This window comes from Condylostylus longicornis, unplaced genomic scaffold, assembly GCF_029603195.1.
Source record: "Condylostylus longicornis isolate FDR11 unplaced genomic scaffold, ASM2960319v2 ptg000121l, whole genome shotgun sequence".
NCBI lineage: Eukaryota > Metazoa > Arthropoda > Insecta > Diptera > Dolichopodidae > Condylostylus > Condylostylus longicornis.
The window spans coordinates 338,065-397,433 of NW_026578089.1; the positions used below are offsets into that span (position 1 = coordinate 338,065).

Sequence of the window (59,369 nt, forward strand, 5' to 3'; positions counted from 1 at the left end):
AATCCTTTTGTTTTGTTCATTGCATTGTTTTTGTTTTATTTTGGAGTTTACTTCTGCTAGCTTTTGGCAATAAATACCTCGTGCAAGGCCAATTTCTGCCGTCTCAACAAATTTACTTGAAATCTCATATGTAAGTTTCATTCAACCGTACGCGAAACTTCCTAACTTTTTAAAGAAAGCAGGTGTCAGCAACTTGACGTTTACTACAGCCCAAATATACATTTTTGAGCATATAACGAAAAACAATCGACCGATTTAATTGAAACTTAATATGTGAATTCGAGGTATTAGAACAAGGAATCTATAAATTTATTGGAAAAATCAGGCATCGGCAACTAGACGTCTACTACGGGCCAAATATACATTTTTGTGTATATAAAGAGAAATAATCAACCGATTTCACTGAAATTTAATATTTAAATTCAGATAATAATATTAAAAGATTTTACATCTCTTATATCTACCGAATGAATTGATAGAATTTCTTGAAATTTAACAATTGAGCTCTGGTTATTACCAGAAGTAATTTTCGTATAATTCGACACATAATGAAACTCTACCAAGAACCAAACTCACATTTTTCAGGGTATGTTAAATAAAAACTTATTAGTGTAATTAAAATTGCAAAGAAGTGTGGTTAAAACGCATTTTCATAACTTTCTGGAATATTTTTGCTAATCTAGAAAATACACATTGCGGTTGGTTATGTGTTGACCTCATCAGATTCTTTTTTTCTATATGATTATTTTATTATATTTTCTCTGCTTTGTTTTTCTATATAACTTTTTTTTTTTATATTTCTCTACAAATAATAAAACTAATATACCGAATAACAAATAAGAAATTTTTCTTGGGAACACACTTTTATGTAAATATTAAATTTTTAATGCATATTAAAATTATATAATATGTTACATATTAAATTGTTTTAGATATGTAAATGTGTAATAATCTTTCAATTCACTTTGTAAAATTCTTTAAAAACAATAAAGTGCAAAGTGTGTAGAATAAAGCTACATTTGTGCGTACACTAAAATTATGTTTTCTATAATGTATGCATAATCATGTGAATATGTATGTAACCATCTTAATAACAATATAAACGCATAGCATTTATATTGTTATGAACTTGATGTAAGGATTGTTATCACTATATCCTTTTTCGTTTACTTTTACCGAAACGTAAAATTTAAAAAAAAAATTTGAAACCAGAATATTGAGCAAGCGAATGAAAATTCTTGTTTTGAATGTGCACTGGTCACATACTATTCTATATACCCACAAAGTCAAATAACAGACTCTTTACTCTCAAGACTCCGTAATACACAATTTATTAATAAATACATGCGGTGTATTCAAAATTAATCATCATAATTTTTGTTAAGAAATATATTCTTATGTTAAGTATTTTCGAATAAATTAGAAATGCTCATGGTGATTTGGGATGTTTGAAAAATAAAACAAGTAAAAACGTTTCAGTCGGTATAAACCGATTGAATTATACCCTGCACCTTTCGTTATATTATGACAATTGCTCGAATCTGTGAAATCAATCTATAGAAACTTCACAAATATATCTGATCTATAATTGGACACACAGTTCATGAATATAATTGGACACCAAGTTTCATGAATCTGACTTTACTATTTTTCCAAATATTAAGAATAAGCTTTTAGACTTGTATGGGAGCTACTCGAACCTGTCAAGCAATTCCACAAAAACTTCAGAAATATATAACTCGACACACAACTGCCAAGTTTCATGAATCCGACTTTATTATTTTTCCAAATATTTAAAACAAGCTTTTGGAGTTGTATGACAAGTACCAGAACCTATCAAGCAATTCCATTAAAACTTCAGAAAAATATCTGATCTTGATCTATAATCGGACAAACAAATGCCAAGTTTCATGAATCTGACTTTATTATTTTTCCAAATATTTAAAACAAGCTTTTGGAGTTGTATGGCAAGTACCAGAACCTGTCAAGCAATTCCATCAAAGCTTCACAAATATATCTGATCTATAATTGGACACACAGTTCATGAATATAATTGGACACCAAGTTTCATGAATCTGACTTTATTATTTTTCCAAATATTAAGAATAAGCTTTTTGACTTGTATAGGAGCTACTCGAACCTGTCAAGCAATTCCACAAAAACTTCAGAAATATATAACTCGACACACAACTGCTAAATTTCATGAATCCGACTTTATTGTTTTTCCAAATATTTAAAACAAGCTTTTGGAGTTGTATGGCAAGTACCAGAACCTGTCAAGCAATTCCATCAAAGCTTCACAAATATATCTGATCAATAATTAGACACACAGTTCATGAATATAATTGGACACCAAGTTTCATGAATCTGACTTTATTATTTTTCCAAATATTAAGAATAAGCTTTTAGACTTGAATGGGAGCTACTCGAACCTGTCAACCAATCCCACCAAAACTTCAGATATATGTCTGACCAATAATTGGACACACGACTGTCACGTCTCATGAATCTGACTTTATTATTTTTCCAAATACTTAAAATAAGCTTTAAGACTTGTGTGGGAGCTACTCGAACCTGTCAAGCAATTCTACCAAAACTTTAGAAATATATCTGACCTATAACTCGACACACAACTGCCAAGTTTCATGAATCTGACTTTATTTTTTTTTTTCAAATATTTAAAATTACCATCTGGAGTTGTATGGGAGGTACCCGAACCAGTCAGGCAATTCCACTAAAACTTCAAAAATATATTTGACCTATAATTGGACACATGACTGCCAAGTTTCATGAATCTGACTTTATTATTTTGCCGAATATAAAAAATTTGCTGTTGAAGTTGTATGGCAGCCACCCGAACCGGTGCAGCTATCCCATTATAATTAGAGCATATGTAGAATATAATTGTACACATGTGTAGAAAATTTTATATTTATAGCTTTATTAGTTTTTGAAATATTTAAAATAAACTTTTTGAGTTGCATGGCAGCTACCCGAACCCGTTGTCCGAATAAATAGGGTTCGTCCTTGGCACAAAAGAAAAAACTTGTGAAAATTTGGTGTCGATTGCATTATTCGTTTTTGAGTTATCGTGCGATCGGACGGACGGACATGTCTAAATCGGCGCAGAATTTTACGCTGAGCAAGAATATATATATATGTCCATATCGCAGATGACTCCGTCAAGTAGTTACAAACTCCATACCAAAGTTAATATACCCTTCACGAAGTGCAGGGTATAAAAACGATTAAATACAAAATATATACAGAAATTATTTTGTCTCCTTTTTAGCACTTTTCCAAAAAATTTTTGAAAAAAAGTGCTTATTAGATTCACTCTGTCCGTCCGTCCGTCCGTGGACACTTTCTTTGTTTACAAAACTTCTACCCCCTTGAAGATAGAAAGCTGAAATTTCATATATACATAGATCTTCACTAGAAACTTATTTCCGTAGAACAAAATTTTTACCTATCTCCCTCCCTTTAGAAGTTATACACCCCCAAAACCCTAAATATTGCCTTTCTTAACTATTTGTTGATAGTTAAAAAGGTAAAATTTTAACTATAAAAATTTTACAAACGCATAAAGGCAGCGGCTTGCTTCCCCTAGCGCGGTATACTATAGTTAAACTTTAGAAAAACAAAATGGCCATACAAATTTACCGTTATCTAAGGTCTTTTTTTTCCAAATTTTTGATTTCGTTTTTCTTCTAGACCCCAGCCTGTATTGAAATTTTAGAGGATTTTAGACATTAACAAATAGTTCATTTTGTTGAAAGAAAATTTTTTTCCATCTCCACTTCCTCTGAAGATATCGCCTCTTGAAATTTGTAAAATTTGAATTTTTGACACCTTATATTTCCGAAACCGCAAGCTTTTTCAAATTTCTATAAACACAAAAAGCTAACGGTAAAATTCATGACATTGAAAAATATAATTATTTTTCTTAACTCACACAATTAACCCTTTAAATCAAGCATTAAGTTAAACCCTCTTTATATTAATTTTTGTTTTATTTCAAAGACTGCATGTATGCAATCAATCATCCAAAATATATGCAATCCTAGAAATAGCTTTGTATAAGAGTGAAAATAATTTTAATAGTGTGATAGGTATACATAGACTGTATTTAAAACCAGAATTTTCACTTGTTGAAGGGAAAAGTGCTACAATACAAACTATTGGTTTGACCCAACTTTATAATAATAACAAAATGAAATTTGATGTTCTTACAAACAAGAATAAATTAAAACAAATAAATTTTCAAATCATTTTGTTTTCAATGCAGGAAAAATATGGCATCCTTTTCTCAACAGGGTGTAGCTCGAAAACGAATATATCGTACAAGTTTTTGCTGGAAATTGATCAAAGAGTCGTCCCTGAAATAATTTTTTATGCGAAACACCCTGTATTTTTGTTTTTAATGGTGAACATAAATTTCAAAATTATGAAACGTAAACAAACATTTGACTTCAATTGAAAACTTCACCTGTGAATAGACTAAGCACCGTTCTGGTAAGTTTAAGATCACCGCGTAGAAAAAGAGCAACTTTCATTTTCCTTTTATGGATTTAAAAAAATATATAAAATTTATATGAAGAAAATAATTATCACCGTCCTTTGTTTTAAGTCATTTACATTTAAAAATACCTAAAAATATTTTTATATAAATAGATTTGCGAGTTTTATTTTGATGTTACTAAAAAAAATTTGCCAAAAGAGGGAAGGTTGTATTCAAAATAAATTTTATTAAAAAAATATTTCTTAAAATTTTTAAAAAACTACGAATACAGACTTTCTTCATTGCCATTTCACAAAATACTGAGTTAAATTACGAAAAAAAATTAAAATAAATTTTAAATTGAAAAATTTTTATAAGGAAGATACTATAAAATCTAACAATATTTTCCTTTTATTACAGATCTTCACTGAAAACATGTTTATATCTAAATTTTAAATAATCAGTGGTAACTTAGAATTAATTCAAAATGCCTTCGAAAAGTTAAAACATTGAAATCTGTCAGAATAGGATATTTAGATAAAAAAAAGCTTATTCGAAATTCGATGTCTAAATTTCTAGACTATTGTTAAAATTTTGATCATATGCTGCAAAATTATTCCGATTTTGAAAAAATCATAGTATAGAAATAATAATTTGTTCCTATTGGTTACACTTTGTATATTTGGTTACATTTTTGTAATATCATTTATTAAAGATTAACTATAATTATGCAAAAAAATTGTTTTTAAGATAATTAGAAGAGCCTAAAAAGGAGCTATTAAATGCCTTTAATTTTTCATTTCTCTTAAAATATATAAAAAATAAAACATTAAAAATATTAAGCAATCAAGAAGGACCTACTTCTTCAATAGTTTTTTTTAAACTAAAAAATAATTTCAATAGAAAATAATTCACGAAAAATGTACGAATACTATTGAAGTTGACCCGATTGAAGCAGTTTGATAAAATTTTTTAATGTGGTGGCCTAAGTGCTAAGTACACAAATATTTTAAAAATATTTAGCAACAACGATAAATGAAGACAAAGCAAAAAATTGAATTCTGTTTGAATTCTATACGTTTTATAAAAATGGAAAGCTTACAAGAAGCTATTATACTTATTATACTTTGTGCAGATAACTCATTGTACAGTAGACGCAAAAATAGTATTGATGTTTGTTCTGTTTGTTAAATGGGAAATAATCGCAACAACAATTCGTTTAAAGCAGATAAGATCCCTGAAATAAAAAAAAATCCAAAGGTTTTGATCTTATTACGGCGAAAGTACTGAGAGAGCTACTAGACGAGGTATTGGAACATTTGACCAAAATCATGAATATGGATCAGCTATGGATTTTGGGTATGTTCCTTTTGCTTGGAAAGTCGCGAAGGTAATTATGGTGGCCAAACCCGGGAAATTTTTGAGGGAAACAAAGTCTTACAGGTCCATTTCACTGTTTCCAATAATGTCTAAGCTTTTTGAAAAGTTGCTATTAAGGAGATTGAAGCCTACAATAGAAAATAGGGACCTCATACCAAACCATCATTTTGGTTTTAGAAGAAACCATTCTACAATAGGCCAGGTCCATAGAATAACGAATGTAATAGAAAAAAGCTCGGAAAATAAAGAAATCTGCTCTTCTATTTTTCGAGTCGAAAAAAAATTACAGGAGGCAAGTAACAAAATAAGCCAGTGGACTAGGGATTGGAAAATGAAGTTGAATGAAGCTAAATTGGTTCACATGAACTAAGCCAATCGGAAAATAGTGAATCCACAATAAATTAACTTAAATGGAACGAACGTAGCAATCCATAACTCAGTGCCGTGGTATATGCGTAACGGGGACACCCACAGGGACCTAGGGGTTTCTTTGGTTGTAGATGAAATTAGGAGTTGTGCTTTGTAGCATAGGGCTGGTCCAAAACAGCATGTAAATGTGGAAGCCGGTGGTCTGCTAGACAATGGCATTATGACGGTAAGACTTAAACGAACGAGACCTTTCGATTTAACACAAAATAACGGATTCCTTATTGAAGGTACTTAAGTCCTGTACGGAAAAACCAAGTTAACACTGGAGTAATAGTTGGTCTGTAAGACCAGTTTTATCCGTTCAGAGTTTAGTTTATTATTTAGGGTAGGAGTCATGCGCCTCCACTCCATCGTCTTTCTTCTTCATCTTTCGAGATTTTTTCACCTAGTAGAAAACAAAAATTAAAGAAGAAGCAGATATGTTTTAAGGTATTTTGTGATGTATGGTATTTCCGAGACGACAGTACCCTGATGTAAGTGTAATCAATGAAATTTAAAAATTCAATTAGATTTTAGATTTTATTCAATTATAAAATTTTAATTAGAAAAAATTTTTATACACCAGCTGGTGCTTTATTATGTATGCTGGTCTTTAAAAATGATATTGCTTTTGAGGCGACTTATATTATATCATACACAGTGACTTAGTTTCGTTATTCCTTTTATTTAATTTTACAGTTTTCCTATAGATATGTTCATGACTTGAATAGAAATTTTAGATAATCATATATAAAGTTTAATGAGAATAATAGGATCTGGAATAAGTAAAAATTAGACTTTGTCGTAGAGAAAACGCTTAACATTACATTTAACAAAAACTATTTTGTTTTCCGGTTAGTAATTTAATGTAATATACAAAAACAATAATATACAGAAATATTAAGCAAACATAAATTGTCTTAATTTTGAAGAAATAATTATGTATGTTTAAATTAAAGTTTGTATGTGTGTCTACATATATATTATTAAAAAGTTATAAATTTTTAATTGCAAAATAACTCATATAAATTTCTAACTGTATTCATATTTCCTAACCGCTTTTTCAAACCGCATAACAAAACATCTGATGTGATCAGCATATAACCGACCGCAATGAGTATTGTGTAGTTAAGTGAAAGTGTTACAGAATAATATGAAAATGCTTGTTAAATACTCCTTTCTAATTTTTAGGACAATAGTAAACTTATAGTTAATATACCTACTTGACTCTTAGTAGAGCTTCGCTTTGTGCTACTCCAATTCCATGAAATGCTCGGCCCTCAGATCAGTTTCCGAGTCCTGATCTTTCTAAAAAGTTTATACGTTCATTGCTTTAAAACGAAGAATTTTTTTTTTTTTTTTTACTGGGAGGAAGGGTGAAAAATCTCGAAAGACACTGCCAGACGAAAAGCAGTAGTGTGGAACTTTAATCCACTAAAAAACACCCTCCTCAAACCCTCCTTGGTTCCCTTAGAATCTACAATCTACAATCTACCCTCCTCAAAATAAACTATAAAACTAGTCGAAAACGACTAACCATTAATTTTGCTCTAACCTTTTTGATTATTTACAAGCTTTTGATCTGGCACAATAGCGTACTAAGTACTCATTGTTCCAGATAAAAAACTCTAAACTAACTCGAGAGGTCTCGTACGTTTAAGTCTCCTAACAAAGTTTTGATTGTCAACCAATCGAGCCGCCTCGATATTGACATGATTGGATAAACGCATTTTATGATTGGCTGCTTGCTTTTTAATTTCGTCTGTGACACTTAGGATCGTGAGATCCCTCTGTATATCGGCATTACGGACATACCAAGGGGCGTTTACAATGTCCCGTAATACTCTATTTTGAAATCTTTGTATAGATTGGATATGAGCCTGCGCAGTGCAGCCCCATAACTGAATACCGTAAGCCCAGACAGGCTTAAATATTTGATTATACATCAAAACTTTGTTGTATATTGTCAATTTGGAACGCCTCTCCAAGAGCCATTCGAACTTTCTGTATTCCTCCTCTAGTTGAGATCTCTTCTTCTTTATGTGCTCCTTCCATCTGAGCCTCGCGTCCAACGTCATTCCCAAATACTTCGCTGTGTTTGCGGACGGAATCAAGACGCCATTTATTCGAACCGAAAATTAATTGTCAATTTTCCTATTAGTGAAATTTACATGTACTGATTTCACCTCGTTAAGTTTTATATTCCACTTTCTAGTCCATTTTGAGATCTCATCACTTTGCAATTTTTGCGTAGATTCATTTTCATTTCGTCCTATTGCGATAACTGCTGTATCGTCAGAAAATGTAGCTGTTGTCACTCCTTCCGATTCAGGAATATCACACGTGTATAGGAAGTATAGTATCGGGCCCAATATACTCCCCTGTGGTACCCCCGACTTGATATCCCCAAGCGAAGAGTACTCCTCTTCCTGTTTAACTCGAAATACCATATTAGTCAGGTAAGATTCGAGCAGGTCAACATACTGCCTTGGTAGCAATCGCCTAAGTTTTTTTATTAATCCACAATGCCAAACCTTATCGAAGGCCTGGGCTACGTCCAAAAATATAATAGAACATATTGTTTTTTCTTCCAGTGAATTTTCTATTAGGTCAGTTATTCTATGAATTTGATCTATGGTTGAATGGTTGCGGCGAAAACCAAATTGATGATTCGGGATTAACCTTTTACTTTCAATTATAGGCAGGAGTCTTCTCAATAAAAGTTTCTCTAGCAGTTTTGAAATCATAGGCAACAATGAGATTGGTCAATAAGAAGTCGCCTTGTCTATAGGTTTGCCAGGTTTGTGCAGCATGATTATCTCTGCAACTTTCCAAATTTCAGGCACGTAATTGAACCCTATACACGCATTTATTAGGCGCGTAAGCATCGTTATACCCCTTTTGGGTAATTCTTTCAAAACATCGGCCGTTATTAGGTCAAATCCTGGGGCCTTTTTAGGTTTAAGAGTCCTGATTTCCTCTATTACCTCTCTTTCCTTGACAATTGGAATAGTCACGCTATCCCTAACAAAAGCAGATTCCTCATTTTCATACACGCTCCGGCTCTCATGCGGGCAGAATATATCGGCCAAATGATCCGCAAACGCATTTGCCTTGCCCTTGTCAGGGTTGCCTCATTTTCTTTGTTGGCCTCCACAGTGAGTAATTGGTTTTCTCACACGCCGTCAAATTTTGAACATAATCAGCAACCGAATCCTCTTTGTATTTTCTAATATAGCGTTTTAGTTACTGCGATTCATGATTACATCTGGTTTTATCAGCAGGATCACGCGTTTGCTGCCACCTTTTTCTCGCCCGCCTGCTTCGTTTTACTTTTGCTAGTATATGTTGGGGAAAGTTAATGCCCCCCCTCCTAATAACGTTAATTTTGGAACTACTCCAAGCCGCATTTTGAATAATTTTAGTAAAGTTTTCGGGCTCCTCATCTATGTGCTGGGTCGTTCTTATTCTTTTCCTTAGATCTATTTGACGTTCAATCTCTAAGCGTAATCTTGACCAATCTGTAGTTCTATTTGTCAGTGCAGGTTTCGCCCTTTTCATAACTATATTTTCCTTAAGTACAAGAATAACCACCAAATGATCGGAGTCAAGATCGTAGTTATCATGAACCTCGATGAAATTTTTCGCAATCCGTTTCGTTATGAAGAAATCTATTAAATCTGGACACTTATTAACATCCGTTTAGCAAATACGTTGGCTTCGAAGTAGAATGAAAAAGGCACCCCGTGCCGCCAATTGCTTTCCTAAGTTCTCTTCCTCTAGTTGAGGTATGCCTTGAACCCCAATCAGTGTGCTTGGCGTTAAAGTCACCCCCCAATATAAACTTATCGCCTAGGTCTGTTAGAACGCCTTGAAATATTTCTGTCGTAATTTTAAATCTGGGGTGACAATAAAATGCAACCACTCCAAATTTTTGTTTAGTCGAAGTGATCTGAACCGCCGTCATTTGCATTCCCTCGGTTTGCATCTGGTGCAGATCGCAATGCACCACATTTTCTTTTATTATTATCGCCGTTCCGCCCTTCGCTATATTTCCAGGGTGGTCCGAGTTGTAAATTCTATAACCCGGAAACCGAATCCTGCTTCTTGAGGTCATATGTGTTTCAGTTACGAGGCACACGTCTATATTCTGTGTATGAAAAAAAAACTGCAAGTATGTCTCTTTTGTTTGCAATACCATTGCAATTCCATGTTGCTATTTTAAAATTACCTCGTGCCATCATTTACCAAGCCTTTTGGTACTCGATTTTTTTTCCTTCGCTCTCTAAAATGCTCAATCTCTTAGAGATTTTGTCCATCATATCTACCATGTTCTGCATCATATTTTGCATTTTATACAAAACATTCACGTCACTGGCCCTTGCTTTATTGCTCGTGCCACCGTCATCAGTTTTCGTTTGGAGAACGTCCCTGTATGGTATATCTTTTGAGACCATTCTTGAGGTGAATTTCCTCGGTGGCCGTTCAGAATTCTTCAGGTTGTTGTTGCTGTTCAAATTTCTACGCTTTTGCAGTTCCTTAGCTACAAGGCATTCCCTATACTTTGCTGGGTGGGCCTCCAAGCAGTTGGAACACTTTGCTGCATTACTCTTTGGCTTACTGCAATCTGATGTTAAGTGCCTGCCTGCACATTTAACACAATTCGGTTCTCTTTGGCAAAATTTTTGTGTATGCCCATACCTTTGACATCTTTTACACTGCGGAATGGTCTTGTCCTTTCGAAGTGCCTCTATCCTAACTTTCATCCTGTTTATGTAATCGATTTCATAAATTTTTTTCATCTCTTCTTCATTTGAGAATGTTAACATAAACAGCGGTAGAGGCACCATAATGTTTTTCCCACTTTCTTTAATTTTTTTCATTTTATTGGTTACATCTAAGATCTTGTAACCCCTAGAGCTTAGGTCTTCCTTTATATCTTCCGGTTTACAACTGGGGTGAAAACCTCTTACCATGGCTTTTATTGGTCTGGCCTGCTTGTTTTCATAGGTATGCCATTCTAGTCCAGATCCATTCATGGCTCTGGTAAGATTCCTTTAGTCCATTTCGGAATTTACAATAAGCTTAAATTGATTGTTGTTCATCATTTTAACCTTATAATTGATGTCCTTATTTGTTAATGTTGACTCTATTTTATTATAGTCGACCACATTACTTATGACTACTGGGGGCGGCCTAGAGTTTTTCGTGACATTGCCTCGACTTTTAGAATCAGGAACATCCGCTTTCTCAGTGTTGGTTGTCACCTGAACCACTTCCGGAGACGATTCCGCTTTTCTTTTTTTACTGGACCTCTTTTGTTTTAGGATCCAATCCGTTTCTCTGGCGAGTTCATCCTCATCTGTTGAGTAGGCGTCTAAGACTGACCTCACCTGCTTTGCTCGTGGTGCAGCCTCTTTTTCTTTATGACTGCCCACATTAGACTTATTGTTTGTAATTTGCGCATGCTTCTCTTTCCTTAGTTTCTCGTTTTCAGCCCTCAGTTGAAGAACCTCGCTTTTTAAAGCCACACAGAGCTGTTCCAGTTGGCTAATCCTTTTGTGTATATCAGCATTTTGATCATCACTTTCTTTGTCTTGAGCTTTACTCATGTTTGTATCCTTATTGGTCTGTGGAGCTTGAATGTTCGATAGTCCACCTTCTATATTTCTATTCTTTTCTAACATCCGCACATCAGATGTAGGTGGTGAACGCCGGGTTTTCGCGTTCCTCCTGAACGGATCAAACAAATGCAATAAATGGCTCTCCCCAGAATCCGTAGAGCCGACCTCCGAAGAGGGTGGATTCTCCAACGTAGTTGAATTACCCCCTGGGGTACTGAATCCTTTTGTTTTGTCCATTGCACATATGATTAAATTCTGCATTTTATACCTACTGCCAGGATTCAAAAACTGCCGTCCCTCAGGGATCAGACGCAGACCAGGGAGCCGCCTATTCTAGGTCAGACGCTTCTGGATTTACCGCCCGCGCGTCTCCTAACCAACGAAACCCGGATTAAGCGCCGAGTACTCGCTTTCACCCGCTCTGTCAGCCTTACTAAGTAAGTTGCCCAGGAGACACCCGGCAGATAACTATGTTACCTACCTTCTAGGAGGTGAGAGTCGGATTTGTTGGCAGAGCTGATGTTTTCAGAGGGCATTTCCTAGCATTTTCAGCCTCACATGTTAGGAAAATGTAAGACTGACTAGGGCCCATGCCAATTTTTGTCCCCCAAACGAAGAATTTAAATATTAAATTTCAATGAAATCGGTTGATTATTTCTCTTTATATACGCAAAAATGTATATTTGATCGCGGACGATCGAGCGAAGCCTATACATATATAAAATTTAAAGTAAATCTGTTGAATATTTTCTTTAAAATGATCAAAAATTAAAACAGGCTCGCTAAAAAGTGCAGTTCCCGAGGCCTGATATATCCCAAAAGTTAGTCGAAAAAAACTTACACATAAAACATAGTCGAAATAAACTTACACATAAAATTTCATCAAAATCGGTTCAGCCGAATTTGAGATACACGCGTGCACACACACCGACAGGTTGCTAAAAATAGTTTATTTACACTTCCCTACTATGTAGAAGTGCCTTCCCGCCTAAAACTCGATATGCAAAATTTATTGCCATCACATAACTTACCTATTGTATACACAACGCTAAAAGGAAACGCTAATCCAGAACATAACGCAATGTCGAAAAACTTAAATTTCACGCAAATTGAATGTTTTAATGAAATTATTGAAAATTTAAGTAATGATAATTGCTATCATTCGAACATTGATTATTTTGGATGATTTAATGATTGATGTCAAAGATATGAAAGTTTGTGAGTTTATTCTAAAGGATCTTATCAACTTTCTGGTATCGTAAAATCTTTTTCATCAGAAAAAATTCTGTAGAGATATATTTTTGAATGCAAAATAGTTGCTTTTATTTAAAAATCCACAACATAAATCATAAATTTTACTTTTGACCCGGCAAATAGTATCAGAAAATATTAAAGAATTTCAAAAAGTATATAATGAGACAACGTCAGAGCTAATAGCTATATTATCTTAAACCTGACGCATGGTATAAACGATTTATTTCGAGTCAGAACTGAAACGTTTACTAGCAAACTAGTATGTACTGCATCCATTAGAAAAGTCTTGAACAAAACTTCGGAATATTTTAATAAGAAATTAAGACTCCGAGGTGATTAAAACTTTGTGTGAAGATATGCAAAAAAAGCCCAATGAATCCATTAACAAACAATATAATATGATATAATCTAAAAGTATATAGTTTATAAACAGACCTAGTTATAAAGATTGATATTGATGTACAAACCAATTTATCTCCTGAAAAGGAGTTTTTAGAAATTGATCTTATAGAATATTTGAGTATAGTACCTTTAGATGAGGTAAGATATGATATTTTTAATGATATACTTATATATTTTCATTTTTGATGATAGCAGAGCACTTCAGAAGAAGCAAGCTTAAAGCCAAGGAAATCCATAAATATAGCAAATATACGAATATTTGAAATTGATTCAGGCGATATCACAAGTGCTCTTATTAATGTTCTAAAAACACCTTTAAAACAAGTGCTTCGATCATCTACAAGAGAAGATGATAAACAATTACCACTAAGTTTTCCTGTTCGTAAAAAAACAAAAGCAAAGTCTGTCTCTAGTGTATCTACGCAACAACGGACACGTCTCAAATAGAACATAATGATGATAATTTTCACATAATGCTGTTGAGTGAAGCATCAATTATATATTATCCGGAAAACGCTTTTATTATCCACGCTGTTTGAGAATATTTCTCCAAATCAAACAAGAAGGTGAACAACAATTAATATAAGAAATATTCACTTTTATTTCAAATGGCGCTAATTATGTTTTGGATAACAAATTTAACATCGATACCACACATACAGAATACATAAAATTGTGTACTAAAAGGCCTTCGGCTGAAATACAAACAATGTTTGTGTATACAGATATGGATATGTATGTATGGGAACTATTAATACAACAAATCCATTTGCAAATCTTGTATTACAATTTGATCAAGTTCAGTATTGTAATATTGAAAAATACAGTTTTGAAAGCATTTCAATGTTACTATGTGACAAATATGGGTATAATTTAACTTTTTCGAGAAGTAACATGCCAACAAAAATTGTGTTGCACTCTAAAAGATATGAGTAAGTCAACAAGCTAATGTTATTTATTCTTAGACGATGAACCATTCATATCACAAGTATTCTTTAGAACAAAGTGGGAGGGGTATTGATGAAATCGGACCTTTAGTGCAGTTAAATGTACAATATCAAAGAGATCGCGGACTGGGAAGTATCTTTGAGGGATTGTTTAAATATTTAAAACCACTCATATAATCTGGTTTAAACTTAGTATAAAAAGAATCCTTAGACACGGGCGTTAATGCGTTATCTAATATTATTCTAAAGAAGATCCAAAAGAAGTATCGAAAGACAGAGGGAAAAAGACATTAAAAATATAAGACGTCGAATTGTAAACAAACTAAATGAAATATGTAGAAGCGGTATACGAAGAAGAGGAGCTATAAAAAGAAGTCCCTCAACTACATTAACTCATTCCAATCAAAAGAAACGCAAAGCTAAGAGTAAGCAGAAAAAAAATTCAAAAACGAGATATATTTGATTAAAACCTAAAATTTTCATTAGGTCATACATACAGGCACTTATCTTTTCATTAGGTCATACATACAGGGTTTTATCTTCAACATATCTAAAACTAAAAGTTAAAATTTAAAAAAAAAATGGAACACCGTGGCCTCATGACAGGAGTGAAGATGGAAAAATACTTCAACAACCCAGTGTAATTGATAATCTATTACATTCTATAATTAAGCAGTGCAGAGTACAATTCAATGTTAGAAATATTACTCCGTCAGATGGAAAATACCATTATAGAACTTATATTGAATCATTGTTAAATTAGGGAGATAATTCAGCAACAAGCCATTTAGAATGTGCTGGGTGTATCTTAGATAAACCGAATATAGATACATCTGATAATTTTTTGTCGATTCTTCTACATTTGATCCCACTGCCAATATTGCTGTATCGTTCGCAAATGTAGTCAAAATTACACCCCATAAATCTGGCAAATCGCTTGTATAAAGTACGTATAATATAGGATCCAGAATACTGCTTTGAGGCACACCATCTCAGAAATATTCTTGTACACATTTACTTCTTTTCTAACGACTTTTTTAGAATATTTGTTTTTCTGTGTGCTAGGTCACTGCTTTGTTCTAAAACCAGACAGATGGTTTGAAATCAGTTTCTTCTATTCTTTTATCGGCATCAAACTTTTTCTAAGAAAAAATTTTCTATTAACAATTTTCCTTATTAACAACAAAATTTTTGATATCACTGGTAATAGAGAAATCGGTCTATATAACTTTGCCTCATCCAAAGGTTTCCCAGATTATAGGAACATTCAACCTAAAAAAAATAATGTCGGATTGACAGAATTTCTTAGAATAACTTTTGTTTTTAAATTTTGTTATTACTCTAAAAAAAGTAAAAACTTTAAATTTATATTTCAGTGAACTGGAAATATTTGAGTTTATGGATTTAATTTTCGATTTATTTTGTATCAAGCATTTGGACGATGTGCAAACCTTGACCCCTTTAACTTAAAAAATAAATATTTTGACAGTTTAAGTAACATTACCTTCAGAGAAATATTATTTCAGTTGTCACGATACGGTGTGTTTTAAAAGCGATAGTTTCTTTTTTTTCACATATTCACTAATTTCTAAAATTAATCTTAAAAATTAATATTATGAATTAAAAAAAGAATTATAATGTTTATTTACATATTTACATTCAAAGAGAATACTGAAAATTTTGTAATTTGAAAAAAATTTGTAATTTGTAAAAAGGGAGAAATATAGGAGGTAACAATGGCCAAAGAATACAAGGTTACAAAGTTTGATTTACCAAATACATACATACATACACAAATACAATGTATATTGTTAGATAAAAGGTAACTTTCGGTTTTGAATTTAGTTTTTTAGTTTTTAATTTTTGTGCATCTGTTTTTTCTTATATCTGTAAACTAGTATATGTTTCTTTAGTAAAAGTAGCAAAATTTGTGTATGTGTTGTAATTTTCCTATCTAAAGTCGTATCCAAATGAACACGTTGGCATTCAAAATATTAAGTCAAAGAAATAAGTGATCAACTAAAATTAACTTTTCAAAATAGTAAATAAGTTCGTTAGGTTTTCAATTGTCATTTTATATGATGATTCATTTTGCATCAGCTGATCTAAAATATTAATCAATTTATTGGCACGCCATGTTTGGTCAAAATAATTTCGTCAGTATGACAAAATTACATCCAATTTGTCAAAACATACGCCTTCGATAAGTTTGAACGTCTTATTGACATGTTCATTTTGGTTAGCACTTGAAACTATGTAAGTGCTAATCAAAATGAGCCTATGTACAAGCCTATGTAAACGCTAGCTATAAGTTTGAAAAAGCACCCACCCCTTAAAAATAGTGATATTCAAGTATGTGTACTTATGTAAATTCATATTAATAATGTTGAAAAATTTTTTATTATTATAGATTTCTATTGCTTATGGAAATTATTATTATATTGTAACTAATAAAATTTAAAAAAATATTAGGAAGCGGAAAAATATAAATAAAAGGAATAAAGTTTCCTAATTTTGATCTTTTGTAAGTAGATATACGTATTCAATTATGCTTACGTTGTAAATATGTATATGTAAGTATGCATTTGATTGCTAAGCAATTTGCACAGTTAAAGCAGGTCTAGCTTAATACATTATGTACATATGTTTGTTGCGCACGATAACTCAAAACGAATAATACAATCGACACCAAAATTTCACAACAACGTGTTTGGGTAGCTGCCATCATAGGTGACATAATATCCTTGGAAAAATAAAGGTAGATTCATGAAATTTGGAAACTATATAGAGATGCGACTGCCGGGTCAGATATGTGTCATTGGTTCGAGTTATTGCTATACAATATGAATAAACGGTATAATGCAATCTGTATATAAAAATTCCGTTTAAGTGCACGATCTGGGGAATAAAACGAAAAAAATAAAAATTGCATTAATTTTTATACAATGTACATGTAAATGCGAATGTACTATTTTCATTTGTAGCTTTGTTGATTGTAGAGATGGAACATTTAGACATGCAGCATAACTCTGCAAGCATGCAGCATAACTCTTTTTAGCACTTTTAGAACATTATATTATGTAAAATTAAAATGTTTAATAGAAACTATAACGTAAATATTTGAAATAAGAGACATATTTTACCTTTCGGCTAAAACAAGGAAAATATTTCACAATGCAAAAAATATAACTTTTCCAGTGTATCATACGAGAAAAGTGACATGTGTGTTTTATTTAAAGTATGTATAATATATTTGAAAACATTTAAATGAAAAATTGTAAATGTACTTTAAATACAAAAAAATCGGTCTTCGGTCTCTCGCAATTGCATACATATTCTTGTCTGAAACCTTTACTTGAAATCTTAAAAATATTTTCTTGCATAATTTTATAGCTTATCTTTACAAAATATACAAAAAAGTTACCAATAACAACAAATTATTATTTCAATGCTATGATTTTTTTCAAACCTCAAATATTTTTGTGGCATATAAACTTAACAATGCTTTAGAAATGGTATGATTTTTGAACGTACTTTTTTCATCAAACGTCCTATTTTGGAAGATTTCTAAATTTTGATTTGTCGAAAATTTTATATTAATTCTAAGTTAGCATTGATTATTTAAAGTACCCAATATTTTCTTCAATATCACGAATCGTAATTTAACTCAGAATCCTTTTAAATGGCAATGAGGAAGTTTTGTATTGATTGTATTTCTATAAATTTTAGAAAATATATTTTTAATAAAATTTATTTTAAATGGAAAATTTCCTCTTTTTCGTCTTTTTTCTTGTAAATATCAAAATAAAACTCCAAAACTTATTTATATAAAAATCTTTTTGAATATTTTCAGATGCAAAGCACGGCGAAAATTTTTTTCCTTCATATAAACAATACACTTTTTTTCATAAATCATAAAAGGAAAATGAGAGTCGCTCTCTCTACGCGGTGGCCTTACTCTTACTAGGGCAGTGCATATATTAATAATTATATATGAATGTACTTAAAATTTCATTTCTTATTGTTTGAGCGTAAAAATTTAAAATTTTCAATTCTAATACATACATATGTATACATACATATATATAAATAGAATTATTATTATGTTTATTTATATGTTTACCAACAGTTTTGAATATTATGTTTCGTTAGGAGCTTTGAAATAAATGAAAATTCATAATTATATAAGTACATATGTATGTATTAAAAATTCATTTCTTATTGTTCGAACGAAAAATTTTAAAATGTTCAGTTCTAATACATACAGAGGCTCCCACTTGTATTCGTACAGCAATCGTACTTTAATGCTATTTACTAAAACAGAAAATGTAAATATTTCATTCAAGTTTTATTACATAACAATAGTAGTAAACAAAAATAAAAATTAAATTATATTTAACAAACAAAATTGTTAAAAAAAAAATATTTTTAAAAATTCATTGAACAAATTCATGTCACAGTTGTATTGGTACAGCATTACATTAATTATATTATTAAAAGCAAAAACTTAATCTAATCTTAAGACTACTACTTTTTTGCAAAGTGCTTATTGCGAATTACATCTTTTTCTAATCGGTTTGGCATTGATTCAACAAGTTTTTTCGTGATGTTTGAGCCCATTCTTACACTAATTTGGTTTTTAACACGTTTACACTCGTTATTTAATGTTTTCGAACTTGGTTGTCTAATTCTTGCCATAAATTTTCAATCGGGTCAATATCCACAGATTGGGGAGGTGTCTGTACAACTTTCGGAAAATTATAAAGTAACCGTGATCGGGTTTTATACTGTGCTTGGGATCATTATCTAAATAAAATCTGAAACTTTCTCGGATTCCCGAGCGCTCAGCACTTTCTTTTAAATTTATCTTTAAGATATCAATATATTTATCTTGGTTCATAATAACCTTCTATTATAGCTAAATTTCCTCTTCCAGGTGTTGACACCCTCACACCATCACTGAATCTCCACCATGTTTTACAATTAGGTTTTCTCTAAATAATTTGTCTGCCATTAGAATCAAAAACATTAAATTTACTTTCGTTGGTAAAAATTACGTAACCATTGTAACCACTCTACCATTGTAACCATGCTTTCTAATAGTCCATCGAACTGTTTCTGTCCTTACATTTTGCAAGTTAAGTCTTTACTATGTCTACTAGCTTAGGAGCACTTGCTTTTAGGTTATTTTTAATTTTTCAGAGAATCATGCGTTTTAGCTATTAATCCTTAATAGCTTTCTATTTAAATTTCGTGGCTTATTTTGTATTCTATTTTCATCGGTACAACCATTTATAATACACAGAATTGTAAAACGACTCCTTTCCTTTAAAGTACTAGGGTATAATCGGAAAGAAATAGAAAATGTGCATCAATGAAGCGTCGATGCAAAAAAATGTTACTGATGCTATACCGATGTAATGCGTTTACCGGTTTACCTTACTGATGCAATATTATTTTGCCTTTTTGGACACTTTCTAAATAATATGTTTTTTAGCGTTTACTTTGAAAATGTTTTGTGTAAAAATACTGGCATTATTAACAACAGAAAATCTATTAAAAAATTTTTTTTAAATTCAATTAATTTTTGGAGATTTTGTTATAATGGAACATTTAAAAATATTAATACCGTGCATAAAGAAATAAATAATTTTATGAGTTATTAAGTTAAAATAATAAATTATTTGCTTCTCAGCTGATGTACACAAAAGTTCATGCAAACCTGATTTAATATGATGCGCAACTTTTAGGCACCAAACTTTAAAGTATTACTGTATTGATGCATTTTTGTACGGGATTTTTACATGATTACACATCGATGCTGCATAGGCTACTTTCTGATTAGAACCCTAATCTCTGAAAGCGATTTGCCATTTTTATAGAAAGCTACGATAAATTTCCGTAGCTTTGTTGAAGTTTCTTTAGATTTCCTGTCCATAGTTTAAATAAAAGTGATATTTTCTTTAATTATTGACCGAAACTAAGAAAAATTATTAACAATTACAAACATTGCAAAATTTATTTCCAAGAATTTTGGTACCTTTATGTAACTGTACGAATAGGAGTGTGAGAATTAATGATAAATAACCAATTTTGTAAAAAAAAGAAAATTAAGAAAAATTTGTACGAATTCATATGCAAAAAAATTTCAAATTGTACATTTTGCTTCGTTGAACGAATTGGTACATACATATATTTGAATAAAATTATTATTTTGTTAATCATAGTTTACCAATAAAATTTGTTTGTTGGTGAACTATGTAAGTTGTTTGGTAAAAAACAAAGAGTTTTGAACATTTTGTTTCGTTAGAAGCTTTACCAAAATAGGAATACATTCATAATTATGTATGTATGTATTTAAAAATTCATTTCTTATTATTCGAACGAAAGATTTTAAAATGTTCAGTTCTAATACATACATATGCACACCCACATATTTGAATAAAATTAATATTTTGTTTGTGCCTAAACTTTTTCTTTATTTGAAAAATTGATTTCTCTATTAGCCCAATGATTCTATAATTATGTGTTTAAAATTTATTCCTACAGGTTTAGTCACAGTTTTGAATATTATTCAATTCATATAGGAAGCTTTAAAAAAATATAGATACATGCTTCTGTGTGTACTTATGTACTTCAAGTTTTTGCGAATTTTTCCAAAACTATTATGACAATATATTTTTGAAAATTTTTCTTAAACTTTTATAACAATATTTATCTGTTATATAATAAAAAAACAAAACAAAAAATTTAAATAAAATAAAATAAAAAAATCTAATGTGGTCAGCACATTACCGATCGCAATGTGTGTTGCCTAGTCAAGTGAAAGTGTTGCAGAATATTATAAAAATGCCTGTTAAAAACTTTTTCCAATTTTTTGGGTATTAGTAAGCTTATAGTTAACATACCTAGAAAAATGTAAATTTGGCCCTTAGTAGAGTTTCGCTTTGTGCTACCCGAATTCACTGAAATGCTCGCCAGTTAGTTTTGGTACCAACCAGAACTCAAATATCAAATTTCAAGAAATTCCATAGATTCGTTCGGTAGATATGGTGAAAAATGTAAAATCGGCCCGCAGATCTGTTTTCAAGCCCTGATTTTTCCAAAATCTGTTTGATTTTTCCAAAATCAAAAAAATTGTATGTTAATTGTTTTAATACGAAGAATTTAAATATTAAATTTCAATGAAATCGGTTGGTTATTTCTCTTTATATACGCAAAAATGTACATTTCACTCGTAGTAAACTTCCAGTTGCTGGCACCTGATTTCTTCCAAAAGTTAGGAGGTTTCGCGGACGATCGAGCTGAGCTTGTATATGAAATTTCAAGTAAATCGGTTGAATATTTTCTTCAAAATATTCAAAAATGTAAAACAGGCCCGCTGAAAAGTGCGGTTCTCGAGGCCTGATATATCCCAAAAGTTGATCAATCCGTGCCATGGTGGAAATAAACTTACATATAAAATTTCATCAAAATCGGTTCAGCAGAACTTGAGATACTCGCACGCACACACAGACCGACAGACCGATAGACCGACAGGTTGCTAAAAATAGTTTATTTACACTTCCCTACCATGGAGAAGTGCGTTCCCACCGAAAACTCGATATGCAAAATTTGTTGCCATCACATAACCTACGTATTATATATACAATACGGTTGGTAAAAAAATTTAAAAAAAATCCAAAAAAAGGAAAATACGACAACATTTCGCTAAGCCTCGATCTAGTAAGCCTTATGGTTATCAAACTATCACGCTACCCACCAGGCTACGCAGTACCTTGAATTTTTCTTTATACTCGTAATTCTACATTTTATTCATATTTCGAATAACTCTTCAAAAATCATCCTATTTTACATTATATATATATAGCTACTTCTCAGGTGGCAAAAAGTACGGGTACTTCTAGAAGGACTAGAGACATGGGACAAAAGGCATTAGATAGGGTTTTGCCTCTAGAGTCCCAGAAAAAGCAAGAATTCCATCCACCCTCCCCCTTCACCCCCTCCCAAGATGCTTTGTTACCGCTTTTTACAAAATGATACTACATCCTGTAGAGGTAAATTTTCTATTAATTTTGGTGGTATAAATATGTAAATTCATATTTGGAAGTGTGAGTTATAACAAAAAGTGAACACTTTCTTAAGAAAATTGTAAAGATTTAATAAAATCTACATTATTTTGTAATAAGTATGTACGTACGCATTTAGTTATATATTCTTTTCGCGATCTGCTGCAAAATGTATTAGTAAGCAAAACATAATTTTACATTAAATTTCTTGGCAATATATTTTTAGGGCAAAATTTTATAAGAAAATGTTATTGTATTGCATTAAACTTTTTACAAATAAGGTATTTTCAAAAAAATATTTAGAACGGAACCTAGCTGATATTGATTTGTAAGGGAGAAGCTTTTTTAATTTCATTTTAAAAAAATAAAATTATCAATAAAAAAAAAGTTCATCTGGCAAATTGCATTTTTCAGGGTTCGAACCAGGGACTTTTTGCATAGAAATCGTATGCTATACGCATTACCCTATATACGTTAGTGTTAGTGTTAACTCATTATACATTCACGCGTTTTATTCGCATGTTTTATAAAATCCAAATACATACGAGTATGTTCATGGATTTTAGTAGCGAATTATTTTATGCGTATACGGTAATTTATCGCTTAAAGTGCTTATTGTCAAAATAAATTACTAAAAAGATATTAGATCTCAAGAGAACTAATTTTGTGTTTAATTATGTACTTTTTCGTAATTATTTTTAAGAGCATTTCTTATTTTAAGTTTTATCTTAAAAAATATTAGGAAAAAAACATATCTATATGCATATTACGGGTGTGTTTTTGAAGAAAGAAAGTAAACTTAAAATATCTCATACAAACAATGGAACACAATTTTGAAATTACAGACATAATACTTGCAAGGCTTGCAATGCAAGCGAACACGACTAGATACATATGTACATATACTTCTTAGGTGTAAAAAAATACGAGTACTTCTAGAGACTTGCGACAAAAGATATTATATTCTAATTATATAAACATTAGATTTCAAAATGTATAAGTAAGGAAAACACAAGGGTACATTAAATTCCTTTACAATATACTTTAAAGACGAAATTTAAAAAAAATTTTACTCGATTACATTAAACTTTTACAAATAGAGTATTTTTAAAAAAACATTTAGGGACGGAAATTCACTGATATTAATTTTTAAGGTAAAGCTTTTTTATTTTCATTTTAAATAAAATGTTCAATAAAAAAAGTTCATATCGCATCCTGTACATATTACACTAAATATTATTAGTATTACCTAATTATACATTAACGCATTTTATTCGTATGTTTTATTCATATGCTTTATATAATCCATATACATGTGCGCATGGATTCTAATTATTAACTTTAGGCGTATGCAGTAACTTATGATTTTATTTTATTTACGTAATTATTTTAAAGAGGTTTTCTTATAAGATCGTGTGTTTGTGAAAACACTTGCAATGCAAGCACACTCAACTAGTATAATAATTTCGGTATTTTCGGAATTGCATCTGCGACGCATCAGACACATTGTATCAGTATCATCTTTTGGAATAACAGCAAAAAAAATTTTGACGATGTGTTATGTTCAGAATTTATTTGATATTGTATCTGTGACGCTGTTAACGCTGAAATATTGGGGTTTGTTCGGAATCACCAAATAGAAGTTGTACGATTATGTCAATTTCGAAAAAATAAAATTTCGAATCCCGAAAGCGATTTTTTGTTTAATGGAAATCTTTAAAATTTTATTTTTTCCATGCTGCTCTTACGGATCGCGATTTGGAAGTTTTCCATTTAGAATTCTCGAAAAATTGCCTTATATAAAATTTTAATTCTCCATAAAGCGATAAATAATAATTTGCTACAAATATAATTAAAAGGTCTTAAAATTCAAATTTCGCTAAACGTTTTTGAGAACAACGGAAAAAATGCACGCTTTATAAATAATTCAAGCAAACACTATTAACCTTTCTCTCACATTTTCGCAAGATAAAACTTTTCTACTTTATGCAATATTATAGCCGACCGAATGTGTGTACAATAATGTATGTTATGCGATGGCAATAAATTTCGCATACCGAGTTTTCGGTTGGAACACTTCTCTATGGTAAGGAAGTGTAAATCAACTATGTGTGTGCACGCGTGCATCTCAAGTTCGGCTGAACCGATTTTGATGAAATTTTATATGTAAAAGTTTATTTCGACAATGACATGAATTGATCAACATATTTACTTGAAATTTTAAAGCAAAAATTCAATATTATCAAACCAAAAAAAAGTTAGGCAAAACACAAATTTTCGTATAATACACAAATAACACACTTGTATGGTGTTTCTTTTTTTATCGCAGATTTTTAACGATAAAAAAAGAAATACAAAATACAAACAAAGAAACCGAAAAAAAATTACTTGGAAAAAAAACGAAAATGAAAAATTTATTCTCAATTTGAATAGAATCAATATATTACGTACAAACATATCGTATTTATTTTATAAAAAGTATACAGGCCCACATTGAATAACCTACAAATCTTCGCGTTGTGTTAATGATCTCATGAATTTAGGTATGTTCTCATGGATACCGTGATTTCCAAAACACAATATAAAAATTTTAATACAATATGAATATAAACTTTTGAATGAAAGTTTTCGTTATTGTAAAAAGTTTTCGTTGTTGTAAAAAACATTGATATTCTAAATGAAGCTTTTACTACTGTAATAAGTCTCGGTTCCAAAAAGTATTATTTTAGTACAATAAAAATTTTTTGAAATAAGTTATATATATTAATTCATAATAAATATTTTAGTGGCGAATATGAAAAATTTTTCTCGGCATGTAAAAAAATATAAAAATTCCATTCACATTGTATATAAAAAAATCTGATGTGGTCAGCACATAACGGACCACATTGTGTATTGTCTAGTTAAGTGAAAGTGTTACAGAAAATTAAAAAAAATGTCTGTCAAATACTTCTTTCCAATTTTTAGGACATTTGTAAGCTTATAATTAACATACCTAGAAAAATGTAAATTTGGCTCTTAGTACAGTTTCGTTTCGTGCTACCCGAATTCCCTGAAATACCCACCATTTAGTTTCGGTAATAACCATATATTTGGCCCGTAGTAAACGTCCAGTTGCTGATGCCTGATTTCTTCCAAAAGTTAGAAATTTTCGCGGACGGTCGAGCAAACCTCATATATGAAATTTCAAGTAAATCGGTTGAATATTTTCTTCAAAATGGTGAAAAATGTAAAATTGGCCCGCAAATTAGTTTTCGGGCCCTGATCTTTCCAAAAAATTTATATGTTCATTGTTTTAATACGAGGAATTCATTAAATTTCAATGAAATCGGTTGATTTCTCTTTATATACACAAAAATGTATATTTGGCCCGTAGTAAACGTCCAGTTGCTGATGCCTGATTTCTTTCAAAAGTTAGAAATTTTCGCGGACGGTCGAGCAAAGCTCATATATGAAATTTCAAGTAAATCGGTTGAATATTTTCTTCAAAATCGTGAAAAATATAAAATCGGCCCGCAAATCAGTTTTCGAGCCCTGATCTTTCCAAAAAATTTATATGTTCATTGTTTTAATACGAGGAATTCATATATTAAATTTCAATGAAATCGGTTGATTTCTCTTTATATACACAAAAATGTATATTTGGCCCATAGTAAACGTCTAGTTGCCGATGCTTGGTTTTTCCAAAAATTTTATATGTTCATTGTTTTAATACGAGGAATTCAAATATTAAATTTCAATGAAATTGGTTGATTATTTCTCTTTATATATACAAAAATGTATATTTGGCCCGTAGTAAACGTCCAGTTGCTGATGCCTGATTTTTTCCAAAAGTTAGAAATTTTCGCGGACGGTCGAGCAAAGCTCATATATGAAATTTCAAGTAAATCGGTTGAATATTTTCTTCAAAATGGTGAAAAATGTAAAATCGGCCCGCAAATCAGTTTTGGAGCCCTGATCTTTCCAAAAAATTTATATGTTCATTGTTTTAATACGAGGAATTCATATATTAAATTTCAATGAAATCGGTTGATTTCTCTTTATATACACAAAAATGTATATTTGGCCCGTAGTAAACGTCTAGTTGTCGATGCTTGATTTTTCCAAAAATTTTATATGTTCATTGTTTTAATACGAGGAATTCAAATATTAAATTTCAATGAAATTGGTTGATTATTTCTCTTTATATACGCAAAAATGTATATTTGGCCAGTAGTAAACGTCCAGTTGCTGATGCCTGATTTCTTTCAAAAGTTACGAATTTTCGCGGACGGAAATTTATTAAATTTCAATGAAATCGGTTGATTATTTCTCTTTATATACGCAAAAATATATATTTAGCCCGTAGTAAACGCCTAGTTTCCGATGCCTCATTTCTTTTTTTTTTTTTTTATATTGATATGAAAAGAAAACTTCCTTGATTATTTATTTTTTTTTTGTTTTTACTATTTACAAACTAAATTTATACCTGTTTTAAACCTTAAAACTGGTCAAATAATTAATTTAAAGAGCAAAGTAGCCGCGTTACCTTCGTCCGTGTTCAGTAGGCAGTCCTTGCTTGATTTGTATATCTGCATGCTTTTATGAACTTCTCTCCTGTGTTTTCCTTTTACCTCTTTTAATACCTTTAAGTTATCTTCCGTGATTGTGTGATCCGTTTCATAAATGTGTTTTGCAACCATAGAATCGAAAATCCGGTTAAATCCTACTCTCCTTGCACGTTTTATTTCACTTAAATGTTCACTAAGTCTTGTTGTAACGGGTCTCTTCGTTTGTCCTATGTAAAATTTATCGCAATTATTACAATTGATTTTGTACACACCGCATCTTTCATGTATCTTCAATTTATCCTTAGCCGAATTTAACAAACTCCTAAGTTGATATTTACTATTGGTTTCCGATGTCCGAATATTGTGTTTCCTTAGTTGTTTATTTATCAAGTTTGTACAGTGATGATCATAACTTAAAGATGCCCATGTTGTTCTTTGTTCTTCCAATATCCTGTTCTGTTTAAACAATGTGATCATATTCTCCTGCTTAATTTTTCGTTTTTTCTTCCTAATGAGTTTGTTAATACGTTCAGTAGAATAACCGTTCTTTACAGCGGTGTCCAAAATGAAGTTTACTTCTGATTTATAGTCGTGTCTGTTCATCATAGAGTTGAACACCGCTGATTTCTTCCAAAACATAGGAATTTTCGCGGACGGTCGAGCAAAGCTTATATATAAAATTTCAAGTAAATCGGTTGAATATTTTTTTTAAAATGGTCAAAAATGTAAAACAGGCCCGCTAAAAAGTGCATTTCCCGAGGCCTGATATATCCCAAAAGTTGATCAATCCGTGCCATGATCGAAATAAACTTGCATATAAAATTTCATTAAAATCGGGTCAGCCGAACTTGAGATACACGCATGCACATACAGACCGACAGATCGACAGGTTGCTCAAAATAGTTTACTTACACTTCCCTACTATGGAGAAGTGCATTCCCACCGAAAGCTCGATATGCAAAATTTGTTGCCATCACATAACCTACCTATTGTATATACAATACGGTCGGTAAAAATATAAAAATTCACTCGGTATATAAAAAAATATAAAAATTACATTGAAAATGTAGCACTTTTTCCTTCAACAAGTGAAACGCTTTTACGAACAACCTAGCTATATACTACGTTAGCCAAATTACTTTCATTTATTACAAGCAAAAAAAAATTAAAGAGGCATTAACATAATTTCGAATTTATGGTTAATTGCATGAGTTCTGGAAAATAATTATATTTTTTAATGGCATGGCATTTACTGTTTTTATTTATAGAAATTTGAAAAAGCTTGCAGTTTTGGAAATAGCAAGGGCCAAAAATTCAAATTTTACAAATTTCAAGAGGCGATAACTTGGGTGGATATAAAGAGCTTATTTCTTCTAACGAAATAAACTCTTGATTAGTGTACAAAAATTGTTAAAAGTTGCGACTCCTTTAACCTGCGGTCTAGAAAAAAAACGATATCAAAAAATTGGAAAAAACGGATTTTAGATAACGATAAATTTTAACGGCTCTTTTGTTTTTTAAAATTAAATTTTTTTATGCTGTGGTAGAAGAAGCCAGCCACTACTCTTTTACGTTTGCAAAATTTGAAAAATGCTTATGGTTTCGCTACAATGAATTTTTAAAATATGGCATTTTTAGGCTTTTGTTTTTAGGGGGCGGGAGGGGTATTTAGGTAAAATTTTCTTCTACAGAAATAAATTTCTAGTAAAAATTTTCTACATATGAAATTTCAGCTTTTTATCTTCGAGGCTGTAGAAGTTATGTAAAAATGCCCACGGGCGGACAGAGTGAAAGTAATCTGCACTTTTTTACAATTTTTTTTTTTGAAAACTGCTCAAAAAAAAAAAGTTAATTTAATGCATTATTTGCCTAGTTATGAAATATGTAAATATTCATATTATTTTTGTTTCAAATATGTAAATATAAACTTGTATGTGTATTACTATGACAAATATGTGTAAGCAGATAAAAGAAACGATAGAATAGGAAAAAAATCGAATACCAAAGAAATTAAAATCATAAAGAATTCCAAAAGCCTCAAAAGAACATTTGTGTGCCATTTTTACTATGGGTTAATATTAATAATTGGGTTTTTTAACAAAACTCAATTTTTTTGTTTTAGAAGAGATATCATAAGTATGTTTTACATGCACAAAAACACTACAATCATATGTGTATAAAAACTGTGTATAGTTTAATTAAATTTGATGGTTTTAAAAATTCAAAAATTTAAAAATGTAATATTACAGAATATAATACATATTTTTAAATAAAAATTGAAAACTGAGATAAAGATAAAAAAAAATATATACAAAGTACTGTTTCTACTCCCTTATTTTAAGTAGTTTACTAAAATTAATTAATTTAAAAAATTAAAAAAAAACTTGAGTTATATTATATTATATATACATATAAGCTAGAGAAGTTATAGTTTAAGAAATTTGAAAATGATAGAAAAGTACTAGAAAATTATATGCAAAGCACTATTTATTTAAAGCATAGATTAATCAGGTTTATAATTTTAAAATTTGTAGAAAACTTATGTGAATTGATAAAATTTGGAACTATTCACACATTTTGCAAAGAAACTTATACAAGCGCGTAAGAAATCAAAATAAGAAAGCTATTTCATTTATTTGTATTTATTAAAGTTTACAAATTACAATACATAATGAAATGATTTTCATATATATGTATGTGTATTCATAAAATTATTCATTCATATGTACATGAGATTTTTAACAAACATCAAAAATAAAAAGATTGAAACATCATATTCTGGTGTAGTGACTGACTGATCGCTTTTTCATAATGAGATGAAAAAATGTTTATTTTAGACCAGTGCTTCTCAGCGAGGGCCATAGAAGGAAAAAGTAATATTGGGGGGCCACGTAAACTTTTTAGGGGCCATAACAATTTTTAAAAACATTAGAACTTTAAATATTGAAAAAAAAATTGATGTGTCAGCACATAACCGACCGCAATGTATTTTGTCTAAAATCTAAATAAATGCGTTTTAAATATTTCTTTACAATTTTAAGGACACTAATAAGTTTTTATTTAACATACTCAGAAAAATGTGAGTTTGGCTCTTGGTAGAGGTTCATTTTGTGCCGTCCGAATTATACGAAAATAACTTCTGGTAATAACCAGAGCTCAAATATTAAATTTCAAGAAATTCCATCAATTCATTCGGTAGATATAAAAAATATAAAATCTTTTAATATTATAATCTGCATTTAAATATTAAATTTCAATGAAATCGGTTGATTATTTTTCGTTATATACGCAAAAATGTATAATCGGCCCGTAGTAAACATCTAGTTGTTGACACCTGATTTCTTTCAACAGTTCAAAGGAGGTTTCGAGTACTGTCGAACAAAGCTTATATATGAAATTTCAAGTAAATATGTTGAATGCTTTCTTCAAAATAATCAAAAATGTAAAATAGGCCCGCTAAAAGGTCCAGTTCCTTTGGCCTGATATGTCTCTGATCAATCTGTGCCATAGTCGAAATAAACTTACATATAAAACTTCATCAAAATCGGTTAAAAACAGTTTATTTACCTACCATGCAGAAGTGAGTTCCCACCGATCACTCGATATGCAAAATTTGTTGCCATGACATGTCCTACCTTATTGTATACACAATGCGGTCGGTAAAAATAATTATTTTTACGACAATTAATTTATGCAAATGTCGATGGATTATTCTGCGCCATACACGAATCAAAACTGTAGTTATAGCGCTAGGGAGTAATTGTATTTATTTGTGTGTTTACTTTTATAGAAACCGTATCTCATATTGTTGGGGACAAAATAAATACATAAATAATAAAGTTAAAAACGGAAGATTTCTTTAGTGATGAAGTCATACAATATTATATTACTCCAACATCAACTTATATTGTATTAATATTATTTATTAATTACTCGAAGTCACTAGTGCGAATCGCACTAATTTCAGATATTTTTGAAAACAATAAAACAAAATTAACACATTGAGCCTCATGACTATAAAAAATACTTACGTTGAGTTCCATCTTGTAACCCATGAGCAAATTTAAAACACTTCGTAAAGTTCGTATTCACCTGTGAGCGACTTACTTTAAGTCCATAAATCGCAGGTGTAATCCTACAATTTTGAGAAACTAAGTATATGTATAAGTAAAAGAGCTACATATATAAAATCTTAAGTTTTCTTTTTCTTCGTAGAAATGATATTTATCTCTGCGTTACTTGTTTAACATATTCGTATGTGACAGCAGTGATTCAATGCATATGGGTTTTATTAAGTTCACCATTTTTGGCATTTTTGATTTGCTCACCAGTGACACTGAGTTTTACTTCCTGAAGCAAGTAAAATATAAACGTAAATGAAGTAAGCTGTTACTCACAAAATTTAAAGAATTACATCCACATTCCCGCAGTGCTCATTATCGTCGATCAACGAGTAATGATTTGAAATGAAGATCAACTTAATACAAAAAAATACAAAATTCACCTCTCTATGCATTGTTGGTTTGCTGTAGCACCTGTACAATGTACATGAATCATATATTTAGTACGGATCTTTGCAAGAATAAATTTATATTGAAATGAAGCTAAAATTACTGGTGTCATATAAACATGATGTTCTATATAAAATTTAACATATTAACAAGCGTTATGTTGATTTACATTAAAAAAAAATTATATGATCAAAACATAACCGACGGCAAGATATGGCCTAGTTTAACTAAAATGTTGCATAAGACTACGAAAAATACCGAAACAACGAAAAAAAGACTACCTTTTAAATACTCGTCACAAATTTTAGGGAGGCTAGTAAGCTTTTAGTTATAATAACATACCTAGAAAAATGAAATTTAGCTCTTATCAGAAGCTCAGTCTATCCTAACCAAATTCCCTGATAAGCTCGTCGGTTAGTTTTGTTAGCAATGAGAGCTCAAATTTTTAATTTCAAGAAATTTCATCAAGTAGTCCCATAGATATGATAACAAATAAAATTTCGGCCTCTGGTTCGCTTTCCGAGCCCTGACATTACCAAAAAATTTCTAAGTTCATGGTGTTAACGCCCTGAATGTAAACATTCAATTCCACGGAAATTGGGTTATTACTTCTCATTATATGAGCAAAAATGTTAACTTGGCCCGTATTTTTTGCTCTGTTTACTTTATATTTACATAATGTCGAATGTGTCGGTCACCTCAACTGTAAACGAATTGAATGTTAATTATTATATACATACATACGTACACATTTACATATAAATATTATTTTTTCTATTATAACACAATATAAATGCATGTAATTAATGCAGAACTTTTTTGGCTACTTAAGATTATTACATATGCGTTATTATGATTCATGCACGAATAATATTTCTTTGCTGATTTTATTCATTTTGCAGAAAATGTATACCAAACCAATAATATTAAGAATAAATTATACATAAATGTATGTTATGGCTACTGCTGAACACGAAAAATAAAAAAGTTCTGCAACAAATTTGTGGACAATAATTTATAATATGATATACAAGTTATATAAAGTTGGGTCAAACCAATGGTTTGTATTGTAGCACTTTTCCCTTCAACAAGTGAAAATACTGCTTTTAAAAACAGTCTATGTATATCCACCACACTATTAAAATTATTTTCATTTATAAACGAAACTATTTCTAGGATTGCATATATTTAGGATGAACCATTTATGTACTCTTTGAAATAAAGCAAAATTTAATATAAACAGGGGTTAACAAAATGCTCGATTTTAAGGGTTAATTGTGTGAGTTAAGAAAAATAATTATATTTTTTAATGTCATGGAATTTACCGTTAACTTTTGGCGTTTATAGAAATTTGAAAAAACTTGCGGTTTCAGAAATATAAGGTGTCAAAAATGCAAATTTTACAAATTTCAAGAGGCCATAACTTGAGAGGGGGTGGAGATGGAAAAAAATTTTCTTCTAACGAAATGAACTACTTGTTAACGTCTAAAAGCCCCTAAAATTTCAAGCTTCTACAGGCTGGGGTCTAGAAGAAAAACGACATCAAAAATTTGGAAAAAAAGGACTTTATATAACGGTAAATTTGAACCGCCATTTTGTTTTTCTAAAGTTTAACTATAGTATACCGGGGTAGGGGAAGCAAGCCACTGCCTTTCTGCGTTTGCAAAATTTCAAAAATGCTTATGGTTTCATTGCAACAAATAGTTCAAATAGGCCATTTTTAGTGCTTTGGGGGGGTATAACTTCTAGAGGGGGGGAGATAGGTAAAAATTTTGTTCTATGAAAATAAGTTTCTAGTAAAGATCTATGTACGTATTAAATTTCAGCTTTCTATCTTTAAAAATGTAGAAGTTTTGTAAACAGACACACGGACGGACGGACGGACGGACGGACGGACAGAGTGAAACTAATAAGCACTTTTTTTCAAAAAATTTTTGGAAAAGTGCTAAAAATTATAGTTCAATTACTTGTAAAAAAATATTTTTCTGGACTGATATCCGTTTTATTGAGTTAATTTATTTAATTATAATAGCAAAACTTAACTGAACGTAATTACTATTTTTGAACATATTTATAGTAAATAATTGATTATTAAGCAAAATATTACAATTATAAAGTTAAGGCTAAATTATAAAGTTAACAAGTAAAAACGTTTCACTCGGTATGAACCGATTGAATTATACCCTGCACCTTGCATTGTTGTATAGCGATTACTTAAACCTGTGAAACCATTCTATAGAAACTTCACGGATATGTCTGACATATAACTGAACACACAACAACCAAGTTTCATGAATCTAACTTTATTACTTTTCCAAATATTTAAAATAAGCTTTTGGACTTGTATGGGAGCCACTCGAACCTGTCAAGCAATTCCACCAAAACTTCAGAAATATCTTTGACCTATAATTGGACACACAACTGCCAAGTTTTATGAATCTGTCTTTATTATTTTTCCAAATATTTAAAATTAGCTTTTGGAGTCGTACGGCAGGTACCCGAACCTGCCAAGCAATTCCACTAAAACTTCGCAAATATGTCTCATCTATAATTGGACACACAACTGCCAAGTTTCATGAATTTGACTTTATTATTTTTCCAAATATTTAAAATTAGCTTTTGGAGTTGTATAGCAGGTACCCGAACCTGTCAAGCAATTCCACTAAAACTTCGCAAGTATATCTGATCTATAATTGGACACACAACTGCCAAGTTTCATGAATCTAACTTCTTTATTTTTTCAAATATTTAAACTAACCTTTTGGACTTGTATGGGAGCTACTCGAACCTGTCAAGCAATTCCACCAAAACTTCACAAATATCTTTGACCTATAATTGGACACACAACTGCCAAGTTTCATTGATCTGACTTTATTATTTTTCCAAATATTAAAAATAAGCTTTTGGAGTTGTATGGCAGCCACCCGAACCGGTGCAGCTATCTCATTAAAATTTTTAGAGCATATGTAGAATATAATTGGACACATATATACAAAATTTTATATTTATACCTTTATTAGTTTTTGAATTATTAAAATAAACTCTTTGAGTTGTATGGCAGCTACCCGAACCCGTTGTCCGAATTGGTCCAATAACAATAGGGTTCGTCCTTGGCACAAAAGAAGCAACTTGCGAAAGTTTGGTGTCGATTGCATTATTCGTTTTTGAGTTATCGTGCGATCGGACGGACGGACGGACGGACATGTCTAAATCAACGCAGAATTTTACGCTGAGCAAGAATATATATATATGTCCATACCGCAGATGACTTCTTCAAGTAGTTACAAACTCCATACCAAAGTTAATATACCCTTCACGAAGTGCAGGGTATAATAAAAATGCTTGTTAGGCATTTGTTGTGGGAATTATAAAAATAAAGTTTTCACAGGTAAATTGCTAAACAATATTCTCATGAAAATTTTGCTGACCTCAGCGTCTGATGTTATGCGCGTGTATCAAAGTGTCTTAAATCTTCCCTCCTTTAAGATCCGCGTCCACGTAGAACAGAAGCTCAATTTTACTGGTTGGAGTTTTGATTGCAGTTCTCCTAGTTCTGATGTTTTTAAAGAGATGTTAAATTTTTTCCGGTTTTGGTATTTGTAAATAGCTGCTGCTAGTAAAATGCTTATGCTAACTGCTGAAGTTGTAGTGTGCTCGCTCAGTTGTTTGACATTACATAAGTGCAAATTATGCAGATAATCTAGGTTGAGTTTCATTTTTCCTGAGGAATGGTTGTAGCTCATTATGGGTGGCAAAATGATTTAAGACGATTGAAATTCTTTGTTGGTATAGGTCTCGTTTTTAATTTGAATTGTTTCATTGTAAAATTCTATGACGAAGTTACCGTTAAGGTTTTTTGTTGTGTTGTTAACTTTGACTGCTCCATTGAAATTATTGAGGAATATCGTATTTTCATTGATTACTTCGACTGATTCCCTTCTGTTGAACTCGTACTCACAAGTATTGTTGCTGTTTCTCAGAATTTGGGTGATGCAGTGGTCATCATGTATTTCTTCTATTTGATCCATTTTGCAGATAAAGGTGTTTTTATACTTGTTACATTCGTTGCTTGCCAAAAATTTGTTTGAGGTTCGTTAGTAGACTTTTGTATGTTAGATGCAACTGCTTATTATTTTTAGTGGTGGCTCTGATTTTAATATAGTTAAATTCGACACCGCTGGTTTTGGGTAGTGATAATATGTAGAGTAGAGTCATGTTTTTGACTACTACTGTTGGCGTAGCGTACTGAATTGCATCAATAACATTGAAATAAGGTAATGTTTGCATTTCAGAAATGAATTGGTTGATTTCCTCTTTATTTAATAAGTTGGTGTTCACTATTTTCCCTTTGGCTAATTGGACTGCTCTTACGATTTCTTTTATTTTTTCCTTTATCGTATTAATTTTGTTGAAAAACGTTTGGTAATTAGCTTCTTTTGAATTTTCATCGAACCTTTGAATAATTCTATTATATTGCATCAGAATATGCTTTGTTGTATTTGTTAGAACTTGATTGATATGATATTGCTCACTATTGTTCCGGATCAAATTGTTATGGCTTCTAAGTATTTCATCCCAATCGGTTGCATCAGGGTTACCTGCTAACCATATCCAGGCGCTGCCAATCCAATTTATCGATCGTTTTCTTATAGCGGAGTGTTCCGTCAGCTCTTTAATCATATCTTCGGCTTGTTGAATTTGGAAGGTGAGTTGCGTTTTGGTGAACTTGCTGGAATTTAACTGATTTGCTTCTACTTATGATCTTCGTAGCACGTCCTCGTAGTTGGTGAGGTCGATCCTGTGCACTAATTTTAGATTTCCATTTAATATTCGTCCCACGCCTTGCTTTATAGTCATGATAGGTGAATTGAACTCACATATTTGTAAAGCTGTCGAAACACTAAATAATAGGCTGAAAATAGAAAAATGTTTTGTTAGTTGGGAGAATTCTTTATATGTGGCTTGTGAATTCTTCTTCCGCTTTCGGTTGTGACTGTAACATTGTTATTCCTAGCTATTATTTCCTTTTTAAAGGGGTTTGTTCTTGCTCTTTATTTGTTTATCGACAACGAAGATAGCTTTTCCAGGTTCATATGATTTAGGTTGTTTCCTTTTATTCTTTTCTCTATTTATTTTATCTTTCTGGCTTTTACGAATTCTTTCAGCAAGATCTTCATGAACCTTGTCTTGAAAGTTTGTTAGGTGTTAGTAGTTGATTCGTTGCGTTCTTCTATAAAAAATGTCTGATGGATTTTTTCCAGTAACGGAGTGAATGCTGTTGTAGCGATGACGGCAATGTTAATTGTTTCTTTACATAGTAAATTTCGATGTTCCTATTGTAGGCATCTGGATATTTCCTCTATTGTTGAGTGGACTTGCTCTACAGCACCATTTCCTTCACTTCTTTGCGTTGGAGTGAGGTATACCTCGATTCCCAATGTCCTCAAATAATCGAGTATAACAGGGCTTGAAAAGCTAGGTTCTCTATCCATTACTATCGATACAAGTGATGAATTTTTCCTTATTTATTTGTATCAGATCTATGTGAAGGATTTCAGATGGATAGGTGGGTACAGGTGTTTCCGATAGTCATGGATTGCTGGGATGGCGGTCATATTTACTGGTGCAACATGTTTCAAATTCGGGAAGAATTCCATTTGCGGGAAGTAGTATTTCTCCATTATTTGTTCCTTATTTTCCTACCAGTTCCTGTGTGCTCGTTTATGTTCATGGTTGATAATTTGATACTTATTCTCCTCATTGTTGATATCCTGCTCGATTCGTTGTGTTATGCGAATTTTGTATCCTTGCAGATGGTTTTTATATAAGTCCTGGAGCAACTAAATTCGATTTTCGGGTATTTTAATACCATTGACAATTGATGGTGATAGTGTTCTCTTCAATGCTTCTAATAGATTTGTATTGCTGATATCCTGAAGACCAATATAATGGCGGTGGTAATTTGGATGAGGATTTTCGTAGGCAGAAGGTATTGGTCCTTGTGAAATGATGATCTGATTTTTGAATACGTTAAGCGGAGCTTCGCAATGTGGTATTAAATCGCTGCTGTCCTCTTCTGCGCTGTGCACAGTTACTGTAGTTTCTGTGTTGTTGAGTTCTTGTTTTAGTCTTGAAAGTGCATCGGAAACTTTGTTAGTGACCCCTGGTTTGTATAATAACTCGTAGTTGTATTCCTCTATTCGTGATTTCCATCTCTTAAGCTTGGCGTTGTTGTTTCTGTTACCTAGGCTGAACGTTAAAAGTTGGTGGTCCGTTAAAATTTTTACCCTTTTTGCTCCATAGAGGTAACACCTGAACTTGTACAGAGCCCAAACTATTGCTAATAGCTCTCGCTCGTTGGTTGCGCATGCTTCTTCTGTCTTGTTGAGTGCTCGGGACGCATATGATATTGGAAAATCTTTGCCTATGTCGCCTTGCGACAGCACTGCACCGAGTGCTATATTCGAAGAGTCGGTCGTAAGGATAAAAGGTTGTTCAAAATCGGGGAATACTAATAACTCTGTTGATGATAAGGCCTGTTTCAATTCTTTGAATGCTCTGAGTTCCTCTTCGTTGAATGTGATTGCTATTTTCCTTGATTAATTGGCCTTTACTTGGGCATTTTTACATCGGGTAAGGTTGGCAAGTGGTTTAGCTAATTGTGAGAAATCCCTGATAAACCTCCTGTAATATGATGGTAACCCCAGGAAACCTTTTAATTCCTTCAAGTTTTCCGGTATCTTCATTTTTTGTATTGCTGTGATTTTTTCGGGATCTGTTTTTATACCTTCACTCGTAACGATGAAGCCTAAAAATTTTGTTTCGGCCTTCATAAATGCGGTTTTATCTAAATTAACTTTCAGATTGGCCTTCTCTAGTGTATCGAAAATTTTCTCAACGTTTCTCAGATGTTCGTCCTCAGTCTTTCCTCCGAATATTATCACATCATCGATGTACACATAGCATATTTTCCCAATATATTCTTTTATTACGTCTTCGATCATTCTCTGGAATATTGAGGGTGCATTTTTGAGCCGCGAAAATTCAAATTTACCATTCAATGTGGAGAAGGCGGTTTTCATTATATCTTCGTCCTTCATCTTGATCTGGTGGAAGCCGGAAGTTAGGTCTATCGTGGTGTAGTATTTAGAGCTCCTTAAACTCGCTATCGTTTGAGTAATATCCGGTATTAAATATGCGTCGGATATGGTAACAGCGTACAGTCTTTTGAAATATACGACCATTCTGTAGTTTCTTGTTCCTGTGGAGTCCCTTTTCTTTTCGACAACCCAAATAGGTGCGTTGTATGGACTTTTTGAAGGCCTGATGATTCCGTTCTCTAAAAGATTCTGAATTTGGTTGTTCACCTCTTTCCTCATGTTTACTGGGTATGGGTAAATTTTTGAATAGATTGGTTCGCTAGTCGAGGTTTTGATTTCTGCTCGAACTTGAGTGTCGATAGTTTCTTGATCGTTGAGAGGACCGAAGAGTTTCTGGTACTTGCTAAGAAGGCTGATGACTTTGTTCCTGGATTCTTTGTTTAGATGATCCATCCTTGTTTCAATATTGTTGACTTGGATCGATTTCTTGCCTCTTAACGGTATCATGATGTTCGGCGATATTTTCAGCGTGTTTTCTTTGCGATCGATGATTGCCTCCAGTTGTTTCGAAGTATCGTCGCCGATGATCCCATCGAATGATTTTAGTCCTGGTAGTAGGAAGAAATCTAATTTTGTGTTGTTGCCGTACGGTTTGATGAGTCTCGCACTGACTTTTTGTGTAATAGTAATATCTCCTCCAGCTGATCGTATAGTAAATGGGCGTACTGTCGGCCCTGGTTTCTTGGCGTGTTCTGGCTCTATGAAGTTTTTGTTTGCTCCAGTGTCTACAAGAAACTTGAAATTTTGTTGTCGGCTGTGTCGTATACTATGTATGGAATGCTCGAGAGGCTGGGAGTATAAAATTTAATTCGTCTTCTTCTTCGCATTCCGATTCCTCTGATTCGTGCTCGTAATTGGCTCTTAATTGTTCTTCATATTGTGCTGCATCTTCAGAAGTTTCGAAGTTATAAAATCTCTGCTGCTTACGATTCATGTAGCTTGGTCGTTTGAAATTTTGACTGGGCCGGTTGGAATAGTCCACCTGTTGTTTGTATCGAGTGATCAACTTCCATCGGGACAGGCGGTTTCGATTGGCTTGGTCTGGCTGGTGCCTCTTCGTTCATTCCCCTGAATGCGTATCTATTGCCGTTGTATGGCTGCTGGTAGTAAGTGCTTATTGGCTGTGGTTGGTTAAATGACGGTTTTTTCCTCGAAAGAGCATTGATTGGAGCTACCACTCTATTGGTTGAGCCCTTACTGTGTATCGGTATACTACGTACGCTGGCATTCTGAATGTCGAGGCAAGAAGAATACGCTTCTGGTAAGGATTGAAGTCGCTGAATGACGAGCATTCTTGATAGATCTCCGTTTCGCCCTCTTATGAACACATCTAGGGCAGTGTTCCGATATGTTTCGCTTAGTGCTTGGAAGGTGTCGATAGTGTAATTTTCTGTTTTTATTTTATTGATTATCAGCGACAGCTGATGATTGACTTTGGCGTAGAATTCGTCAATTGTGAGGTTCTTCTGAGTTAGATTAGATAGTTGGTGTACCAGTGTCCTGACATCTCGTTTATCAGCATAATGAAGGGACAAACATGCCTTTATTTCACCCCAGCTGTTGTCAAAAATATTGTGCGATATTAGATCACCATTCGCATTGCCTCGGAATTTTCTGGCGAATGTTCTGTAGTGTTGCTCTATATATGGGTTTGCGCTTTACGATTGCGTAATCTGCCAGTATGCTTTCGACGCTATGAACCCAAGATACGTACTGCGTCGGATTTCCATCGAACACGGCTCCTTTACTGCATCTGGCAATTTACAAATGTCTTTTAGTTCCTGCTCTGTCTTTGAGCCTACTGGTCCTGACGAGGAGGGTTGTTGTGTTGGTTTTCTTGTATTTTCAGTGATTCTATTTTAATTTGCAATGCTTTGTATTTCTTCAATTTTTTTCTCCCTATTTAATATTATTATTTTTTTTTTTATTTTTTGTAAATAATGATTCGCTACTTTTTAGCTTGAAAAATATTTGTCACTCATAAAAGTTTAATGAAGAATTTTCATTTTTGGGTTTAGTTGTACTTATGTTATTAGTAGAATGCTTCGCATTGGTTTCCGTTGAACAACTAACTCGTTATGTTCCCACGGTGATAACGTTCTGTAGTTCCAGGTCATTGCTACTTGGACTCCAGTTAAGAAATTTTAGTTCAATTTCTTGTAAAAAAATGTTTTTCTGATGTCCGTTTTATTGAGTTAATGTATTTAATTATAATAACAAAACTTAACTGAACCTAATTACTATTTTTGATTATATTTATAGTAAATAATTGATTATTAAGCAAAATATTACAATTATAAAGTTAAGGCTAAATTATAAAGTTAAAAATGCTTGTTAGGCATTTGTTGTTGGAATTATAAAAATAAAGTTCATAGGTAAATTGCTAAACAATATTCTCATGAAAATTATGCTGACCTCAGCGTCTGATGTTATGCGCGTGTATCATAGTGTCTTAACTTACATATACCTAAAATGTTGGGAGAATACAGAATAGTATTTTTTTTTCGTTTTCTTTTTCTATGTTATTCTTCCGAAGATGAAGAATGTAGGTAAAAATACACTTTAACAATTTAAAATTTCTTCTTCTTCTTCTTGTATTAGGCAATATTGCCTGTTTTTCCAATTAACCCCTTTCTGTCTGATCTTGTGATTGTGATATCCAACACTCCCTCCGTCGCTTCGACGGTCTTCCTGTTGGTCGTTTTGATGTTGGTTGACCAGTCATTTTCAATTTTCGCCAGACGATTTTCATTCATTCTGTGCACGTGATCTCTCCAGTTTCTTTGTCTAGAGCGGGTCCATCTGACGATATCCTGTACACCACACATATTGCGGATATCGCTGCTGCGTTTTTTGTCTCTTAGGCTGTAGTTACAGATTTGCCTCAGAGTTTGCATTTCTGTGGTTCGCAATCTTTGTTTGGTTTTGGATGTATCTGCTCTAGTCTCAACGGCGTATGTTAATATGGGTCGAATACAGGTTTTATATATGCGGACTTTGTTTTCTATAAGCATATATTTATTTTTCCATATGACGTCGCGTAGATAACCAGATATGGCTGCGGCTTTTCCTGCTTGAGCACACGTTTCACTTTCATTATCTCGAGAGGTAGTAATGTTCACACCCAAATACTTGAAATTGAGCACTTGCTCAATAATGTGATTGTTGATGGATAGTTTGCAACGTACCGGATCTTTGGATACAGTCATGGATTTGGTTTTTTCTGTAGATATCTCCATGTTGTATCTTTCTGCAGTTTTTGTCACTCGATACAATAATCTTTGCAGATTATCTTCATTTTCTGCAAGTAATACTGCGTCATCTGCATAGCATATAATTTTGATGTTATTGTCGCCAATTTGATATCCCCATGAACTATTGTCAATACTTTCAATTATCTTGTCCATGATCAAATTGAACAAAGTAGGGCTTAGACTATCGCCTTGTCTAACTCCAGTTGACGTTGATATTTCATCGGTTAACACATTTTGCAATTTGACTTTTGTTTTGTTGTTGGTGTACAAGTCTTGAATTATTCCTATTAAGGAATGATGAAATGAATGATGAATCCTGTAAAACTTCAAGCACATCGCCTAGCCGCACTCTATCAAACGCTTGACTAAGATCTACAAAACACATGAAAAGAGGCTTATTAAATTCGATTGATTTTTCGATTAATTGTCTTATGATGAATATGGCATCTACGGTGGACCTATTCTTTCGAAATCCATTTTGTTCTTCCCTGATTTCTATTGTTGATAAAAGTATATTATTTATTATTTTGGTTAGTAACTTTTGAACCGCACTTAGTAATGTAATTCCTCTGTAATTTTTTGTATCTTTTTTGTTCCCTTTTTTATATATGGGAATTGTAATACTTGTTCTCCATTCTAAAGGAACAGTTTGATTGGCCAGTATGTTGTTGAACAATTTAGTTAATTCCTGTTTAAGTTCAATTCCACTATATTTTAGGAACTCATTAACTATACCGTCAATTCCCGGTGATTTTCGATTCTTAAGAGTTACGATGGATTCTTCTATGGTTTTTATATCTATTGTCAACGGTATTTGAGTATGGTAATTGTTTGAAGGTGTTTGATTTTCGTTGGTTATTGGTGACCGCGTATTGAAGTTGTTTGCTAGACTTGCAATTTTTTTTAATTTTATGTAGTAAACAGAAAAATTTTTGTTTTATTTATTGTAACGAAAAAAACTATGAAAAAGCGTTCTAAATGCTCAAAATTTCCCAATATTTTTTTATTTTTGTATTTATCAAACTATTGCGAGATTTTTTGATTTTTTAATCTTCGAAGGAAATAATCACTGGAAAATGCTCACACTGGGAATAGAGCTAAATTACTATACCAAAATCACTAGGTACAAAATCAAAATTGACTACAACAAATGCAAACAGGTATTTCCATCTAATGAAGCAGCTACATATTACCAACTTTTTCATCGCTTCTAAACATTTTACTTTTTGTTAAAGAGCCAGACATGAGGAAATTTTTTTATTTAGACCAGAAAAAAATCTTACTAAATAAAATTCCTAAAAATATTTTTTATACTGCGCAATTTTTTTTTTCAAATTATATTCCATGCAACGAAAACATTTTAATTATAAAAAAATACTTTCTTAAAAGTCGGAGGACGCCACGTGTAAAAAAATTTGAGAACCACTCTTTTAGTCTTGAGATTCTTTATGAGTTTAATTTCTTTGCTATTACGCTATGCTATACAAATTTAATTTCATTCATTTTATTCACTGAGATAATATGAACAAAAACGAATGTATAATTTTTACATAAACAGAAACTAGAATATCGTAGAAAGGCAATAACAGTTTTATTTACGTTATCTCTATACCATATAGAAATAGGATTGAACGTGCATTCATGACATGTATGTAAACATGGTTTGATTTTAATATGAATGTGTTATTGCATTCGTACTAAAGAAACTATTAATGAACATTATACAGGTGCTAGAAGAAAACGATAAGGCGTACAGAGCTGCAAAATTTTTGTATTTTTTGTTTTTAAACTTAAGTTCCTTTAAAATCATTACTCGTTGATTAACTACAAAGGCTATTGCGGGCCTGGTGTAGGTTGTAGTATTTTATATTTTGTCAGTCAACGGTTTATTACCAGATCTAATTTTACATTTTCTTTTATTCATTAAATTAATTATTTATGTAGATAATATGATATGATTAAGCATGCCTTAATTTTGTTTCATTATTTTCTAGCATACATATTTGAATATAGTACGGTCCCTACCTAGACGGGCCCTACTCATGTCGGGATCATGTCGGACCCTAGATATAGTAGTTGCACATTTTATAGTTATTTGAAAAGATGTTTAACTTTTCTAAATTGACACAAAAAATTTATCGTTAATGTAACATATTAGTATGTTATTCATTTGAATTTTTTGTTGTAAAGTAAGTGTATCTGTAATCTAATATTATTTGTTTTAGCAGTAAATTTTATCACAGAAAACCCAGAAAAGCGAAGTGTTTTTTCTGAGTTTGTACAAAAGAAGTAGCTATTTTAAATTTATTTTTAAAAAATAATAATACAAAAATTTCTTTTCAATTTATATAGAATAAGGCAACTTGTAAAGCTGTTTAATGGTAAAAAGACATGAAAATAAAAATATTGCTTGGAATATTTATGCGCTTTGGCCTTATTGTTACATTTTATAAAATTTTTGGTCTAGCTGGGGAAAACAATAATAAAGTTAGAATACGTAAACATGGTTTGGAATTGACACAAAATTTTAACATTCAGCGCCAAGAACACTTGCAAAGAATGTGTAAGACTGTTGGCCACAATTCAAACACAATCGCCGAATTGTCTACCGAACAAATGGAGCATATGTTAATAGATCATAATCATAAACTGCTATATTGTTACGTACCAAAGGTTGGTAATATTTTATAGTTTCTAATTATGAAGAGTCATTATTTTATCATGTCTAATGTCGTTGCATGATATTTTACTATTTTTTCATTTCACGCTTATTTGTTTTACTCAGTTGCTAAAGTTTTATTGGCAAAGCAAAGAAATACATAAAGGCAAGAAACATCATGCAACGATATTGATATTGGTGTACTTCTAATGTTTAGAACTTTCTAAGTGTTTGAGTTTTCATATTATAAACAATGTTTACATGATACATGTTGTGTTTGCTAGTTTTACTAATAAAGCAACTTAGAAATAAATTTTTAAATTTGAATTTTGTTAATTTTTTTTCATAAAAATGCTTATGCGCAAAATAGGCATTCCGATTTTTTGTTATTGTGGTAAAAAATTTATTGAAACTTGGGATAGCTTAAGTGAAATTGGCGTAATTTGAATACTTAAAATGACTTCCTGAAAAACCAAACTGTGATTCCATATATGTGCATATGTTACGGAAGTTAAAAAACGTTCTTTTTAACATGTTGTGCAGTCGTCAGCAAAATTGATTTATTATTAAATTTTTTATCATAAAATTTTGAGTTATATAAAATGCTAATGCAATCAGCCTTATTCCCACGTCACATTTGTCACGTCCCCCTTTTTTTTTGTATTTTACTAGAAGCAAAATGTGAGGCGACAGAAGAAGCGAGACTTGAATTTTTTTGATGTCAAAAACTTAAATAGCTGCTTATAAATGAACTGGTAACAGACAAAAGTATAAATAATAAGATATAATAAGATATCAAAGTATAAATAAAATATAATAAGATATAATAAATCTAACAAAGAAAGGTGTCTCCAAACTTTTTTTGGATTTTTGATGAAAATGATGAAGAATATGGATTTTACATTAACTAGATTAAAATTTGAAATTGCTGCCGATCAGTTACTTTTATACTGGAATTAGTAAAATTAATTACTATTGCTATTAAAGTATGTGGTTATATTTACATTTTCTTCATTGTTACAAAAACTGAGACGCGTGTCTAGTAGAATAGCAATTCTGTCACCTCGCACATTTTTATATGCAACGCATCGAATATAACAAGGCTGAGTTTGTTAGCAGCAAAAGTAATTATATTATAATTAAAATTTTTTTAGAAAAGCCTTCTACATATTGCGCTAGTTGTCTTTAAAACAGGTTTTTAAAAAATTTGAATTTATATTTAAACTAGGCTTTAATAATTTAAATGTACGTTTAAAACTTCAATATGCTCGCGAAATTCAAATTTTCATGTTTGTTTTAAATATATATAAAATAATATTCTATCAATAAATATATTCTTTCAATTGTAAAATATATATACTATGTATATGTACATATATAAAATGGATCTCTTTCTTTATTTAAAATTATGTATTAAATTTATGTATTTTTTTAAATTTAATAGAAATAACATAAATTTCCGATTCCCGCAATTTTAAATAAGCAAACCCTGCACACATCGTTTATTTCAATATATTATAAACATAAAATAATGAGTAGGTGACTATTTAGGTTTCGCTAACATGTATAACTACTACGTGCAAATTAATGGGAGAACCAAATTTTTTTAAAACTAAATTTTTTAATTTTTATGGAACTATTGTTGTAAGACTGAAATATTTTAATTTTTTTTTACTTTATTGAAATGAAATTATTAGTATAAAAAAGGAAAAATGTATACTACTAAACATGTGTTTTTAATTAAATTAAACTTTTTTAACCCAGAAATTTGCACGATACTGCTATTTTTTTGCACGTCACTGTAACGTACATATATTTAACAGGTAGCTTGCACAAACTGGAAAAGAATGTTGATGATGCTCACATATCAGTGGAAATATGGACATAATGCCTTGGAAATCCCAGCAAGTCTAGTCCACTCCACTGGAATGTAACTACGTTATATATCAAATTTTTATGTTATGTGCACATGGAAACTGAAAAACTACTCTGTTTATTTTAGGTTCACAAAATTAAATTCGTTAAATATAAATGAGCGGAAGGATGTTTTATTCAACTACACTCGTTTTGTTGTTGTTCGTCATCCGTTTGAGCGCTTGCTGTCGGCGTATCGAAATAAGCTAGAGGGGACGTCTGCAAGTGCAAAGTATTTTCAGTTGCGTGTAGGGAAGCAAATAGTTTTAAATTTACGAGCCAGACCTACAAATGAATCTTTGGAGTATGGAAATGATGTAACTTTTGAAGAATTTGTACAGTATCTATTAAGATCAGATTTAAGCAAATCGAATATGACCTTTAATGAACATTGGGAGCCAATCGCAAATCTATGTAAACCATGTACAATTAATTATAATATAATCGGCAAGTATGAAACGTTACTAGATGATTCAGCTTTGGTTTTAGATGTAATTGGCGCCAACGAAAATTTAACATTTCCTGCTGGCCATAAATCATCCGGAACTAAGGAGAGTTTAAAAAAGTATTTTGATGCTATACCCGTAGCACTAGTTAGAAAGCTGTATGAGCTTTACCGTGATGACTTCAAGCTGTTTGATTATAGATTGGAGCACGTTTTAGGCTTTGAATTAGGGTGATTTGTTATTTAAGAAGTGTGTAACTTATGTGTGTAATATAGATAGGAAAAATAACAATAACATTGTAGGATGCATTTTCGGAAGATGTAGTTTACATACATACATACTTAACAATTTTGTGATATATTAAGTCAATATTTAAACACAAACAACATGTTTCTTCAGTGCTACTTAAGTTGAATAATTTTTGTATTATTTTTTTTTAGAATGTTTTAAAAATAAATTTTTAATGTAGTCATAAATACATATTTATTACATATATCTGGTTTCTGTTCATTAGAAAATTTGTTGCGGTTGCTCTGTTGTATTTAAGCAAGACAATATACATATGTATTTTATAAGTCCTGTGAAATCTACTGCGTCACAAAAGGCTTGTTATGGGTCATTAAAAAAAATTTCATTACTAATGCATATGTGGTCCATAATAAAACGTTATACACAATATTTATTTTTCAATCAAAATTTGAAAAGTGACATTTAAAATAAATATTAATATTGATTTAAGAAATAACGTATTAAATTTTTTTTGTTTTGTGTTTTTTTATACCCTGCACTTCGTGAAGGGTATATTAACTTTGGTATGGAATTTGTAATTACTTGAGGGAGTCGTCTCCGGTATAGACATGTATATATATTCTTGCTCAGCGTCGATTTAGACATGTCCGTCCGTCCGTCCGATCGCACAATAACTCAAAAACGAATAATGCAATCGACACCAAACTTTCACAAGTTGTTCCTTTTGTACCAAAGACGAACCTTATTGTTATTGGACCAATTCGGACAACGGGTTCGGGTAGCTGCCATACAACTCAAAGAGTTTATTTTAAATATTTCAAAAACTAATAAAAGGATCAATATAAAATTTTGTGTCCATGTATCCAATTATATTCTACATATACTTTAAAAATTTTAATGGGATAGCTGCACCGGTTCGGGTGGCTGCCATACAACTCCAAAAGCAAATTTTTTATATTCAGCAAAATAATAAAGTCAGATTCATGAAACTGGGCAGTTATATGTCCAATTATGGGTCAGATATATTTCTGAAGTTTTAGTGGAATTGCTTGACAGGTTCGGGTACTTGCCATGCAACCCCAAAAGCTCAAAACGAATATTTTTTAAATATTTGGAAAAATAATAAAGTCAGATCAATGAAACTTGGCAGTTGTGTGTCCAGTTTTAGATCATATATATATGCGAAGTTTTAGTTGAATTGCTTGACAGGTTCGAGTAGCTCTCATACAAGTCCAAAAGCTAATTTTAAATATTTGGAAAAATAATAAAGTCAGATTCATGAAACTTGGCAGTAATGTGTCCAATTATAGGTCAGATACATTTCTGAAGTTTTAATGGATTTGCTTGACAGGTTCGGGTACTTGCCATGTAACTCCAAAAGCTAATTTTAAATATTTGGAAAAATAATAAAGTCAGATTCATAAAACTTGGTAGTTTGGTGTCCAGTTATAGGTCAGATATATTTCTGAAGTTTTGGTTGAATTGCTCGACAGGTTCGAGTAGCTCCCATACAAGTCCAAAAGCTTATTTTAAATATTTGGAAAAATAATAAATTCAGATTCATGAGACTTGGCAGTCGTGTGTCCAATTATAGGTGAGACATATTTCTAAAGTTTTGGTGGGATTGGTTGACAGGTTCGAGTAGATGCCATACAAGTCTTAAAGCTTATTCTTAATATTTGGAAAAATTATAAAGTCAGATTCATGAAACTTGGCAGTTGTGTGTCCAATTATAGGTCAGATATTTGTGAAGTTTTAGTGGAATTGCTTGACAGGTTCGGGTACTTGCCAAACAACTCCAAAAGCTAATTTTAAATATTTGGAAAAATAATAAAGTCAGATTCATAAAACTTGGCAGTTGTATGTCGAGTTATAGGTCAGATGTATTTCTGAAGTTTTGGTGGAATTGCTTAACAGGTTCGAGTAGATCCCATACAAGTCTAAAAGCTTATTCTTAATATCTCGAAAAATAATAAAGTCAGATTCATGAAACTTGTCAGTTGTGTGTCCGATTATAGATCAGATATATTTGTGAAGTTTTAGTGGAATTACTTGACAGGTTCGGGTACTTGCCAAACAACTCCAAAAGCTAATTTTAAATATTTGGAAAAATAATAAAGTCAGATTCATGAAACTTGGCAGTTGTGTGTCCAGTTATAGGTCAGACATATCCGTGAAGTTTCTATATAATGGTTTCACATGCTCGAGTAATTGCTATACAACAAGGAATAGTGCACGGTATAATTCAATCGGTTTATACCGACTGAAACGTTTTTACTTGTTTTAAATTTCAATTTGTGTGTGAAAACAATAAATTTTCCATGGATCTAATAATACATGGATGCCTGGAAAATAATAATAGTTGAAGCCAGCATAAAACATGTTGCATTTTTGTTTTAATTTTTTACAACATAAAAATTGTTGCAACAAACGGTTTGAAAATGTGGTTAGAAAATGTGAATATAGTTAAAAATTTATATGAGTTAGTTTCCAATTAAAAATTTATAATTTTTTAATAAAATATAATTATACATACACACATGTTTTTATTTTAGGCATACATAATTATTTCTTCAAAATTAAAAATTATGTTTACTTTATATTTCTGTATGTTATTGCTAAGTATATTGCACTAAATTATTGACCGGAAAACAAAATGCTTTTTGTTAGATGTTGGCGAATATTTTTTTTTCTTAAATTTAATGTTAAATGTTTTGAATCATGATAAAGTCTAATTTTTAAATACTCAGATACTTTTATTCTTAATAAACATAATGTGTGATTATCGTACCTTTCGCACAACGAACTCTTCCCATACTAATTGTAATAATAAATTTAATTTTAGCACTGGATAAATATAATAGTATATTTGATTACCTTCATATAAATAGAAATGCCCGAAAGTGTTGCGTCGAAGGATGCAGAAGCAATATTCTACGAGAAAAGGATAACGTAAATGCTACACCTATATTTACCTTGTCAAAGAACGAAGTCATCAGGGACAAATGGAGACAAGTATTAGGAAAAAGGGGTTCTACACCACCGAAGTGTTTTTAATTTGTAAGAACTTTAAATTTTATTTAATATAATTTTAATTAAAAAGTTTTCTGAATTTAGTTGAATACATAGGTACAGTTTTCAGAAATATTGATTAAAAATTTTATTTTTTTATGTAAATACGTCATGCAGTTTTTTCAAAAACAATTTTGTTATGTATTTATTATTTTGGTTTTAACTGAAAAATATTTTGTTACCTGTAATTTATTATAATGTTATTTGTTACCTTTAACAAGTAACATTATAATAAATTACAGTAACTAGTATGTAAAGTAACTAGTTTGTAAGAACAAGAAATTGAATTTTGTTAATATTTAAACAAAATAAAATAATTTCTGCATATTTTTTGTATTTAATCGTTTTTATACCCTGCACTTCGTGAAGGGTATATTAACTTTGGTATGGAGTTTGTAACTACTTGAAGGAGTCATCTGCGGTATGGACATATATATATATTATTGCTCAGCGTAAAATTCTAAGTCGATTTAGACATGTCCGTCCGTCCGTCCGTCCGTCCGTCCGTCCGTCCGTCCGTCCGTCCGATCGCACGATAACTCAAAAACGAATAATGCTATCGACACCAAACTTTCACAAGTTTTTTCTTTTGTGCCAAGGACGAACCCTATTGTTATTGGACTAATTCGGACAACGGGTTCGGGTAGCTGCCATACAGCTCAAAGAGTTTATTTTAAATATTTCGAAAACTAATAAAGCTATAAATATAAAATTTTGTATACATGTGTCCAATTATATTCTACACATGCTCTAAAAATTATAATGGGATAGCTGCACCGGTTCGGGTGGCTGCCATACAACTCCAACAGCAAATTTTTTATATTCGGCAAAATAATAAAGTCAGATTCATGAAACTTGGCAGTCATGTGTCCAATTATAGGTCAAATATATTTCTGAAGTTTTAGAAGAATTGCTTGACAGGTTCGGGTACCTGCCATACAACTCCAGAAGCTAATTTTAAATATTTGGCAAAATAATAAAGTCAGATTCATGAAACTTGGCAGTTGCGTGTCCGATTGTAGATCAGATATATTTGTGAAGTTTTAGTGGAACTGCTTGACAGGTTCGGGTACTTGCCATATAACTCCAAAAGCTTATTTTAAATATTTGGAAAAATAATAAAGTCAGATTCATGAAACTTGGCAGTTGTATGTCGAGTTATAGGTCAGATATATTTCTGAAGTTTTGGTGGGATTGCTTGGCAGGTTCGAGTAGCTCCCATACAAGTCTAAAAGTTTATTCTTAATATTTGGAAAAATAATAAAGTCAGATTCATGAGACTTGGCAGTCGTGTGTCCAATTATAGGTCAGACATATTTCTAAAGTTTTGGTGGGATTGCTTGGCAGGTTCGTGTAGCTCCCATACAAGTCTAAAAGCTTATTCTTAATATTTGGAAAAATAATAAAGTCAGATTCATGAAACTTGGCAGTTGTGTGTCCGATTGTAGATCAGATATATTTGTGAGGTTTTAGTGGAATTGCTTGACAGGTTCGGGTACTTGCCATACAACTCCAAAAGCTTATTTTAAATATTTGGAAAAATAATAAAACCAGATTCATGAAACTTGGCACTTGTATGTCGAGTTACAGGTCAGATATATTTCTGAAGTTTTGGTGGAATTGCTCGACTGGTTCGAGTAGATACCATACAAGCCTAAAAGCTTATTCTTAATATTTGGAAAAATAATAAAGTCAGATTCATGAAACTTGGCAGTCGGATGTCCAATTATAGGTCAGACATATCCGTGAAGTTTCTATAGAATGACTTCATGGGTTCGTGTAATTGCTACACAATAACGAAAGGTGCAGGGTATAATTCAATCGGTTTATACCGACTGAAACGTTTTTACTTGTTTATTTTACAAACATCCCAAATCACTATATGAACATTTATAATTTATTCGAAAATACCTAGTATAAAATATATTTCGATGATCAATTTTCAATACACCATACGAATGCATTAGTAAATTGTGTATTATCAAGTCTTATAAAGATTTCTGTGTTACAATACACCGTATGTATGTAGTATTGCGGAGTCTTATATAAAAATTGCTGATTCCGGAGTCTTATGTAAAGATGTCTGTAGTTATATGCAACGAATTAGAAATACTAAAGGAAGGAGCATCTTGAAAAAACAATCAAGCCCAACTCTTTCTAGTTGTCTCCTTCTTTGCTCCGAGCATTGTCAATGTTGTAACAGGAGTGTATTTATTTTATTTTCTTATCTGGCCTCTATTATAAAATATGTCTAATCTGTGAAAAGGACAAGTTAAATTTATTTTTAAAGTGAAGATTAAAAAATATTTCAAAATACTTTTTCATTTTAAATATCTGTAAAAAAAGTTAAATTTAAACAAAACACATTATTTTTTTTTCTCTTTCAATAAATATATTTTATGAATTATAAAACTATAAATTTTGGTAAAATATTTGAAATGCAAACTTCCAATTAATAATTCCAATCCACTATCTTTTATTTCATTATTTCTAGGAAAATTGCAATTATATATTCATTATTGCTAGGAAAACTGCAAAAAAAACAAATTAAAATATTGTATGTATGCTATATTTTATCAAACACAAACTAATTTTGCTTAGAAAATAAAATTATCCTGGTAAAATTATATCATTCGAAGTAATTTTAATTTAAACAAAACAAAAGTACATGTTTTTGCAAAATTAAAAACTTAATAAAACTACAAATTATGAATTAATTAAAGCACTATTGAATAAATATTTCTTTTAATTATTGAAATGAATAATATTCACATGTATATGTTGCAATAAAATATATTTGTTTTTGCAAATGGGAATTATTCGAATAATTCAATAAATAAATCGAATTAATTAGTGGTTTGTAACAATTGAATAAAATTTAATAGGCTTATTAGGGTTTCAAGAGAAATGTCAAAACTAAATGACAGGAAATATTATTTATTCGATTTTCATACATTACAATTTAGTGAACCTAAGCTGCATGCAATTTTTAGCCTCTTGAAGTAGTCGACCGCGGAATGAACATGTGTACATACATACATTTGCATTTGGTTATAATGAAATTCTGTGTTGACCTTAACATGTAAGTCCGTTCGAATTATTTCGTTTATGAAAAAACGGCTGCCATTGTGATTGAAATTTTAATCAATTCGAATGACTGGTAAAGGTAGCTTTTCAATTCAAAAAAATATTTTAAAAACTTCCAAGCATAATAAAGTTGTTAATATAAAAAATTTTGTAAACGTGTTTCCAAATACATCTTATGTGAACGTACATCAAAGTATCTCAATATATAAATCAAAGTATATCTACTAATAAGTATAAGCATCTTGCTTATAAATTCTTAAAATATTCCATTTTTTTTAGAAATAGATGGTAATAAGAGTTGTGTAGGCAAGAAAGAAACAATGTAAACAAACGAGTGTATCAAAAACATTGAACTGAAATAAAATTAAATTAAGTTAGATAAAAATTTTGTTATTTTTATTTTGATAATAATAAAATTTATTTTTCATTTTATTAAAGTTAGGTCAAAAATTCGAATGTATGAAAGCAAAAGAGTTTGAAATTTCATGTATGAATGTACACATGTATGTACTTGGTACAGTAGATACACAGTATCAGGTAGTGCCATAAAAATAAAGTAATTTATAAAGAAAAAAAGGTGTATGCATACTGATTAATATTTTATGAAATATAATTATTACCGATTCATGGGAAATATGTTCTAAACTTATTAAGATTGAAATAAAAATAAAAAATTTAAAAATAATTTATTTATTTTATTTATTAATAATAATTATTAATTACAAATGCTTAACACTAAAAATTTAAAATATTTTCAAAAGTACATATTTACCTCTCCACATCTTATGGCAACAAATGAAATTTTCGTGTCAGCTTTTTTCCCTTACACACAACATTACATCCCAAGCACTTCAAATAATGTTTACCCACTATTATAAAAAAATTTTTTTTTTTCAGAACAACTTAAAATTTTTTTTAATATTATACGTCTTTTGAAAATATATTGTTATTATTTTTCATATAAATTATAATAATTTTTTTTAAACACTTTTTTTCCGCTTCGCTTTTATAATATGAATACAACTTTTTGCCACCTTGTACTGGAATGAATTACAGAAATTATTGTGTCGCTTTTAGAATTCTTAATACTTTTCCCTATACTTTATATAGGAAAAAATAATAAAGTGTCGCCTTTTAAAATTACATTATAAAAAAACAGGTTGACATCTATTGCGTACTCTTTCCCTCTCCCAAAAATTCTTATGTGTATAAAAATGAAAATAAGAAGGTATACTGCTTAACTGTTTTAACTAAGGGAATTTTTTGTATACAAATATTGGTGAGTGATTGCATTAGTGTGATGTAAGCGGAGAGTCGAAGTACTTAATAGTAGATGTACTTTGGTTAATATTTTACACTAATCCATACATATTTTTTATTTCCGTTTTACAAAGAAAAAAAGAGGAAAAATAAACTCTTAACAAACCCAGCAATTGATTGGCGAAATGTTTAGCTATTTATTATTCTTTTCTTATATATAACCTTATCTAACTCTCGGATCACTTCCGTCGGAAATTTATGGAAATACTGGCAAAAGCTATATCGAAAAACGAAATTATAATCTACAAAACGGCAATAATTCCACATGTTTAATCAATCAATATAATTTTTTTCAGCACAAATCCATACGTATTTTATATTCCGTTTTACAAAAAAAATATAACATGCTAATTTAAGTGAAATTAATTGTTGTTCTAAAACTAGATTTGCTCGCTTCTATTTGTTTTTCTTTCTTTGTGTACATATGTACAAAGGAAAGCAAAACAAAAAAAAATAAAAAATTATAAATTAATTTTTTCTGTTCATTTTTCATACGTAAGTAACACTAAAAAAAGAGGAAAAATAAATTTAAACTTTAATTGCTTTTTTTTTCTTTTTCTTATTTTTGATTCTTATTTTTGACAAATAAAACCAATTTTTTCTTCTTATTTAATGCAAAACTACAAAAAAACATCATTTTAAATTATTTTAATTGTTTTAATTTTTATATTAAAACAAACGTGCGTGCGCAAATACAAATGTAAATACATAAGGAATGAAGTATTTCTTCATTTTGAAGTTTCCTAAAAGCTTAAGCATTACCATTTAAGCTTCCTGAAGTGATTCGTGAAAGGTCAAATGACAACAAACACTGTCAGCTGGAAAATTTTTGTTTTTTATATACATATTTGAAAATAAAAATTTATAAATAAAAAAATTAAATTAAATTTTAAATGATGTATGATATTTTTATTTATACTTAATTTGTATGGACGTAGGTATTTTATAATTTGAATTTTTATTTCTTTTAATTTTTATTTTAAGTTTTTCTTCCGCATTTATTACTTTCTACCGCTCGTGAGGATCGAACTCGGTCCTGAGTCTTTATCAGCCTTGAGTCTTACTGCTGGGCTGATGGGGGGATGCTCCTGTCCCCACTCAGTTCCCTTAGAATCTACAATCTCTACAATCTACTGCTGGGCTAATCTCATACGTTTAAGTGCTTTCGCATATTGAACAAAATGTGCATCGTAAATGAACAACTCATAATTCAGTCTCTAAAATGGTTAAAAAAGTGCTTTATATTTTTTACAAGAGAAAAGCTTCTCCAGCGTTTCGTAAAACTATAAAAGCTGTACTTTACTTGTATTTGTATTCGAAGTGCATGCTGAGTAGTTTTTAAGAGAGGAAAGACAGCGTTTTCTTCTTATTTCTAGAGACCTTCTTTTATGGTTCCAAGCACAAAAAAGTGCCGTCTTTAAAAACAAAATCCTTCTTTACTCTTTCAAGTAGAAGCACTTGCTCAATTTTATGAAGGGAGTTTATATTTCTTTTGTTACCTTTATGTTGATATGAATTTTAATTTGCGCATGCGGCTTTGCTTGCTGATTTCTTGAATTAATTCCTTGCATCACTTAAATCTAAAAGCTGGAAGTATTATTAAAAGTTAGTAGGCGAGGTTTTTGTAATGGAACAAGGTTAATTGTATACTATGTTAGCCATACCGCTGAGAAGAAGACCGTACCCAATTTAGGTTGCTTTTGCTATGACGATTAACGAATCTTAATATGTTAATCTCTTGAAAAAGTGGGCATTTTTTTTTAATGAACAAGTATTTTCCCACGGTCAAATTTATATCGGTTTTTCAAGGGTTAAACGAAGAACTGCTGTTAAGGTGAAAGTGATTGATATCTCTTTGTAGGGGAAATCAATTAAAGACAATTAAAAAGTTTTTAGATTTAAAACTTTTCTTGTATAAACAAGGTTTATTAATCATTAGTTTTCCGTGTCGTATATTATTTTCGCTGCAACCTTTTTAAAATTAATTAGCATCATTCATGTACATAGATAACTGATAAGCACTCTTTTTCAAAAATTTTTTGAAAAAGAGTGCTTATCAGTTTCTCTCTGTCCGTCCGTCCGTCCAACCGTTCGTCAGTCCGTCCGTCCGTCCGTGGACACTTTTTTTATTTACAAAATTTCTACACCTTTGAAGACAGAAAGCTGAAATTTCATACGTACATAGATCTTTACTAGAAACTTATTTCCGTAGAACAAAATTTTTACCTATCTCCTCCCTCCCCCCTCCCCTAGAAGTTATACCCCCCCAAAACCCTAAAAATGGACCTTTTTAACTATTTGTTGCAATTAAACCATAAGCATTTTTGAAATTTCGCGAACGCAGAAAGGCAGCGGCTTTCTTCCCCTAGCGCGGTATACTATTGTTAAAAAATGGCCGTTCAAATTTACCATTATCTAAAATCCGTTTTTCCAAATTTTTGTCGTCGTTAGGAATTTGAACCGATTTTTAAAGGGTTCGGGCTGGTTCAGATGAGGAGTGGTAAGGAAGAGATCCAGTGGTACCATAACGGGCCTATTTGGCCTATGTGTACCATTCGGGGAGTCGTGACAACCTAACCTAACCCAGACATTAACAAATAGTTCATTTCGTTTGAAGAAAATTTTTTTCCATCTCCACCCCCTCTCAAGTTATCGCCTCTTGAAATTTGTAAAATTTGAATTTTTCTCACCTTATATTTCCGAAACCGCAAGCTTTTTCAAATTTCTATAAACACAAAAAGTTAACGGTGAGTTCCATGACATTAAAAAATATAATTATTTTTCTTAACTCACACAATTATAACTTAAAATCGAGCATTATGTTAACCCCACTTTATATTAATTTTTGCTTTATTTCAAAGATTGCGTATATGCATTGTCCTAAATATATGCAATCCTAGAAAGAGTTTTTTAAATTAATGAATAATTTTAATAGTGTGATAGGTATACATAAACTGTATTTAAAAGCAGAATTTTCACATGTTGAAGGGAAAAGTGCTACAATACAAACCATTGGTTTGACCCAACTTTATTTTTTGTTGAGCTTTCTTAGATTATCAGCACATTTAATAAAATTTTGTTACGTAATTAGAAGAACCAAAACAAAAACTAAATTGTTGAAAAATAAAAATGCATCATTCAAGTGTATATATGTTAGTTTATACTTATAGCTCAAATATGTACATATATGTACGTTTGTAAGCACAATTTAGTACACATTCGTATATACTAAGAATGCAATTATACACTGTAGCAGAAATTCAAATTTTTGTGCAGAAAATTCGGCTTTATTAAAAAAGTTTTGATATTTTGGGGAACCACAGTTCCTACAAACTTCATCAAAAAGCATACATTTCGATTCTACTTCGATTAATAACTAAATTAGATCAATAACTAAAGTAGATAATAAAATATTATATATTTTTTTAAGGCCCTGTTTTGAGGGTACGAAAACTGTGCTTTTCAAACTTTTTTTATTATATTTAAGTTTTTTTGGCAAAATTCAAGAATATGCACTTTTTTTGAATCATATCATCTAATATGCTCAGTCGTCTCATCCTCATCATGGCGAAATCTACACAAACGGTGCCTAGGTTGTCCTAGGTTTTGCAAGTGGTAGCCCAGTCTCCACTGCCCAATGAGGAGGCCAACCACCAGCCCGGTTGAATGCGGCCCATCCGTTCCCTCCCATGCACCTTCATATGACAACTTGAAAGCTCACAATTTATGTTCGATGACCTCGAGATCACCCGTATCTGCCGCCATGGAACTCACACGTCCCTTCTGATCCTCCCTTTACGCAGACCACTCCGTACTTTCCTGACTCTCCTGATCCAAGTTGGAAGCTGCTGCCCAGGGAGTACCTGGCACTACTAATTAGGAAGTTCTGGCAGGTTGCTACTAATTAGGAAACGAAATAAATGCATGCTCCCCCAGATACTATGATGGTTGTTAGTACCACAGCTGCTTTCCAGTTCGCAAAGCGGATTTCACCAGCCGCTCCAAACCCATAGAAGAGCACATTATGAAGTTCTGACCTCCTGTTTATGAAAGCTAATATGTTTCTCAAACAATAAATAATCTCTGAGACGATCGTCCAGTATATTTTATAACAATATTCCATGTGATTTGCCAAGCCCATCTTGCAGAATGTCTACATTCTCCCTAAAAAATCTACGGGGTAGAATAGCCGAATCCGTACGAGCATGGTGTAGATTCGTCTGCACTACCTTTAAAGGTTTAAACGTCCCGCGCTATCTTTGGAAGGCTGCCGCCTTTCTTCGTCCCCTAGGAGTCGGTTCCGTCCTGCCTCCTGGCCATCTCCTAAAGTCTTTTCCGCCACGGAGGGCATTTTTTGAGAAGGTGCTAGGACGGCTTTTATCGTCATTTTCCCCTCCATTTTCAGCTGCGTCCAGGCTGCTACTTGACGCTCATCGACCTGTTTGCAGTGGGAACGACTCCTGCGAAGCTCTTTCAGTTTTGCTCTCAGTAGCGTACGGTCGACCAGCAGACGTCCCGCCTGGTGTTGGGTTTTTCGAAATTCTGGCAATCAGAGACTGACC

At 31.4% G+C, this 59,369-nt stretch overlaps 2 protein-coding genes across 5 annotated transcripts; one reads left to right on the top strand and one right to left on the bottom strand.

Moving 5' to 3' along the window:
• Positions 1-16,062: 16,062 nt before the first annotated feature.
• Positions 16,063-47,570, top strand: LOC129614819 (carbohydrate sulfotransferase 11). Of its 4 annotated transcripts, none has more exons than XM_055529718.1 (5): positions 16,869-17,040; positions 44,413-44,733; positions 46,543-46,649; positions 46,722-47,328; positions 47,382-47,570. In XM_055529718.1, the coding sequence occupies exons 2-4, from the start codon at positions 44,452-44,454 to the stop codon at positions 47,311-47,313; spliced, it is 981 nt and encodes a 326-aa protein (XP_055385693.1). In that variant the 5' UTR covers positions 16,869-17,040; positions 44,413-44,451; the 3' UTR covers positions 47,314-47,328; positions 47,382-47,570. The 4 variants fall into 4 exon arrangements, with proteins under 4 accessions (XP_055385691.1, XP_055385693.1, XP_055385692.1 ...); XM_055529717.1 differs by adding an exon at positions 44,055-44,249 and having other exon boundaries at positions 16,870-17,040; positions 46,722-47,570; XM_055529716.1 differs by lacking the exon at positions 16,869-17,040 and adding an exon at positions 16,063-16,338 and having other exon boundaries at positions 46,722-47,570.
• LOC129614826 (uncharacterized) lies at positions 41,404-42,213 on the bottom strand. Its single transcript, XM_055529726.1, has one exon. The coding sequence runs from the start codon at positions 42,211-42,213 to the stop codon at positions 41,404-41,406; it is 810 nt and encodes a 269-aa protein (XP_055385701.1).
• Positions 47,571-59,369: the final 11,799 nt, after the last annotated feature.

What these genes read in the sequence shown, in the direction of transcription:
- LOC129614819 (XM_055529716.1), top strand. Translation starts at nt 44,452, where the DNA reads ATGAAAATAAAAATATTGCTTGGAATATTTATGCGCTTTGGCCTTATT. An exon ending in TATATTGTTACGTACCAAAG is followed by an intron (nt 44,734 to 46,542) that starts GTTGGTAATATT and finishes TATATTTAACAG; the next exon opens with GTAGCTTGCACAAACTGGAA. An exon ending in CTAGTCCACTCCACTGGAAT is followed by an intron (nt 46,650 to 46,721) that starts GTAACTACGTTA and finishes TGTTTATTTTAG; the next exon opens with GTTCACAAAATTAAATTCGT.
- LOC129614826 (XM_055529726.1), bottom strand. Translation starts at nt 42,213, where the DNA reads ATGGACAAGATAATTGAAAGTATTGACAATAGTTCATGGGGATATCAA.